This window comes from Hibiscus syriacus, unplaced genomic scaffold (assembly GCF_006381635.1).
Source record: "Hibiscus syriacus cultivar Baekdansim isolate YM2019G1 unplaced genomic scaffold, ASM638163v2 tig00113124_pilon, whole genome shotgun sequence".
NCBI lineage: Eukaryota > Viridiplantae > Streptophyta > Magnoliopsida > Malvales > Malvaceae > Hibiscus > Hibiscus syriacus.
In genome coordinates, this window is record NW_024063444.1 from 764,137 (window position 1) to 836,225 (window position 72,089).

The following is a 72,089-nucleotide window of genomic DNA, read 5'->3' on the forward strand; positions in this document are numbered from 1 at the left end:
AAAATGTAGACACTTATTTGACACAAAAGGTATATGTTGGGCACTTATTTTGGCATTAAGCCTAAATAAATAAATGATTTGTGGTTATTTTTTATATAAAATGTTAGAGTTTGACTCGAATTCAAAGTGACAAAAATTAATTAATATTTAAAATTGAGAAAATAAGAATACTAGTTTGATTAAAAGTAGATAATTTTATTAAAGTAGATTTATACTTTATTTAACTTTCCTTTGTAATCAAGTATATATTCGTATAAATAAATACTAAGGGTAAAATATTAGATATCAAAGTTTTTTTCTTTCTCCAAAATTTCCATGTATTTTATTATATCATATTAGTGAAATTCTCTTCCTCTGCCCATGGTTTTTCCTTTTTGGATTTTCCACGTAAACCTTGGTGTTATTTATTTTTTAATCGTGTTTATTGTTTGTCGATAATCAGTCTGATATTATAAAAAATTGGTATTAGAACTTCGGGTTCAAGATTATGGCAACAATGAAGTATGATATTTCATTGTTGGATTGAAACACCAGGTTCTTATTGTAGCAGGTGAAGATCCGAGATGTTCTTGCACAATTAGATCTAGACGATGCAATAGAAGGCTTTGATGTGAAGCTATCACAATGGACGAATGAGGATAAACATAATGATTGTAAAGCCCTTTCTTAAATTCATTTACACTTATCAAATCAATTTTGCAGGATGTGTTGAAAGAAAAAATAATTGCTTCTTTATGAGCAAAAATGGAGCAACTATGCTTGCAAAAATAATTGACTAGCAAGTTACACTTAAACATCGTATTTAATTGCTCAAGTTGTTGGAAGCTTCGTCTCTTGAAGAACAATTGATCGTATTCAAGGAAGCTATCACTGATCTAGAGACTTTATAAGTGAAGTATGGTCAAGAAGACTTAGGATTGATCTTTCTATTTTCGTTACCTCATTCTTACTCATCTTCTATAGACACAATCATGTACAATCACAAAATACTCACTCTTGAAGAAGTGTACAGTGGCATACACTCGCTTGACAGGATAAAACATCTTGTATCTAATTCTGAGCCTCAGGCAGAGGGTATTATGGTGCAATGATCGACAAGCTAAAGAGAAGCTAAAGAGTAGAGCTCTGAAAAATCTGGTGAGGTCAGTGTAGCTATCGTAAATGTCCTTCAGGTGGGTCCAGAATTGGATTTCGACTTAAATAAATGTGCTAGAGTCGCGCCACCGATCATTTGGTTGACCGGACACCTTAATTTATCATCTTACCTGATCTGCGTTTTGCCAGAAATATATCGGATTCGGAGTCGATTATAACCAAAGAAGGATTAGAACCCTTGTATTGTCCCTTCGATGCCAATTTAATTTAGGGTAATCTATGTCAAATACCACTCACCTTTAGGCTCGGGCTCGTTTATGCCAGCAACATTTCAATTTTGCCAATTTTAACACTAACGTTTAAGTTTAACTGCAATTATGCCACTCTGTCATTAATGGCGTAACGACACGATGACATGGCACCTTCGCACTGTTACGTTGCTGACGTGGCTCCCTCACCAAAACGACGTCGTTTTGGCATGACTGTGTTGGTGCTAAAAAAAGCCTCAAAACGATGTAGTTTTGTTTGAGAAAAATTAGTAAATAATGCATTTAAAGGGATTTGAACCCATAATCTTTTGAAATAAAGGTTAATACTTAACCACTATGCCAAATCAGATTTTTTGACATAATTTTATAAACATAATATAAATAAAATAAGTCAACATTCGAAAAGTTATTTTCATAAAAAACCTATGAAATTATTAAAATTCCAAAAAAAACCTTAAATTCCATAAAATTTCAAAAAACTCCTAAATTCCTAAAAATTCCAAAATACATTAGGGATCAAAGTTGATTCCAGTATTCTCTTGCTCACTAAACGCCTGCTCTGTATCATCATCTTTTCCAAACGGATTAACTTCCTTATCTCTCCCACGACCCCAACCACCACTTCTGCCACCCCATCCACCAGGTCGAACACCACCCACCATACCCAGATCGATTGTTATAATAATTCCTAGGAGCAGTACAATGCGATCCCCCTTGTCCAGGTCGATCGTTACTTGAAGCAGGGCCACTAGAAGTAGGAGCAGGTGGGTCTGCTGACGGCGGGCGATTGCGGAGATGTGGAGGAACATAAGCAGGTCACCCACCACCCGAAGTGGAACCAGGAACTTTGATGCTATCAGAGGAAGAACCAACACCTACATTCTCAACAGCAGAATTTGCAGCCAAATCTGCCCGTGATGTTCATGTAGTCATTACAATTCACAAGCACCCAAGATCCCAATTTTTCAACAAAACCCTTTTTAGTCAAAATCCACCAAGCTAACTTTCCCAATATGAAATTTAATTGAACCTGGACAAATCATTAAAAAAACCATAAACCCATCAAAACAAATGATGCAATCATCTCTTACTTTATTAATCACCCAAGTGCAGCATGTTAATGTAATCCATCAGCTCGAAAAAACATTGAATAGACCCCGAAACTTAATATCCAAAACAGAAACAACGATTCATTCGATCGATTGGGGGAAAAAGCTGCCAGTGCCACAGAATCAACAAACAAAAACCCCCAAGTGCATTATAAAATTATGTTTATTATGTTTATAGAATTATGTCAAAAATTCTAAGTTGGCATAGTGGTTAAATATTAACCTTTATTTCAAAAGGTTATGGGTTCAAATCCCTTCAAATGCATTATTTACTAATTTTTCTCAAACAAAACTACGTCGTTTTGAGGCTTTTTTAGTACCAACATAGTCATGCCAAAACGATGTCGTTTTGGTGAGGGAGCCACGTCAGCAACGTCACGACACGGAGATGCCATGTCATCGTGCCGTTACGCCATTAACGGCGGAGTGGCATAATTGCAGTTAAACTTAAACGTTAGTGTTAAAATTTACAAAATTGAAACGTTGCTGGCATAAACGAGCCCGAGCCTAAAGGTGAGTGGTAATTGACATAGATTACCCTTTAATTTATCAGTTGTCTTGATTGCGAAAATTAAAAGTTAAACTGAAATTTAAAGAGTCGATCCAAATTACTTACCTTTGATCGATTAAAGTTGTTCCTAAGAGAAGATAAAAACAAGTTTACATATATCCAAAAAAATAAAAAAAAAGGGTCTATATATATATATATATATAAAGTTATGTAAAAAAAATAAAGAAAGAAAAAAATAGAAAGAGGAAAAAATGTTAAATAAAAAAAATAGATATATATATATATATATATAATGTTAAAGAAAAAAGGAAAAAAGAATAAATAAAATAAGATAAAATAAAAGCATATGTAAAGGACCGAATCGAAACAAATTGGAATTTATGGATCCAATTAATGCTAGAAATGGGCTGCCAGAAGAAATAAGAAAAGTTAGGGGACCAAATTACAAAATACAAGAAATACGATCAGGGATTGGCGTGAATTAATTGAAAATTTAGAGGCAAAATTGCAATAGGTGACCAAAATAAACTACACATCAAAAGTACAGGGATTGCGGAAATAATTTAAAAATCTCATAATTACAACCTAGTCCCCCTACAAATACCCCTAAAATCATCTAATTCTCTCATTTCTCACTCTTTCTCCTAAACCAAACCCCCAACATTCTCCTAACTCTCTTTCTTCTTCCTAACCCGACCAAATGACCGACCACCGTTCTAGCCTCTCACCGCCGCCCGGCCGTTTACCTTTTCGTTCCCTCTCGAACTCGTAAACTCGAATCCACCCTCCAAAAAAAAGCCTAGATCGGAATAGATCTAGATCCCAAGGCTTCGACTTTTACCTTGGTTTCCGACGAGATCCTTTGTTCCCTGGCGACCCTTGGTTTCCCGACATAGTTTTTACGCTCTCCTGGTAGCTTTAGGCGAAGCTTTGATTTTTAATTTTTTTTGCTATATTCGAATGGTTTTTTTCTGTGTTTTGGTTTGATTGATATTTGTTGCTTGGTTTGCTTGATCTGTTTTTGCTTGTGTTGGTTTCCATTGTATATATATCCCCTCCGACGGGGTTGTTACCAGATATTACGAGATAGTTAGTCCCGATTTGCACGTTTGACGTTTGTTGCTGGAAAATCGGGCCGATTTCGAGTTGGTGCCTATGTCCTCTTAGGGTTTAGAAAACCCTAACCCTCTGATGGGTGATACTTGGACCTTGTTGGGCTTCTACCGAGTTAGCTGGGTCAGGCTACCCAATTAGACTCTAAATTTGGACTATTATAGACCCTAAAAAATAAAAAATAAAATAAAATTAAAAATAATAGAATAAAAGCTAAAAATAATATATATTATATAAGTTCTCAAAAACATTTAAAAAAAACTAAATATGATTGCAAAAATTATTTTCGAAAAAATATATATGTTTTAAAAAGAAAATTATTTTCAAAACCATAATATATGTTTTCAAAAAAAATTTAAAAACCATATATCACACATTTTTTAAAAAATGTTTTAAAAACCATATATTATAAGCTTTTGATTTTTTTTGAAACCATATATTATAAGTTTTTTAAATTATTATTTTAAAAAACTATATACTATATGTTTTCAAGATTATTTTAAACCATATACTACATGTTTTTCAAAATCGTTTTAAAAACTATATATTATATGTTTTCAAAATTACTTTAAAAACTATATATTTTCAAAACCGTTTTAAAAAACTATATATTATATGTTTTCAAAATTACTTTAAAAACTATATACTATATATTTTCAAAAGTTATGTTTGAAATTATTATATACTATGCTATATAAAAAGGACCCCAGACGAAAATAAGTGTCTACAGTAATAGAGAAGTGTGATGATCGAGAACTTCTAGTTGCAGCTGACGACAACACTTTAACAAGTGATGAGTAGATACTTGACTCTGGTAACAATTTTCATATGAGTTCTAATCGTGATTGGTTTGCAACGTATAAATTTGTATCTATATTTTTGGGAAATAATGTTCCTTGCAAATTTGCAGGTTTTGACACAATCAAGATTAAGATGTTCAATGAGATTGTACATACACTTGTTATTGTGAGACATGTTCTAGATTTGAGTAGAAATATAATTTCGTTAGGTATCATGGATTAAAAAGGGTACAATTTCTCTAGTAAAGGTAGAGTTATGAAAATTTGTAAAAGCTCTCTTGTTGTGATGAAAGGGCAGAGAAAGACTACCAAATTTTATGTTTTGTAAAGTTCAATAATTTTAGATAATGGAGTTGATGTTTCCTCCTCCGTGTCAAATAACATTGTTATTGATAAAAATGTCTTAACTAAATTAAGAAAAATAATATTTTTTTTGAACAAGATAATCGTATGCAAAACAGTTATGCAAAGCAGAAAAGAGTTCAATTTCGTGGCATAACAAATTTGAAGATAGAATTATTATTGATGATCGAGATCATATTATGCATGATATTGCTCGTGGCGATACATTTGTGAGCAAAGTTAACACTTATAATAACCATGTCGATGTGAAGACTAAATCCAAGCTTAAAAAAACTTGGATTCAGTCAATGTTCGTTACTGAAGATTACCCCTTGGAGGGTGTTGTGCAAGAGGTGGAGAACTTGTTCGTTAAAGTGAAGAATTGTTTTTGTTGAGTTTGGGTGCCTCTTCGAATTTGAGTGTTTTGTCTTGAAACCTTCTCAATTTTAGAATTCACATGGAGATGGAGGTTTGATAGAGTTTGAATCAAATTCAAAGTGAAATAATTAATTAATATTTAAATTTTGTAAAGTAAGAATTTTAATTTGATTAAAAGTAGATAATTTTATTAAAATAGATTTTTACTATATTTAATTTTCCTTTATAATCAAGTATCTATCCCTATAAATAAATACTAATGGTAAAAGGTTAGATATCAAGTTTTTTCCATTCAAAATCCTCTTGTATTTTCTTCATTCATGTTAGTGAAATTCTTCTTATCTGCCCGTAGTTTTTCCCTTTTGGATTTTCCATGTAAATCTTGGTGTTATTTGTTTTTCGATCGTGTTTATTTATTTGTCGATAATCATTCTAATATTATAACAAATCTTGTTAGAAATTTGAGAGCGAAAAAATAACCATAGTGATTTTAACATAAATTAAGACATGCAAAGTAGACGCTGTTTAACGTTATTTGACCTTGCTTACCTCAACGTGTGAAATGAACAATAATCCACTATAAACGTAGAGAACTCGAAGAGTACAAATATATGATATCGCATGTATTCCAAAATCCGATGTAGATATCAAAACCCAATAAATTCCAAAATACTCTTCCAACATCCCTACAAAACTAACATGTAACATAAATCCCAAAAGTTGTAGATATCTCAAAAAAATTATATATCTCTAAAATAATTCTCACTCACATTATCGTTTCTCTATTTATAGAGTCAAGTACTTGGTCAACAAGAATTCTTATGGAATAAGAATTCTTGTATGAAATAAATATATACTTTATTAAATGAAACTAATTACAAGTAACCTTTGACCACTAGAATTACAATAAAAATTTAACTTAATTATCAATTATAATTTAGGTCAAAATATAACAAATCTCTCCATTGACCTAAATTTCATAAAAAATTAATCTTTAAGTCTTCAACAACTTCAATGTTTATGTAAGTTGCATATCCGTTTAAGCACCGCTGTCAAGTCTTCAACAACTTCAATTCTTGTGCAATATTCATTGAAGTATCACTAAAACAATCGAGAATTATTCCCCTGCAACTGAAAACTCATTGCAACAATTCATCTTGCATGACTACAATTGCTAACAAAATCTACAACTTCTTTCAAAACTCCACAACCTCAAATATAACTATGATACCACTTGTTAGAAATTTGAGAACGAAAAAATAACTAAAGGGATATCAACATAAAATAAGACATGCAAAGGAGACGATATTTAATGTAGTTCAGCATTGCCTATGTCCATAAATGAAATGAACAACATTTCACTATAAACTTAGAGAACACAAAGAGTACGAATACATTATATCACATGTATCCCAAAATCTAATATAGATACCGAAATTCGATATATTCTAAAACATTCTTTTAACATCCCTACAAAACTATCTCTGTAATATAAACCCCAAAAATTACAGAGATACCAAAAAAGATTACACCTCTCTTCTAAAATAAATATTTACTTTATTAAATAAACCTAACTATCAAATAATCTTTAACTACTAGAATTACGATAAAAATTCAACCTAAATATCAATTATAGTTTAGATTAAACTATAACCTAAAAAAACCGTTAATCACTAATCAGCCGAAATCTATGTTAACGAGTATAAAATGTCTCTAGAAAAAGAGAGAGAGAGAGAGAGAGAGAGAAAACAGGATTTTCCATCTTATCTTACGGAGAAATGATACTTATTTTCTCTTAGGTATGAGATGATGCATAACATAACCATGTTAGAGCAAAATGACATTACATTGACATATTTTTCATAGGTTATGATAGCCTAAATGTGGATATAGCTAAATATAACTTCTTCAGTAGAGAGGAAAGGAGACATAACACTTGCCCCCTTAATTTGTGTCATGTTATACTATAGCGTGACTATAATTTGATGGAATTTGGTTGGGCCGTACAAATGGGATGTGCGATTGGTTGTTGATTGTTTAAGGCCAAAACTTGATTTTGTGCTGTATTTTAATACAACTCCTCTTATTCTTCAATTTCTTCACTCAAGCTTCAACGGACTGATGATTTCGATCTCTCTGTAAGGTAAGCATTCGTTATTTATCGTGTTTTGTTACAAGTAAACGAAGAACATTGGAATTTGTTAACTAAGCCAAAAAAAACATTGGAATGTATTAACTAAGCAGAGCCGCTACATCGAGGGTGCTTCGAAAGAAAATGAAGAACAAACACGATTTCACTCATTTCATTAATTTGAACATGCCTTGCTTTCTTCCTGGGTGGATCATCCTGGTTGGTGTCACCTTCTTCACTTCACTTGATCAAGAACGTGGTTTAGTTTTATTTTTTCTCCCTTTTTGTTTATGACTGTTTCTTGCTACCGGCCAGAATTCGTTGAATTTGAAGGCCTCTGCTGAAGGCTTGGTTGAAGAGCAGCCTGGTCTGGAACTCTGAGACGAAGGGGAACCATGCCAATATGGCTATTGGTGCAAACAGTACCACCCCCATCATGTATTCATACCCTCTTGCCAGTGCCTTCACCGATCCCCACATCCCGATGCCCTTGACCAACGTCCGACACGCTTGCGATATCTGCAGCAGCGCCCACCCCGTCGGCACAAAGGCCAGGAAGCTCTGGAAAATGTCTCCCACGGTGAGGTCCAGGAAATAGAACAGCATTGCGATAGTCACTATGCATCCGATGAACATGAGTAGCTTAAGGAGTCTGAACATCAGCTGAAAATCCGCACTGAACTTCATTCGCCCCATCGACACGATCTGCAAGTGCACCGGTGGATTGTTTTTAGATTGCTAATTACCGAGAGAAGACGATTTTGTTGATTGATTATATGGGGTCTCACCTTTAAAATAACCAGCACGGCTGCAATGACCAGCCAGGAGAGACCATAAACCTGAAACCAAGCACAATGCAGTATCATTTGGAAATGGCTTTTGGCCTTAAAAGGACAGGTGAGATTGTTAGAGGGTGATACTCACCATGATGCTCAGCCGGATGGCTTTTCTGCTACTTTTTACCATGTTTAGATGATACACGATTCCGTATTGGTAAATGAAGAAGCGAAGGGAAAGAATGATCTCCATGATACGTCCCATGATCCCGGTGTGGCGCAGGTGTTCTTGTTCTTCCTCCCACCATGATTCCCAGCTCTTAACCGAGGGAACTCCGATACCTCCTCTGCAGCTAATCCACTTTGACCAATCATCCCAATCTTCTACTATTTTCTGCCATTCGAATCCTGATGGATTCAAAAGGAAAGGTGCAAACAGCCAGGATAAGACTAAGAACCACATAGAGAATGATATGAGCCCATAAGAGACTGCATCGGTTGCTGTGGAACCATAGATCCTGTAACATATAAGCAATATCATCAGCTCCAGCCCTTTTACAAAGTGGCTCCTCGAGTACAACCGGTAGTTCTCCGCGAATTTCTCGTGTCGGACCACGAAACCACGGCCCGTTGCTCTGTATTTAGCCCCGCCGTGCAGGATGGTGCGACCAAAATAATGGACTCTCGTTCCGAGGGAGAAAGTGAAGAACACGGATGCCAACTGAAGCTGCATGATTATGATGTCGCCTAATGCAGTTCTAAATCCTCTTTCTAATCCAATCTCCATCACCATTGGTAGTACTGTCAACACACCTAATTGAACTATGGACTGTGAAGCCAATGCTGCTTTTAGAGCGTTGTTTCCCCTAGCTGAAGCAAACTTATATATTGCTTCCTCTAAACCGCTTAATGCCAAATAAAGCCTTCCGTACAAGAAAAGGTAGACTGTGAACACAATCAACTGCACAATAACAACAAGGTTACTCATTAGCTTTGGAAAGAAACAAAATCATTAATCGCTTTCTAATTGATCCGAAGCACATTACCATTGAGCTGAAATAAAATCCAACTGTCGTGAAGTAGCATGACAGCATGCGGAAAAAGTCGAAGCGATGGCCTAATCGGTAGATATCTCGGCTGAGCGTTTGTTCCCCGTTACCACAAGCCACATTGGCCTCAAAGAGTGAGATTTGGTTTAACCCAACATCCCTACCTTTCCCAACTTGAATGTACTCGTGATGAGTGATGTTCCCTCGTCTCAGGGTCGAGTTAAAACCTATTTAAAGTATGATAAGTACAGGAGAGAAAAAGAAGACAAAGTGGTTGCATTGATGTAAGATCATTATTACCAGCAAAGATGTCCTCGCTCAAGTTGATGCCACGAGAACCCTTGCTGATGCCTCCACGGGTTATGTGGAAGATTCTGTCGAACACGTCCGGGTGACCGTAATGGAAACGAACCCTAACACACCGATAAACATTCTCTTGTTAACCAACATGGACATCACTTGCATTATACAATGTGTAAGAAAATCCAGCTGATAAACTTGTAAGAGATCAGAACATACTTCAGTGGTCTTGCAAGAACTCTTTGACCGATGGTGACGAAGCTCGTTTCTTGGTTCGACATGAACCAAGCCAAAGACGAGACACTGCAACATGGAGATTTCAAGGCATAAGATAAAGCCACCAGATGAAATATCAGCAACAACCAAGCAAATAGCAATTATGTTCAGTCGGACCTTCCGGTGAAGATATGCTCCCGAACTCCTAAAATTGTAGGTGGTCTTACTCCATGATCCTCGTTAAATTCTTCCAAAAGATTACGCATTTTGAATGCTTCCTCCAAGTAATTATCCTGGAATAAAATCGCGGCGAGATGTCATCGCATCCACTTGAAAAATCGTTACCACTTTGGTGATCATAAACCTTTTTGGCCTAACCTGATTCATATCAATAGTTTGAAGAGCTTCTCCGCGAGTAAAAACCATAGCATGATTCTGATTTTCAGGTTTTCCTTCTCCTAACTTTGCATTTCCAGGCAACTTTATTCTATAGATTTCCTGGTCAAGATTATCAAGACCTTTAACCAGTACAGAATAGTAAACTTTCTGAGATCTTCCGGTACCATCCCTTTCTTCGACATCGTCGATATACGCCACACGAAGAGACGGATTACTGTATAAGAGAAAAGGAGTTAGGAAGGGAGAGAGTTCAAGATGTCATACAAAAAAGACCCAAGGTACTTACTTAACCATCAAGTTCAGGATGTCAGTCGCCCGACGGTCTCCGCTCCGTTTCTGATTTCCGTAGTTTTGACATGTAGCAACATAAGTGAATTTCAGGTCAGCCACTGCCTCCAACTGAGCATACAGGGATCTCTGACTCTTCTTTTCTTCATCGGACGGCGCTAAGATCGCTTTGTATCCTTCTAATATTTCTGCTCACATAACAAGCACACATTCAATCGTATATTCGTATTATAAACGCTTGCATTGAAGATGGACAAATGCTTTGCAGAGAATGCGTTTTCTGCGTACCGTTTTCGGTAGCCATGTCAAGGAAAGCCTGAACTTTCAAAGCTCTTCTGTAGTACATCATCCCTCTAACTGCAGTTCCAATGATAAATGAATTATGCATACAAATATATACAATTATACATATATATGAATTAAAGGGATAAACTTAAGCATCAAGTAAGTACCTGTCCTGCACAGAGTTTGTCCTCTGAAGGAGACCCAATGGCGAAGCTGCAAGATCTTTTCGTCATTCTCCCAAATCTCATTCTCCTTACAGTTGAGACGCTCGACGAAGTTGTTCCACTCATCTAAACAAAGCCAATGAGTACAGCAACCGAGTTGAAGTTGTCGAAACAAAAAGGAAATCTTAAGAGAATACAGTATGTTAGTTTACAATATCGCAAACCTGGATAGATTTTCTGCAGATAGAAAATGATAGATACACCATCCTCGTTTTCCATCTCGAGTTCGGTTTTGGAGTAGACGGTTTCTTCACTGTAGTATGGAGTCAGGACACTGAGCGTGGCAAGAAGGTGAAATCAGTTCACGTGGCATGCAACCAGAGAACATATATTCAATGTACGACACATGAAATACCTGAAGGAGAGCATGTTACGAACTCGAGGAGCGCGAGGCATATCCATAAACAAAGAATTCGCAAAGAAGGATATTCTTCTACGTGCCTCGAGATTCGATGGTATGTCGGTACCAGATTCTTTGACCGTCAGAAGCATATGAAGACGTCGAATCTGAAACATAGGACCCACGGACCATGTTGCTAGAAAATGTAGAAGATACCAATTAAACATAGGACCATTTTGTTTTATGATGTACCTGTTCTACCCAATGTGCAGTCAGCACCGGAGGAAACGCTATAGCCGGTTTTTCATCGGTTCCTGCGAAAAGTTGCCTTCCCGATTCCTTGTTACTTTGTCCGAGCTCTACTAATTCACTGTACATAAGCTATGTTGGTAAAAGGCCAGCAGATATAAATATTTCCTTGTATATAGAGCAAAAGAGAGTTCACTAACCGTATCTCATTCACCATCATATCACTTGTAACCACTTCTAACATATCTTGCAGCAAGAAAACCACAGAATCCTTCTTGGATGGATCACCATCTTTCTGCAATATGATACAGATAAAAAGAAGTATGAACTACAAGCGTATAAGAGCGAAAGGAGAATATAATTAAATCAGTTGTTTTTCATATCAAACTGACCAAGATTGTGACAAGCTCCACAAATTTCTTGACAAGAACAGATAAAGGAGCCATTCTGAAATTCGCGAGGAGGGTATTCTTCGAAATGTTGCTCTCGATTTCTTTGACGATAATTCTAATGGTCCTGTTAGATTATAAGTAGATACAATCAGAAATACCAGCATTGAAGCAAAATAGTAATACAATGTTATAGGATCAGTAAAGAATAACAACCTTTCCTCATTCTCTCCAACCACCAAGGTGTTTAGGACGATTTTGAATGACTCGTAGCATTCGATCACGGCACATTTCATGTATTCATCGGAGCAGATGCGTTTCCAAAGGTCGGAGTCCTTGGAGCGGAACTGAATTGCCATATCCAATGCAATGGGAATCTGTAGAACAAGGCATAGAGTCAGCAAAAGAAAACTGAGGTAACTAAACCAAATGGTAGTCTGAGGGAGCTTACAGACCTTGCTTGCCAGCAAAAACGGAGGCCACTGAATCAGTTTCAGGCTGGGATCCGACGTATAAGGAACGAGTAAAAGGTCCATCTCACTGTCACTAATCAGGTCCTCTTCACGAAAGCTACAAATCACTTCATTCCATAACTGAGCGAATTTCGCAGCTTCACTTCTTTTGTTTGCAGTTACCTCAGCAAATCTCTTCGACAAAGAGAATCCTCTCTTCCGTGATTTCTCAGTAGGTACCAAGCATGCATTGAATGCACCAGGCAAGGACTGGAACCGTGATCTTAGCATTCCCAAGGTCCTTATCTGAACAATTCAAGAGCTAAGAATTAGTATATACATAAAAAGAGTTGTAAAACAAGACATAGAAGGAATTCCAAAGGATTACCTCTCCGAGGCGATCAAAAGCACCACTAACACCACCGGATATGGTGGAGAAAATCGAATACCAAATTTGAGTGTCCATGAAATATACCTGCAAGAAATTCCAAAGCTAAATGACATGTTCTATGATGTAATAAGTTGATCAAATGAATAGAAAAAGGAAGTAAAGAGTAACACACGAAAACTACTGGTGCCCAAAGTGCTGCAACAGCTCCTATGTGGTTTTGAACTGTAATGACAAGAAGATAGCCATTAACAAAAACATTACAAGTGAAAAAGTGTGATAAAATGTGGAAAAGGAAGGAAACATGTACCATTAGGGAACAGTTTATGCCATTGATATCTAACACGACGAATGCTCATTATGTCTTTCGTCGGCAGCACCAACGGTTTTATCTAGAGGGAAAAAACTTTTACGGGTTAAAACTGAGACCCGATGGCTGAAGTGTCTATTTTGAATGACAAATTAAAATCTGCAACCAAAATCACCTGGACAAAATAGCTGAATGCAAACTTGGAACACAATAGGAAAACCCAGAAAAGAGTATACCTGAAACAGGAACGTATTTAAACATGATGAGATTTCAACCAACTGAAAAATGGATGCACAAGGCATAAGGTGTACATATGTTCATACTTACTTTATAAGCGCAAACTGACTTTCATGCATTCCCCTCCCAACATAAACTCGAGGCTGCATAGAAACTCGGTAAATCGCTATGAGGAAATCCAGTTTCAAATATATGCTTCTCATAAGTATATGGAATTGGAACATATTCAGTACGTACCTGTGCCCACCACATGAGTAACCTAATAATGTGCCAATCTGAGTTTTCAATCCAACGCCGGAGCATTGGAAAGATGAACAGAACAGCGGCCAGCATATTTGGAACCAAGTATAGACCACAAGCCAGTACATATAGAGGATTAATTCCCTGTACTTGTTTGAGAAACGATAGCATTTCTTTGAAATTTTCAGGGACGAAAGAGAATTTTCGGACATAGAACAGAGGAAGAATGATGACCCATGCAATGCTGACAATTATCTTGAGAACGTTTCTCAATACGTCAGTGAATTTCCACCTATGATACCCTGGGAAGTTGAGAGCAAGGTCCAAAATGCCTGCAACAAAGTACACCAAATTTCACATAATATTTAATGGATTCTTCCTATAACACCAAATAACTTCTACAAAGGCAAAAATCATCCTACTTTGGAGTAAACGCAGAATGGCTGCTGTGATGAAAATACTGGATATATCATACAATAATTCCTTTTGAAAGATTTCTTGTACTGAAGCTCCACTAAATGCAATAATGATCAACACCTGCACACAATATATTGGAATATTAACATGTACAAAGCATCAAAACAAAGAGCCAAGTTCGCGTTTAGTACCTGCAAACCGAGAATATAAAATGTCCAGAGTCGATCCCAACTTCGAAAGAGGTGCCAAAATGATCTAATCTCTACAAAGTTCGATTTTCCTGTGCTTCCATTTCTTCCACAACTCTTCTTTCCCTGGCATAGTTGTTGTGATTAAGTACACAATCACTACTAACTAGCTTATTCAAGAAATAGTGCTGACAACACAAAGTAGTACCATGTCGTGGGTTGATTTGAAGAAGTCACCGTCATCACGCATAGGCCATCCGAGAGAGAAGCAATCAGAAGACCTGATAGAGATACAGCAAAATAGTAATACAAATAAAAGAAGAGACCCCAAACCCTTAAAATTTTATATCAAAACCAAACAGACCAGAAATACTCGTTCAGATCATCATAGTTACACCAGTCTGCATGAGAAGCCGTTCCATTTTTGTTCTTTTCGGCTTCCTGCAACATTTGAACTCTATCATTTGGATCTGGAACACAGCTTCTAAACTCCTCGACCAACCGGTAAATCAATCATCTAGCATACCTTTGCAATGACGCAGTAAATTGGTGTTATAACCTTCCTCAAGAATGCCTCATTATCTCCACCATATGAGGGCTTGATGTTTTCCCCAGTCACTATGCTAACATTTCCAGCCAACAGGCCATGGAGCTCATATGCCATCTGCGAATGTCGCGGTTGTAATTCGAAGTTCAAAAAACTATATATATTCAGATATTCAAAGAATACTCACATTATGGAAAATGTAGCATAGACATTCTGGCATGTATCGGACATTCGCTGCTTCACCCCAGATGAGGAGATATAATCCCATATACAGTATCTTCCTCTGTTGTATTTCTTGAGATCCTTGAGGCAGCCTTAAACTATGTTTCCGTCCCAAGAATTTACACCATGTTTTGTAATTCTTGAAAAGCTTGCTCATAACAGCATCGACTGCTCGTTCATCGAGCTACGTAAAAGATGTAAGTTCGATCAATTGAAATCTCAGTAACCACTGGAAAGCAATTGAAAAAGAGATCAAACAAACATTATGCAACCTTATTAAGAGGTTCAGGCTTGGGGTGGAGTCTAATATGATTATTGGCTAGCAGCAAAATCAAGTGCTCCCTCTGGTTCCTAACATTGTCCCTCTGCAGTGACCAATGTAAGCCAAATGCATGATTATTTTAAGGAGAAAAGAACATTAATTTTGTCAGCCACAAGCTTGTGTTCAAAACATGCCTGGAATCCAAACATGGCCCTTAACCAGTCTAGAAGGTCCAAATCTCCAGTTTTTTGCCTTTGTGGCTCAAATCCCGCTGGCCAGTTCAAGCCACGAACATTCCCTAGTGCAGAAACAGAAGCCTTAACCTGTATAATATAAAGTATACAGCATTAATCCTACATAGGAACGATTTATACGTAATCAGATGATAGCACATTACATTAAGTAAAATTCACCTCCTCAAGCTGCATGATGGATTGAGAAGAACCGGCAGCATCCAAAGGAAGAATGTTGTAGGGAGTGTAGATATCCTTCTTCTCTTGGACATCTTTGGCTGCTGCCATAATCTGCTCAACCAAATATCATTAAAATACAATCTCATTTCATCCTCAACTTGAAGGAATCACTGGAACACTGGACTAACCTCGGGAGCAACTTCCTCAACTTTCTCGGTTTTGTTAACTGCACAGAGCACTTCGAAAAGCACTCCAGCTGTTTGGTAAGCTTTCCCAAGCTGAGCTCTGCAAGAAAATTATTTGGCATAAAAGATTAAGTTTTTGGAAACCCTTTTTTGTTCATAGTTCATACATTTACCTGTCTGCCTGGTCACCCTGGTCCAAGGCTCGAACATAGTGTTCATAGTATCGCTTATAATAGCTCCCAATTTCAGCTGCATCAGTCTTCTTAACCCGAGAGGCAAGACTGGATGCATTGTCCTGAGTCCAAAATATTTCCCGTTATTCACCGAATATTTAATCAAATAAACATTTAATAAATTTAATATTTGTTGATGGAACAAATTTGGTCCGTTGGTAGTTCTTTCCTTTTAGTTTGGGCGTAGATTCACAGTTGGCAGAGAAAGGCTGTGACCAATATTTCTCTATAGGAGACGAAGAAGCGTCGGGCATAGAAGAAGGAAAAAGAATTCCCCTCTCTTTTAAGGTGAGAATATTTATAATGACTCAAACTGATTGCGTCACACATAAGATAACAATAACTATTTGTAGCCTGACAAACTAAAACCGATCAAATCTTTGAATTTCATACCGGTACCCTATTCAAGCCTATCAACCTCTTATCTAAAGATCTTGTTAGAATTATTATTAAGTTTTGATATTATTTCTTCTCATGTTTATTGCATGTAAATATACCCTCTCTAGCCTTTGAAGTAGGCCAGTCTTGAACTGCCTAACACCACGTCCGGAGGAGTTGGGATCCAACCTGTGTGCTTTCTCAAAGGCATAGAATCGACCTGTTTATTTGAACGATAATGGAAATTGTTAATTTTAATTTAGAAAACTTAAAAGCATTTCAAAAAATGGGAAAGATTTTGAACGTACATAAATAGGCCACGCGGGGGCGTTCGGGTTCGATCTCTTTGGCAATGCGGAGAATGGGAGCGATCGAGCTAAGCGAGGAAGGTACAACCTCGTTGTCGAACACCTCCGTTGAGAACGTCGTGGTAGCGGCGCTTCTCGAGGGACGCCTCGACAGGCCCTGCGGTTGCGGGCCTGAAGATGAACTTGTATCGGTATTCGTCATCACATAAAACGAAGCTTTCTCAACACTCTATTGCTCAAAACCCTAATCAAACCACCAAACAGAAACATATACACATGAATAACAGGCAAACCGTTATCATTTATATATTGAAAAATGATGTAGTAGAGAACATGATATCGATATTAGATACATTTCCACCAAAACAAAAGAGATAACTTTGAACTCCCCATGTAATTATACGTAAAAAATCTACATTTTGTGAGAAAACAAAAGATATAGCTGGAAACTATGTTTGGAGGATGAGAAAACGAAAGAAAAACTCTTGGATCACGTTCCATTATTTAAAAAAAAGGCAACTAAAAACCAGGAATAACAAGAAGATGAAACCAAAATCTTACTTTGCAGGAAAAAGAGAGATGGGAGTGAGTGAGTGAGTGAGTGAGTTAGTGAGAAGGGAGAGTTGTCCCATAAAATCCCCTTTGGCAGAGTAATGGAGTTTATATAAATCATCACGAGAAGTAAGGTTAGTTAGCGGTAAGAGAGGAGAACAACAGACAGACAAGGAGAAGAGCTGAAGCAGGAGCTGGTGCACCCGAGTTGGGTTCTACAGACGACACGTGGCATGTTACAGAAGGTTAGTACAGCGGTTTCTGTGAGCAAGGGTTTTGGCTTTTATTTATTCTTACAGGAGCGATTCTTCATCAGCTAAATTGACTGATGATTGGATTTGGGTTGGAGCTTCCATCTCCATCTGCGTTTGTTTTCTTCATGGGTGGGTTCCGGCGTGTAAATCAATGTAGAGTTTTTGATAAACTGTTTGTTCGTGACAGTTTATTAAATTAAATGAATGAATAAAATTTCCGTTCAATAATCGAACGAATATAAATAAAATTATATGCAATTAATTTATATTCATAAACAAACTTATTTATATATTCATTTATTGATTTATTTGTTTATGATTATGAATAAGTTCATTCATTTATCTTTAAAAAATAAGTAAATGAATTAGAACATAATATTAAACATTTAAATGAATATAAACAAACATGAATATTTTTTAAAAATAAATTAATAAATATAAATATAATCTTATTTATTTATTTAAACTTAATTCATTTATACTGCAACGTGGTATTGTTATGAGTATCTGCTGGTTAACTTACTAAACTCGAAAACAATCTATTTCCACTAAATTTTGTGAGGTCCTTTGTCTATATTTTAGGGTAAACTCGAAAACCATCTCTTTCCCACTCAAACTTAATAATAAAATTTATTAAAGTAAATAGGCTTAATACCATATAAGACACCCAAGCATCTCCTAAAAATTAATTTGGTTTTTAAATTTATTGTATACTTAATATAATTTTTAAAACAATAAAAATAATGTGACCAGTAAAATTAGACAACGAACTTTACAATATTAATGTGGCAATTCACAATATTAATATAATGGTCTATGTTATCATCCATTATGGATTGTTATATCAATAACATGGATAGTTACGTCCGCATCATGAATCACCACATTATCATAATGGTAAACTCATAGTTGCGTTGATTAAAGGATCATATTAGATTTTTTTTTTAATTTAAGAGTTACGTTAAGTGTAAAATAAATTCAAAGATCACATTGAATTTTTTAGAAAAGTTTGAAGACCTCAAATACCTTTAAACTAAAGATTAATTAATTTATTTAATACTTAATAAATTTACATTTTTATAAATTATTTTGGTTATGAGCTCGAAGTAAAGGGCATGCCTTTTTTCTTTGCTCTGCAGTTTCAAGGCTTCGCCTTGATTAATATATGTGTGTCTACTTCAAATATTTATGTACCTGTCATTGAATTATTAGATTGAAACACATTTTTCCGTTAAACATGCATATGTGCATCAAACGTTCACAAAAATATGTATATGTCGTCTAACAAGATTTGCATGATTGCATTACCACAATCAATTTGCTAGTAAGTTTGCACGTTCATTTGCACAAGAATGTTTCATATAAACGTTTGCAGATGGATCCTACATAGGTTTTTTCATGATTTTTCTAAACCCTTGTGGTGGAACCAAAGTAATGAATGTTAGCATATTATATCCATAAATTCAGGTCCTCGCTTTTATACAATATATTTGTTACTCATGGTGAGTAATTTAGAACCATGTACATCAGGTAAATGTAGAATCAATGGTCATCACTCAGCGTGGAACTCCATTTCTGAAAACAGCTTCACAATCTCTCATAGTTGAGCTTCTCAGACTGCAAACAAGAACAGGAACCAGGCATCAATGCTATATATAATATATATGTAGGGCACGGCAATGGAGCGGAGCGGAGCAGGGAGGAGGAGGGGCGGATATTGCAACATCCACCACCACCCTATCCTCGGCATACTTTGTTCCGACCCGAGTGCAGACAGAGGACGTGAGTGCAGATTTGCCAAACCGATAAGTAATAACCTAATGATATAGGTTCATTTAGTTGAAGGAGCTCAAGATCCGAGCGCAGACAGAGGACGTGAGCCGTGCTAAAACTAGCCAAATGTGTAAGTTTGCTGAATTAACACCAGTATATATCGAGCAGCCAATGAAACAAGTTATTAACAGTACCTTGATAAGCATTTCTGTCGGAAGCCAAGCCGGTGCAGTTGGGATGCCGACCCATGCAACCTGTAAACCGGTCACGTTTAGTTATATTTAGCTTCGATTGCGCCGACATCAGGCAAAATGAGATTGAACAGAATATAATTATCATAGTTTCCAAAAGCGATTGTTCTTTTAACAGGCAAAGGTATAGCAGATTAACATCAAAAGTTCTCAGAATGTTCATATGTACAACTCTAAATAGAACTCCACATCATTATGCCACATTAGCTTAAGCTTAAGAATGAAAACGAAAACTTCGTGGACGAGGAGGAAACTGAATTGGCATGATTTCTAGTAGAGAACAAGTTCTAGTTTTCCCCTAATCATCATAGTCTAACAAATGAATGTGGAGCAGAGGTAATAAGGCAAAAGCAGCAGAGAACATTTCTTACTAGTGCATATTCGCCTGTCTCAAAAATACGCAGATCCAGGACCTAACATCAACGTGCAAATTGCAAAAGATTCAATGGCCATTGAAGATATATCCTAAACAAAACAAAACAAAAAAAAGGGAGAAATTTTTTGTGCTCAATGACTCCAAAGTAGCACCTCACCACGGTCTTCACATATGTAGTCCAAGCCTTTGTAATACGGCGGATGTCCTACAGATAGATACTAAAACAAAAACAAACAAAAAAATGTCAGTATCCCTGTAATTTCTTTTATAGCCATAAGTATTTGATCTATTAATTTGACTAGTCCCAATTGAAAACTATTGAGGTCTAATATGAAGGTGACCCTTCCAACTTAATTTATTTATCAGTAAAAGTCAGGATTCGAATCCGGACCTTACTTAATGATCTAGTATTAGTACTTCGTCCAAGTATACCACCTAGTCTCCGGTAATTTTAGGCTGTAGAAAATTCAATACAAGTTCAAGCAGCAAGTTAAGTCCTTAAATTAATTGAAGAAAGTAGAAACAAACAAATCCAAATTCTGCACTTTCAGCAAACTACGTATTGTACGTAACAAGAAGAAGATAACCCTTATAGCAAAGAATCAATAGATTTTTCACTTACATTGACACTGTTGAGATACTTTTCTTTATCCACCCTCACAATTTGGCCTTTCTTCACTGCCCACCAAAACCAAACCCACTTTCTATCATTTCAAATCCAAGCAACATAGACCAATAATTGAAGTAAGTATTTTTTTCAAAGAAAACTCACTGGAATAAACAAGCTTTTTGGGAGGCGGCTTGGCGGCGGGGGCTTGAGACCGAGGTTGACCTTGGTGGATTCTTCAGCTTTCTTGGTCTGGGTAGCAGTTGGGTTTCCTTTCTCAGGTTCAGTTATAAAAGGGAGAATATGTTTGCTTTTATAGGGATTTAAACTTTGGTCATTCAACTCTCAGAAGATTCAAATTTAAATTTAACTTTATACGAATTTAAATATTTAACATGATTTAAATATTTTATATATTCATATATGATGAATAATAATAATTGAGAAAATAACCTCAGTGACCAAAAATCCCATATAATATACGATTTTAACCAACTTTTTTCAGATTTGCCAAAATGACCAATAAAATCGCAATGCGATCGCTAATTCGCAACGCGATCTCCATTATCGCAAATCAGTTTCCAGATTCGCAACGCGATTATGACTATCGCAATGCGATTTTCCAATTTCACGTTGCGATTTTCCCAATTCGCAATGCGAATAAGTAAATCGCAATGCGAATTTGGAAAATCGCAATGGGATACTGACTATCGCAATGTGATTTTCCTAATTCGCATTGCGATTTACGTATTCGCGTTGCAATTTTCATAATTCGCAATGCAAATACGTAAATCGCAACGCGAATTAGTAAATCGCAATGCGAATTAGGAAAATCGCAATGCGAATACGTAAATCGCAATGCGAATCTTACTATCGCAATGCGATTTACATAGCGCCATTCGTATTAACGCGTATTTTTTTTTCAAATTTCAAACACGAATTTTTTCTTAATAAATCGGAAACTGAACCGTCCACAGTAATCGCAACTCATAACCTCAAACCCAAAATCACAACACTCAGTCCCATCTCCATCTCTCACTCTCTACGGCGGAATCCGTCCCCATCTCCGAAGATTTCCGTCCCCATCGCCGGCGAAATCCCTCACAACCATTCACAGTCAAAAATCCCTCAAAATCATTCAGAAATGGAAAATCAACCTCCGAGGGTTAGTTTTTTTTTTTTTTTTTGAAATTTTTGTATTATTTTAGGTTTTTCATATTGAGATTGATGATAAGTTTACTGGTAATTTCAATAATAGATTAACCATTTCACTTAGATTTCTTATTAAATTCATTCGATTGTTGCCAATACTGCTAAACTGTTTAGCCTGTGAAGTTAGTATTTGTCTTTGTTTTGTCTTTTGGTTGAAGTAATGCAGAAGAAGAATAGTTTCGAGAATGAAAATCGCAACGCGGAAATAACTATCGCAACGAGAGAAGCAACGCGAAATAAAAATCGCAACGCGAAACCAAAATCGCATTGCGATTTTCATTTCGCGTTGCGATTCTCTCGTTGCGATTTTCATTTCGTGTTGCGATTCTCTCGTTGCAATAGTCATTTCCGCGTTGCGATTCTCATTATCTCGTTGCGATTTTCATTTCAACCAAAAGACAAAACAGTGTTGCAAATTTTAGTTTCAAGAATAAACTACTATTTATGTTTATTGTTTTTGGTATATCTTAACAGTGTAGTTTTTGGTATATCTAACTTGGTATGTTTATTGTTTTTGTAGAAATTTTTTTCGGCTTCATTGACATTAAGAAATAAAGTTAGCCTAGCCACTACAATTGATTCGAAGCTTTCACTTGCACAAAGAAAATTGTTTGAGGAAACCTGCTTCAGGCCATGGCTGAGAGTACAACATCCGGGTGGAGATGCTAATTTGACCCATTTGTGGCTTCAGACCATGACTAGCGATCTACCCGACAGTATACAACGTGGTGATGAAGAGATATGGTTTCATTTTCCATCGGCGTATACTTGTTTTGGGCGGAAGGAGTTCTGCTTAATCACTGGTCTACGATTCGGACACGATGATGTAGGCCGGTACACTCGTCATATCACCCGCCCATCATGGTTATCCAGGGCTTTTCCTGATGAGTCAATAGAGAAGCCGAACTTACACGTCGACGACATGAAGAAATTGTTTAATAAGAAAGATGGTTTTACTCGGATGAATGACGTCGATGTTGTTCGAGTATGCCTTCTACTACTTTTGTATGCCAGCTTTTTAGGTAGAGAGGCCAGACAACCTATTCCTCAGGAGCTAATATTATTGGTAGATGACCTAAATGCATGGAATCTGTTTCCGTGGGGTTCGTATATATGGAAAGCTACCTGGACTAAGTTGTCGTCTGCCTTTGATGACCGTAAAAGTTTGCGGGGCGATGGGTCGAAATACACTTTGTCAGGCTTTGTTTGGGCCTTTAAGGTAAGAATTTCTATATAATGTTTTCAAAATTATAATTAATTATTTAACAATTACTAATGTTTGTTATTATATTGTTTGTAGATTTGGATATTCGAGGCCTTTCCCGCCATGAAGACATATGCAATAAAAACTTCAAATGATATTCCCAGGGATATTTCCTGGAAGAGGAAACGTCTGTTGGATTGGGAAGACTTAATACCATATGCGACAATAAATAATGTAAGTTAACACAAATACTATCATATATAAACAAGTTATTAATAGTAGACGTTTAACTTTGTTTGAGTTTTTATATTTTTAGGAGGCCAACATTCCATTAATGAGACTGACACCCACGGAGGCTGAGCTTGCCACTGATTGGTGGCAAGCTAGTCAGCGTTTTCTTGATGGCACGAATGATGAGCAGCCTCCTTCCTCCACTTCGAGAGCCATCACCTCACCCAGAGCCATCACCTGATCGACCCGACTATACACCTCTACAACGAGAGCCATCACCTATCCCGTCACATCATCGAGCCTCTTCTCTACCATCACCTCATGATAGGCGACCGGCAAATATTGCCACGACTTCTATCTCCCTGTTCTCCACCTCCACGGGATGAGTCAAGGGAGTTACGTGATGAGGTCAATGCCTTGCGTGAGGAGATCGGTACTCTACGCGATAACGATGGTGCATGGTGTGTGGAGGTGTCTACTTTACGTGCTGAGGTTGCTGCTCTACGTGAGATGGTAGTATCGTTGCAGAATGAGGTTCATACTCTACGCAACGAGGTAAGTTTAAGATTTTCCATATTTAACTTGATGATAAATTTACTCGTAATTTCACTTAAATTAACCATTTCACTTAGATTGCTTAGTAAATTTATTCGGTTGCTGCCAATACTGCTAAATTGTTTATTAACACTGTGAAGTTAGTATTTGTCTTTTTGTTTTGTCTTTTGGTTGAAGTAAATTTATTCGGTTGCTTCCAATTCTGCTAAACTGTGTATTCTTTAACACTGTGAAGTTAGTATTTGTCTTTGTTTTGTCTTTTGGTTGAAAGTTTGAAATATATTTGTCTTTGTTTTCACTGTTTAAATATCATGTCTGTTTATTTACTGATATTTGTATTTAATTATTTAGCGGACCGATAAGGTGGATGTTTTACGTCGGGTTTTTCTTGCACGACAGAGTTCACGCATCAGACGGCGTGCACGTGCTATTAAGTCTCCGTATACCCCAATAGTGCGAAGACACAGTAAGAAGAAGCCCGACTCGCCTGTCATCCCTCAAGAGTCCACTCCTATCGTTGAAGAGGCCCCTATCATTCCTCGAGAGTCCCCTCCTACTGTTCAAGAGGCCACTGTCATCGTTGAAGAGGTCCCTCCCACCATTCAAGAGCCCAATTCACATGGCGTCATATGTAGGATTCTTGAGAAACCCTCTGACGTGCCAGACATGATGGATTCAAGTTGGCTCTCGTATGAGTTACCGGCCAGTACCATACAAGTATCTAAAGTGGAGAGGAAACAACTACCGGACACAATTTTGGATAACACCCTTTGGGCTAAGACCGCAGTTGATTTTTATCTACATGAGCGGAGCCAAGGGTGTTTCACTGACATATGCAAGCTCAACGATGATATCTATTTGTTGCTTGATCGGTCTTGGTGGGGCGTATTATTAGGGGTCGAAGACAATGGCTATTTCGATGGAGGGGTAAGTCTTATATTTTTCTTATATTTTAATTTGATTATTTTTTTTAAATTTATGTAAGTTACTAATATATGTATTTTTTTGTAAAACATCATATCGATGCGTGGGTGTCACGTCTTCTAATAATTAGGAAACTTAAGGAAAATAAAAGAAATACATGATATACAATTATGCCGACGTCTTTTAACGCCGTTCACTTGAAGAATCAACGAGATGAATCATTTGCGTTGGGCAATGGACAAGCTAAACTTTATCCTACATGGTGGGAGGTCGATAAGGTTAGTGTTTATTTTAGATTGAGTTTAAAGGTATTCATAAATAAGTGCGCAAATGAATGAATTATTACTTATGATTGCAGGTGTTTATCCCTGTTTTGGAACGTAAACATTGGCTTCTCATCGAGCTTCAGATCCCATCCCTTAAGGCAATAGTATATGACAGCATGATAAATTACATATCATTGGTTGATTTAAGAGATATTATTAAGGGATGGAGCTCTTATTTGGCTAAATTCTTGGATGCGATAAATTATTGGACTCGTTCTGGAAACAAGAAGCCAAAGAAGCTCAATATTACAGTTAGCAGAGACGAGACCGCACCACAACAAACGAAAGGACCCAGAGGGGATTGTGGTCCTCTCGTATGCTTGGCGTTGGACCGTTTGATCACAGGAAGTATAAAGTATCTACCTCCCACCGATAGATATGGAGCTGCAGTAGGCTTGTGGTTTCGACATTATATGGCTAGATCGATATATACGAGACGCTGCTTACCTGCATCTGCGTTATAAAAATGTCCATAAACAATTGGTATGTTTATAGGCTTGTGGTTTGAAAATGTTTGGTTAAGTACCTAGAATTCAATAATTTGATGTTTGTAGGTTTTAGATGTGTAGAAAGTGTTGTTTGAGCAAATGTTTGGTTTATGCAGGTTAATCTCATAAGTAAGCTGCGTGAAAATGATGTATGGCTGCAAAAGTTGATTCAATAGTAGATGAGGAAATAAGAATTATTGCTTATTTTTTTATTGTTTAATTGATTTGTAAAAGGTGATTTGTAAAAGTTGATTTGTTTAATTGATGTTAACATAATATTTGTGCTTGTTTAATTGATTGAAATGTAATGGTTGATTTTGTTGATTTCAATCTGCATCATGTTGAAGGCAAAAAGTACTATCGCAATGCGAAATGAAGATCGCAACGAGAGAATCGCAACGCGAAATGAAAATCGCAACGCGAAATTAAATTCGCGTTGCGATTTTCATTTCGCGTTGCGATTCCCTCGTTGCGATTTTCATTTCGCATTGCGAAATTCGCGTTGCGATTTTCATTTCGTATTGCGATTCTCTCGTTGCGATAGTAATTTCCGCGTTGCGATAGACATTAAGATGATTGCCTATTAGGTAATAACAACTGAACAGATCATATCAATTTTCAAACTCAAGTTACTAATACATGCCTAACTGAAAATTTTAAAAGTTCACACATAAAATCTACATAATACAACGTTTGCATTTAAAAATCACCTAAGTTAACAGTCCCAAAAGGTGAAGCCAGTTGTGATTGGGATTTTAAAGATGATTGCGATTTTGATTGCCTTTTTCTTGACACCATATGAGCTTTGGATTTTGATGATGATCCATATTTTGGTAGAGGAAAAGATGATTGTGATGGCACTGGTGATCCACATGTCAACCTTGTATGACCACTTTCCTTGCACCGACTACATGTCGATCTCTTCTTCTCTTCACCCTTAGACGGTATACGATCGTGACTTTTTGGTCGGCCAGGTAGCCTTCTGTCCATGGCTGGTGGCAAAACTGTTTGTAAGTCATCTGGTATGTCACACTCAGATGGATGTGAAATAGGGTAGACAATCTCGGCATAAGTCTGTCGATATACTTCTGTAGTGTAGCAATCCATAGCGTATGTGCTTGAATCATCTTGGTTTAGATGAAGAGCAACTTTTATAACATGGCCACACGGATAACCAGATGTTTGCCATTTCATACAACTACACGTCCTTGCGTTTAGATCGACAAGCCCATTTAAGTTATTATCCAGTACTTCAAACAAAGTGTTTGAACATGGTTCAACTCTCCATGACGTTGACTTCACAACACGTTTCGTTATCTTTTTTTCAGTCCATGGTGTAACACGATGTTCCAATATTCCTGTAAATTTAAATAAATAATACTTAGTAAAATATATGATAAGTTACGAATTCAAAGAAATAATACATGCATGGTTTCTTTTCTTGTATTACCATTGTTGAATAGAGGCTCGAAAAAACTCCATTAACATAGTAATGGGTAATTTCCAGGAATGACGACTTAGAGCGTTGATTGATTCTGCACTATTAGACGTCATGAAACCATATCTTGCTCCAAGTTGATGTACTCTTGACCATCTTTCAAACCCGACATCTTCTAGTGTTTGAGCACACTGAGGCAAAACACGTCTTAAACAGTTTATATGCTTATTGAAATCCACTTCCCGATAAGCTTTTACAGGCTTCCAGTATGTCCATTTGTGCTTTTTTATACCAGCATACCTTGATTTTAGATTTCTATACAAATGAACACCACAAAGTCCATGAAAAGCATATGGGAAACACCTTCTAATAGCGTTGTCAATTGAGTTTGCCCTATCGGATATGATTGTCAGATTGCTAATAGGACCTATGCAATCCCTAAGATGCCCTATAAACCATGTCCATGAATCAGAGGTTTCAGATTTGCCAACCCTGTAAGCTATTGGAAATATCCCATTATTAGCATCCATGGCTACTGTTAATAAGTTTACTCCAAGGTATCGACCTTTCAAATGTGCTCCGTCAACTATAATAACTGGGCGCATGCAAGTAATAAACGAACGAATCTACAAAATAATATACACAAGAAATATAATCATTTAAATGTGAAATGCATGTAACTAACAGAAATGAGTCAACAGAATTATATTGATTTACTAACCGCAACACCAATGGCGATAAACAGCAACTCAAAGCATCCATCTCTATCTGTTTTGATATGAGTTACCGACCCAGGATTTTTCAGCTTTAAATTGTGACAATAAGCCGGCAGTTGGGCAAACGATGCTTCTGGCGACCCCCTCAACAATTCCAAGGCATAACATTTGGCTCTCTAAGCTTGAGAATATGATATAGTAATCTTGAACCGAGCATTCATGTCAGTCATAATTTCATGTCCCCGATATACCCTGCCATTCAAAAACATTAACTCAGCCAGAAAACCACCCAACACCTTTTTGTTTGCCTGTCTATGGTGAGGAAAAACTTGGGTTCTTGAACATGTATGTTTATCAATAAAAGTCCTAACTTGAAACATTTCGCAATCTTTTATCCTCTTTGCAATCATACGCCACGTACAGTTTTTGTCAATCATACACCTTGTTTTGAAACGATCTTTGCTTGATTTGTTAACTTTTAGTTGATAGCCATCTTCCACACATTTCGTATACAAAGCTATCGTCAAGTCTTCCTTTGTATCAAAACAATCATCTTTCTTGATACGAATAACTTTTGTGTAACAATCAACTGCTTTCTTTATCAACTCTTCTTCCGGTATCTGAAGTAATTCTGGCATATTCCAGTTATACTCCCGTGGAATTTTCTTTTCTTCGGGGAATTTTTCTTCTTCTTTTTCTTCTTCAGGATTATATGAATTACATAATGGATGTTCAACATGTTCATTCACAGCCTCCACTTCCTCCTCATTATCATCAACAACATCTTCCTCGGCAACGGTTGTTTCATCATCAAAATTCGGGTATTGGCCATTATCAAAATCATTACACGCAGGGTCTGTTTCTTCTTCTGAAACATCATAAAAATCCGAGTATTGACCAATATCAAAGTCCGGGTATTGACCAAGATCAAATTTCGAATACTGACTAGTACTCACAATTTTTTCTGTTGGCTCATCATCGTCTAATTGGTCAATACGAAAATCGGAATTTGGTGCTGAAAGTTGATTGGGATTTGGATTAGAGAAAGGTTGTGGGTTTTGAGAAAAACTTAGTTGATTACTACCCGCTACTGACCCAACAATACTACTTCTAGGTTCAACAACATACAATGTAACATCATCACTTGAAACACTAATGTAAGCAATGAATCGTTCAACATCTTCATTGTCGGTTAACAAATAAACTTTACCATTCCTCTGATAAGATAGCCTAAATCCACTTAGGGGCTCTAAATTCAATTTCTTTGAAACACGTAACATTAGAGTTTCATAAGTTAACTTTTTTAATGACAGTTTTAGTTGAAGATTCATGGGTAAAGACATATATTGTAAAACACCATGAACATTCTCCCATGACCCTCCAAAACACAAATCTATCCAAATATGATCAACATTAGATGATTTCATGGTTGTAAATTAATTTACTAAACAAACGAGCTGCGAAACTAAGACCTGTTGCCGGATGGGGAAGGATGTAGGAACGGATATAGGAACGGATGTCGCCGGAGAGAGTGATAGATAGAGATGGAATGAGTTACGATTTAGGGATTTAGGTTATGAGTTATTGCTTCTGCGTAGATATATACACAAAAAAAATTGTGTTGCGAAACTAAAACCTATTGCGAACTTTGAAAATCGCATTGCGATTCTGTATTATCTCGTTGCGAAAGTAAGTATCGCGTTGCGATTTTCCTAATTCGCAATGCAAATAAGTAAATCGCAAAGCGAATTTGGAAAATCGCAATGCGATACTGACTATCGCAATGAGATAATACAAAATCGCAACGAGATTCTGACTTTCGCAACGAGATTCTGAAAATCGCAATCATCTTCAAAATCCCAATCACAACCGGCTTCACCTTTTGGGACTGTTAACTTAGGTGATTTTTAAATGCAAACGTTGTATTATGTGTATTTTATGTGTGCACTTTTAACATTTTCAGTTAGACATGTATTAGTAACTTGAGTTTGAACATTGCTATGATCTGTTCAGTTGTTATCACTTATTAGACATTCATTTGACTATCGCAACGGGAAAATCGCAACACGAAAATGGCTATCGCAACGCGAAAATGGCTATCGCAATTCGAAATGAAAAATCGCAACGCGAAAATAGCTATCGCAACTAGAAAATCGCAATGCGAAATGAAAATCGCATTGCGATTTTCTCGTTGCGATTTTCATTTCGCATTGTGATTTTCTTGTTGCGATAGTCAGTTTCGTGTTGCGATAGTCTGTTTTGCCTTCAACATAATGCAGATTGAAAATCAACAAATCAACTATTACATTTCAATCAATTAAACAAGCACAAATAAGAATTATGTACACACCAATTAAACAAATCAACATTTACAAATATTGTAATTTTCTTAAAAAATATTATTATTTTAATTGAATCCTTATTTTACAATGTTATCAAAATCAGATCGGACCGGCCAGTTCGACCGGTTGAACTGGGAACCGGTTGCCTGTTCGGTCCAGTCAGCCTCTAAAACCAGTTTTGCAATGAACCGCTAAAGAACCGATAGAAAAAATCGGTGCCGGCTAGGAACCGGCAAAACCGGTTTGAACCGCCGGTTCTATTTTTTTAACAAAAAATTAAACCAAACGAAGTCGTTTGTTATGATTTTTTTCAACCCCAAATTTATTTTCTGATTTTAGTTATATAATTATATTTATTATTTAATATGTTTTACACTTTTACTTTTAATTGTTAAGTATTGTTTGGGAATTTTTGGGAATTTAAATTTAAATTTGTATTTATTTATCATATTGCTAGGTGATGAAGATCTTGATGTCGTGGACTTTCAAGTTCAAAGTGATGCTATGAAATTTCAAGTTCAAAGCGGTGATAGTTCAACTAATGAAGAAGTTTTTCCCAATATTTTGGAATTTGAGGAATCAATTTCAATGAATATTATGATGATTGATACTTATATCAATTATGTATTTTTTTATTTAGTTGTTGATGAATTTCATTAGGTATTGACTTTAAATATTATGTTGTAGTTGATTTGAATCATTTTGTTTCACTTAATATTATGATATTTAACTTATATATGTTATTACTTGTGATATTTTTATACCTTTTAATATTGTGAACTTAAAAAGAGTGATATATATATATATATATATTAATATTGTTTTGAATTTTATGTATATTTTTTAAAAAAATATTATTTTATATAAACCGGTTCAATCGCGGTTGAACCCGGTAAAACCAGTGAACCAGTACCTTCACCAGTTTAAGGTCCGGTCCGGTTTTAAAAACATTGTTATTTTATATCAGGTCGAATCGGGTCGGGCCAGATTTATACTCTAAATAATCGGGTCAGGTCGAAGTCGGGTGGAGGATATATATTTTTGGGTCGAGCCCGATTAGGTGGAAAATATAAAATTTTTGGGTCATGTTAGATTTGGGTGGAATTTACATATTTTAGGGTCGAGTAGGGTAAAACTCGACTCGTTGCCATCCTTGATTTTGATCACACAGATGTTAAATCATAAATAAAATAGTAACATGGCAATTATGTGCGATGATGTGATTGATTTTTTAGTGAGATAGAATTTATGCGTCATCGAAGTTATTTTTTTTATCTTATCTTCTTCCTTTAAAGATGATTTTTTTTTATTAATGTGTCACGTCAGTGTTATAATTATCATTTCTTATTTTTTCGATTGTTTAAGATATCAACGAACTTTATTATCTTCTATCACTAATATAATTTATATTTTATTTAAATTACTTTAAAATCTCAATCCTAAATCCAGAACTTATAAAACTCTAATCCACTTTAATTTATAACATGAACGATTGTCAATGTCGAATCAAGATATAAAACTTTTTTCCTTTTTTTTATCTCTCCACAGTTGGAATTTGGAAGAAGGTGTTTTATTTTTGAGAAATCAAAAGACATTTAAAACTAAAAACTTTTTTAAAAAATTCTGAAACTATTTATTTTTAAAAAATATTCGGACGTAATTCGTAAAATAAATCCGGTATGATTGAGATTAATAATGAAGATTATATAAAATTTACTTTGGATAAAATTTTTGATCGAGAAGCTTATATAAATTTCTTTGTTTTGATAAGAGAAAGAGGATTTCAAATGTCGCCTTGAATCCAAACTCAACTTAAATGTGACTGCACTAAATTAGCTAAATTTGGCTTAAAGCTGACATTTTCTGTACGGAAACCTATAGAGAGAAAAGGGCAGCGAATCCCACTGTCCTAAAAAAGAACATGTTATTGTTCCTCATCCCACTTGGACCTTAACAGTTTCAGCAATGTCGTCGCCTTTGTTTTTATCCGGCAGCCACTCTGGCTTTGTAGCAGCAACAATAACTGTGTCAAAACCCCGGCAGCTATGGCACTTTCCCTCGCCTGCAACGATTCTCAACTCACCATTGTCAACGAGTTCAAAGCACTTTCACTCCCTCCATGATCCGACACCCTGAATACCATCTTAACCACCGCTTTAACACCTTGGCGGTCCTTTATCAGTGCCTCTTTCGCTTTTTTCATCCCCATAACTTGTTCTATCGTCGTCATGGCCGTCGCTGCCCCCCAGCTTCTTTCCTTCGAGTTTGAAATATATGTTACCAGGCCATTGATTAGGCCTTGTCGGGCCAATTCGTCCCTGTTTGATTCCAAGCCACACAATGCTGAAACTGCCTCGACCGCGGCCTCCAACGTCTCTGAATTCTGATGAATTAGGCCAACTAGCCGATGCAAGAACCGATGATATTTTCCGATCATTGCGCAAATTTCCCTGGTTTCCGAAGATGCTGAGATTTCCGCAACGAGATGACACAAAATTTGCTTGATCATGTCAGTGCCGTTTTCGAACAAAGCCACGAAAGATTCCATCTTGGACTCTTCTTTAAGCATATTCAAACACCCGAATTCGCCGAAAGACATCAACTTTAGAATACAATAAAGCAATTTCTCCGCAAATCCAGGGTCCAATATCCCGAAAAGTAATTGTAAAAGTGAAGGCAAGAGACCGTTTGAAGAAGAAAGGGAGTCTTAGAGGGTGCTTCATCAATTAAAACCCTGATTTCTTGCTGTATTTGGAGTTTCTCCTGTGAGGTAGCTTGAGGAGATTCAAGGACGCGCTTCATGCTGAGTAAAGGGTCGAGTGGTTGAGCCATTTGACGCCGTTGTTGAATGAAATGACGAAGATTGTGATTGGGAACAAAGGGATGGATCGTGGAGTTTTTGTATTGTGACGGGGAAGGTGAGATTGCCGTAAGCAAACCAGTTTTCGATGCTGGATCGATCGTAGGTTTGGCCTGTGGATAGAGTGACGGGATCCAAGAGCAAATCCAGGCTGATTGGGCATCTAAACTATTAGGAAATAAACCGAGTACGAGTAATTTCCCTATAATCAGATTAGTGAGAATGCGAAATAAAAGCAGAAAAATAATACCCGAAATTGATAACGGAGTTCAGCTAATTGTGCTTACGTCTCCGGACTGCTGCAGATCTTTTACTAAGAGATAAAATTTACAGGTGTTTACAAAACACTCACTACTCACAAGAAAACTCTCTAGTATTGGGAGAAAGAAATGATTTTTGGGATGGATTTGAAGCTAAATGAGCTAGGGTATTTATAGTTGAAACTTAAGGACTTAATCATGTAAATACCCTAAAGTCTAGTGACTAATTATGATTATCCCATTACAATATTTCAACAAACATCTACCAAACTTTGAAAAACCATGTTTCAAAGAAACATTTACCAAACTTTTAAAACCATTTTTTCAAAGTTGGTTGCCAAACTTTGAACTTTTAATTTGGTGCATTGCTTGACTTTCAACAATCTCCCACTTGAAGACTGATTTTAATCTGTCTTCACACCTCGATCAATGCAGCAACATTTCTAGTCTTGTTACTCCAGCATGCCAACTGAAGTTGAACACAACTTCAGTTTGTCCGTGGTCACCATCTTTGTCAACATGTCTGCCGGATTTTGAGCTCCACTAATCTTTTCAAGTTTCAAAATCCCATCTTCCAGAAGAGACCGCATAAAATGATACCGTAATTATATGTGCTTCGTCCTGGAATGAAAAGATGGATTATTTGCTAGATGGATAGCACTTTGAATATCGCAATATAAGACATTGTTTTCTTGTTTCTTGCCTAACTTTTCCAAGAAACTTTAGAGCCAAACCATCTCCTTGCTGGTTTCCGTAACAGCGACATATTCTGCTTCAGTTGCGGAGAGAGCAACTATCTTCTGTAGTTGAGAAACCCAACTCACTGCAGTACCTCCTAGAGTATAGACATACCCTGTAGTGCTCCTTCTGATGTCAACATTTCCGGCTAAGTCAGCATCTACATAGCCTGTTAGTATCGTATCTCCACCTTTGAAACAAAGTGCTTTGTTTGTGGTACCCCACAAATATCTGAGGATCCATTTGACTGCTTCCCAATGTACCTTGCCTGGATTATTCATGTACCTGCTAATAACTCTCACTGTATGAGCAATATCTGGTCTGGTACATACCATGGCATATATCGGACTTCTAATTGCTGAGGCATACAACACCTTTACCATGTGTGCACGTTCTTCCTCCGTCTTTGGTGACTGTTCTTTGGAGAGTCTAAAATGAATACCTAAAGGTGTACTTACTGGTTTAGCATCTTGCATGTTGAACCTGGAGAGTACTTTGTTGATGTACTCAGCCTATGATAACATCAAAGTCCTCGACTTTGTGTCTCTCTTGATCCTCATCCCAAGAATCTACTTTGCAGCACCCAGATCCTTCATAGCAAACTGCTTCGACAATTTTTGCTTCAAGCGTATAATCTCTTGCATGTCTGAGCCTGCAATGAGCATGTCATCAACGTACAATAATAAAATAATGAAGTTGTTGTCGAACCTCTTGATCTAGCAACAATGATCTACTTGGCATCTAGTAAAACCACTGCTACTCATAAAACTATCAAACTTCTTGTATCATTGTCTAGGAGCTTGTTTTAAACCATACAAGCTCTTCTTCAACCTGCATACCAGGTTTTTCTTGCCTGCCTCTATGAAGCCTTATGGCTACCTCATATAGATTTCTTCCTCCAAATCACCATGAAGGAAAGCTGTCTTTATATCTAACTGCTCAAGATGTAAATTCTCTACAGCTACAATTTTCAACACCAGTCTGATTGTGGACAGTTTTAAGACTGGATAGAAAATTTCATTGTAGTCAATACCTTGTTTTTGTTGAAAACCTTTGACAACCAATCTTGTTTTGTAGCGTTTTCTCCCATCATGCTCTTCTTTGATCCTGTAAATCCACTTGTTGTGGAGTGCTTTCTTGTCTAGTGTTAATTCAGCTAATTCCCACGTCTGATTTGACATAAGCGAGTCCATCTCATCTTTCATGGAAGACTCCCACTTGATTGAATCCTCCACTTGCATTGCTTCATCATAGCACTCTGGTTCACCATTGTCAGTCAGCAACAAGTAGTGAAAATAAGGAGAATACCGTTGGGTTGGTTTAGGAATTCTGGAGGAGCGTCTTAGTTCCGGTGTGCCTGGTTCTTCTTGAACTGCTTCAGGACTGATCTGAACATCATTTCCAGAAATCTCCTCGAACTCAGCAAATTCCTTTATTTCAGCTTCGATGTTTGAGCTACTTGATTTTATAGTTGATCTGTCTTTGTACATCACATTCTCATTGAAAATGACATCTCTGCTTCTGATGGTCTTCCGATTTTCGTAGTCCCAAAACCGGTAATCGAACTCATCACCACCATAACCAACAAAGACACATTTGTTGGACTTGACATCAAGTTTACTTCTTTCAGTAGAGTTTATGTGTACATAAGAAATACAACCAAACACTCTTAAGTGTGAAAGGTTTATTTCTTTCTTGCTCCAAACCTCCTCTGGTATTCTGGCATCCAAAGGAACCGAGGGCCCACGGTTGATCAAGTAAGCTGCAGTGTTGATAGCTTCAGCCCATAGAAATTTGGGCAATCCGACATGTATCCTCATGCTTCTGGAACGCTCATTCAGAGTTCAGTTCATGCGCTCTGCTACGCCATTCTGCTGCGGTGTCATAGGAACTGTTGTCTCTATCTTGATCCCATTGTTTGCGCAAAAATCTCTGAATCTACGATTTCTGTACTCTCCTCCATTGTCAGACCTCAACCGCTTGACTTTCAGACCAGTCTCATTTTCCACCATGGCCTTCCATTTTCTGAAGGTATCAAAGACTGATGATTTATTCTTCAGAAAATAAACCCACAACTTCCTTGTAGAATCATCGATGAAGGTGACATAATATAATGAGCATGCAAGAGATGGAACTGGAGATGGTCCCCATACATCAATATAAACCAACTCTAACTTTTCAGCCTTGGGTGTCTTACCAATCTTTGCAAAGCTGACTTTCTTTTGTTTGCCAAAGATGCAATCCTCGCATAGTCCGACATATACATTCTTTAGATCCGACAACTTCCCCTTTGACAAAAGTGTCTTAATCCCTTTCTCGCTCATATGGCCAAGCCTTTGGTGCCATATGTTTGATTTTCCATCAGCATCTGCTACTGCAATGATATTCTCTAAATTTGAGGTTATATAGAGAGTACCAGTTTTCTTACCACGATCAATGACGAGTGCTCCTTTGGTAATCTTCCATTCACAGAGCCTGAGACGTTCGAAGAAGCATCACAGAGTTATGAGTGGATGACAGCTATGAAAGAAGAGATCGATGCATTTCAGCAAAATCAAACTTGGGATCTTGTGCCAAAGATAAAAGATGTGAAACCCATATCTTGCAAATGGGTTTACAAGATAAAGCGTCGTCCAGATGGGTCAATCGAGAGGTACAAGGCACGATTGGTAGCTCGTGGTTTCTCTCAGCAGTATGGACTAGACTATGATGAAACATATATCGTGGAGTTTTTGCATTGTGACTGGGCAAGTGAGATTGCCGTAAGCAAACCAGTTTTTGATGCTGGATCGATCGTAGGTTTGGCCTATGGATAGAGTGACGGGATCAGAGAGCAAATACAGGCTGATTGGGCATCTAAACAAGTGAGGAATTGTCATCTGAGCTTCTTTATGGAATGGAACTAGAAAGAATGACCGAAAAAGGGAAATGAGATGAGGCCAAAACAGGGCTTGATACTGTGAGATAAATGTAGTATTTTTGGGGAGGTGGTCCCCCCACTTTGTTCAATCTTCATATTATTCTATACATATAGTCAAACACTCAAACTGGCCTATCTAGAAAAAGAAAACCAATTAATTCGTTTATGTTCAAATATCAAAACGTTGGGTGGAACTATTTCGGATAATAATTCGACATGATCTCACTCTAGGATACTGCATATAAATATGATATAAAAAATAGTTTTTTTATTAGAGGTGTTCAAAAATATCCTATTTGATTGATCCGGCATGTTAATCCGTCAACCCTAACTTAAGAAGGATAATTCCCTAAAAAAATTACTCGACCTATGATTTTTCTCAGGTAGTTGGGTAAGGTATGTGCCGAATTTTTTTATAATCGGAAACTCAACCCGACCCAATAATTTTAATATATATATATATATATATATATATATATATTAGGTTCTTTAATATTTTTATCTTAAAATTAAATTTAAATCATTAAATTTTTCTTAAGTTTGTATTATGTACTTTTAAGTTAAATTTTTCAAAAAAGTTTTTATTAACTTGTCAATACAGAATTCGAAAGAAAAAATCAAGATGGATTTTAATATTTTTAGTGTTTTCTTTTGGATATATATATATCCTTAAAACTAACTTCAAATCATTAATTTTTGTATGGATTGTATATTATTAACTTTTAAACTTTTAAAACTAACTTGGGTTCATCCTCCACCACATTTGCTACAAGCAATGAAGCGATTTATCCCATGAACCATAGTGAAGGCTCAAACCATGGCCGCATATGACGAAGAAGGTCAACTTCTGGCAGGGAAGAAAATATTTCATATACTATTTTGGGCATTCAAGGCATGTATTGAAGGATTTCCATTTTGCAAACGTATGATCCAAGTAGATGGTATGTGGTTGTATGGTCAATATAGGCATGTACTTTTGATGGCAGTTGCTCAAGATGGTGAGCGGAATATCTTCACAATTGCATTCGCCATTGTTGAGGGAGAGACAACAGAGGCTTGAGATTTCTTTCTGACCAATCTACATCAATATATCGTTCGTGAAGATGGAGTTTGCCTGATATCCGATAGAGGAGCAGGTATTTGGCGGCAATTGAACGAACAAGAAGTAGTTGGATACCTCCGTATGCATATCCAACATTTTGTATCCATCATATTGGCAAGAATAGTATCGACCAGTTTCATAACGCACACATTCGTAGCGAGATAGTCAGCATAGGTAAGTTTTATTTTCAATATTTGTGCATTTTTATGTGGTTTTTTTAATTGCGGTTTAACACAATATATTATGAAACATGATACGAACTACGTCGACCAAATTTTGACAAGATATTGGAGAATTTGAAGATATTTTACGATGATCAGCGTGTTTGGAAGTGGGCTTCAAAAATATTGCGGGAAAATGGTCGCAAGCATACGATGAAGGTCGGAGATACATACATATGACCACAAACCTTGCTAAGGCCATTAATTCGATACTAAAAGGTACACGCCATCTCCCAATAGCGAGTGTGGTGAAAGAGACGTACTTTAGATTGGCTAAAGTTTGGTCGGATAAAGGCAATGAAATTGAGAGTCTCATAAATAGAGGTAAAACTTGGGCTCCTACAGTGGTGGAATCAATGGAAGCAAATGAGCGATTGGCAACATCAATGGTTGTTCATAATTTCGACCGAGTCATACTTTTGTCGGGTCGTGCATACTTCGTAACGTCGGAGTAGAAAACCAAACATTTAGAGTTGATTTACGACACAAATGGTGTGATTGTGGTCGTTTTCAGGCATGGAAATATCCATGTGCTCATGCAGTCGCTGCATGTATGTATGCAGGTGTAAGTGCATACACTTATGTTGATGAATGCTTTCACCTATGTATGATATTAAATGTCTACAGCTATGCGTTCAGACAGATCCCGAATGAATCGTATTGGCCCAAAAAGGATCATGATGAATGGATACCAAATCTAATGCTTCGCAGAAGTCCAAAGGGTCGATCTGAGTCCACTCGTATTCATACCAGTATGGATTTTCATGCTAGAGAGAGAGGTCAAGCAAAGAGATGTGGATTATGTAGGGGTGAAGGCCATTCAAAAAATAATTGTCCTAATTTACCAAGATATATGCCTCATCATTAGTAATCATATATGTATTTCTATGTATTTATCTGGATTTAATTTTGTAATGATTTATAATTCGAGGAGTTAAACAGATTTGAATGGATGTGTGGTTCAATTAACACTATTTTCGTTACATAACTAATACTCATCCATGGAACACTTGTTTGATTTGTAATAATGACTTGTCTGATTTAGTAATAATCATTATAATAATGATTTAATAATAATGATTTAATAATAATCATTATAATAATGATTTAATACTAATGATTTAATAATGATTTAGTAATAATTTTATAATAATGATTTAATAGTAATGATTTAATAATTATTACTAATAATTATGAAATAATAACAAATGAGTGTACAAGTGTGGACTACTCGGATTTAAATTTATACATAGTCGAATTTAAATTAAATAATAACATAATGATTTATTATTAATATTTAATTATTTGATACTAATGATTTACTAATGATTACTAGTAATGAAGTTATAATAATGATTTAGTAATAATCATTATAATAATGATTTAATAATGATTTTAATATTTAATGATTTGATGATTTAGTAATGATTTGATAATAATCATTGTAATAATGATTTAGTAATAATCATTATAATAATGATTTAATACTAATGATAATAATGATTTAATAATAATCATTATAATAATGATTTAATACTAATGATTTAGTAATGATTTTATAGTAATGATTTAATAATTATTACTAATAATTATGAAATAATAACAAATGAGTGTACAAGTGTGAACTACTCGAATTTAAATTTATACATAGTAGAATTTAAATTTAATAATAACATAATAATTTGTTATTAATATTTAATTTTTTGATACTAATGATTACTAGTAATGAAGTTATAATAATGATTTAATAATAATGATTATAATAATGATTTAATAATGATTTAATAATAATGATTTATTTAATAATGATTTGATAGTAATGATTTGATAATAATCATTATAATAATGATTTAGTAATAATCATTATAATAATGATTTAATAATAATAATAATAATGATTTAATAATAATCATTATAATCATGATTTACTAATGATTTTATAATAATGATTTAATAGTAATGATTTAATAATTATTACTAATAATTATGAATAATAACAAATGAGTGTACAAGTGTTGACTACTCGAATTTAAATTTATACATAGTAGAATTTATTAATGATTTTTAAATATTTAATGATTTAATACTAATGATTTAGTAATTATTATTAATAATGATTTATTATTAATATTTAATTATTTGATACTAATGATTTACTAATGATTACTAGTAATGAAATTATAATAATGATTTGATACTAAAAATCATTGTTAAGGTTAAAAAACCAAGTCTAATTTCAATATATAATTTGTAACAAATAGCAAACGAGTTTACAATTATTGTCGATGTCGGGGTGTTGTTGAATGATAATGTCGGGGCGGACGTCTGATACGTTGTGGTCGTTGCGGTTCCTCAGGAGTATGGTACCCATCCTCCTCATTCATTGGGGGCATTTGAACTGCCATGTGTTCAAAGTCATACGTCGACGAAAACATAGGAGAATAGATGGGTGCCTCAGGCTGCACAAACTCTGGTATGTATGCCGGGACAGTAGAATCATCAACTGCGTGATGCAACGAGCCCGTATCGCCGAACGGTTGTGGTGCGCTATTATTCATATCGGTCATTTCCACTTCAGGTTATTGAGATGAACTCCCACTCCCACTCGGTAGAAAGTATTCAGCTTTACCAAATCTTTTCTTAAACTTCAAAAATTGTCGCCTCTTTACCATTGTTGTGAGGAAAGACTTTCCATTATCCCAAAAATAAGCAAGGTAAGCTGAAGTCTCAAAATTAAAGTCGTCGTCTTGAATGGCGTCAAGAGTTGGCATGAATGAAGCCCTATTGTTCCAAGCATTAATGTAGGTTGCATGTTTCTCAACTCAATTAATGCCTTCTTTACGACGACCATCAAATCTGTGCAGGTCGTCATACGTCTCAACCCAATTTACCTGATGACGACCATCTAAGTTTTGGAGGAGGTCATAATCCCATGGACTCCGCGAAATAGGTTGGTGGAAGTGAAATTGCCTCAGCACTCTATCCCCAAATTGGATCTTAACAAAAGCAAAATTGATCAATGGTGTAACAGCACACCAATATTGAAACCCATCTAAAATATCGTGCGGTATCAACGTAAAAATTTCTTCATTCATGTATGGTCTCCAATTAAACTGTAAAATTACAAAAATAAAATAAAATTGATTTAAATAAAATAATATAGTTAATTTAAATAATAATTAAAAATAGCAGATTATACATACCTCCTTTTTGGCCTTAATGTCGATCTTCAGCCTGAACTCTTTAATGTTGTTGTGCACCAACCCCGTGCCTTCAATTTTATGCTTCCATCTGTATATCAATCAAAACAAAAATATGCCATTTTATTCAATAATTTTAATCAAAATAAATATTTTCTAATTAATATTTTATATTAAAATAGAGGATTCATATTACCTTCTGGCAAGTGGAAAGTCAACCGTAGTCCGACTAATCGATGTCAAAAACGGAAGTCTATGCCAAGCCCATGGTTGTAGCAGCAACAGACATCCATCGATTTCTGCTGTATTATTATCATTCACGACTAATGACGCCTTGCAAATCTCACGATACAAGAACGCCAATATCGCTGATCCCCAGCTATATTGCCTACAATTCTCAAAATTTGTTAAAAAAAGAAGATACTGAGTGTGAACATAACTACCAGATTTATCAGGCATCAAAATTCCCCCAATCAACTGTAATATATATGCTCGTGTTGCATATATAATTTCGTGCTCCGTACTATTTGGTTGAAGCTGAAATTCATTCTTCAACCATGACAACCTCACACGCCACCCTCTACACTCTGGTGGTACGGGCGCTTTCCCAAGAAACAAGCTGCAAAGTTGTGCCACATTATTAAACTCATGTGACATTACCACCAGCATCCCATTTGTTTGGACCCTGAGTTGCATTTCCACATCCTCAAGAGTTATTGTACATTTGTCATACGACAAATGAAACGTGTGCGTTTCTGGTCTCCAACGTTCAATCAACGCACTGATCAAACCTGGGACCAACTTGTAATCTCGCACAAATGTTATATACCAAAATCCAGCCTCTTGCAAGTTTTCTTCTATCAATGGGTATGGCTTGGGCACTTTATGTAGCCGAAGACGAAGGACTCGCTGCTCGTCCTCATGCAATTAATATTTCAAAATTTTTATCATAATCATAAAATAATATTCAAATATTTTTTAATTATAATTCATTAAACAAATATATTATTCACCATTATTCCCAAATGACTTGAAATATGTTCATTGTCAAGTCTCAGCAGTGGAATTTGGTCAGCCATTGGAATGAATCTGTAAAAAAAATTAAACATCAATATTTAAAACATTATTTAATATAATCTAACTAACTAACTATTTTACAACACAACAACAAAATTTATTATAATAACTTATAATATATTAAAATAATAAACTAACAAACTAAACTTTTTAAAATATAAGTTAAATGCAAATTTTTCCTTAAACAACTATTAAACTATTCTTTAATATAACTTTAACTATTTTTTAATATAACTTTAACTAATAAACTATTCTTTAATATAACTTAAACTAAAAAACTAATTAACTAATTTTTTATATAATATAAATTCAACAAACAAATATAACTTAACTATTTAACTAACACAAATTAATTACATATTTTTTATATATAACTAACGACTAACAAACAAACTAATTATTTTTATTAATATGTAACTATCAAACATACTAATTAAATATTTTTTTATTTCTATATGATATAACTTAAACTAACAATAATATAAATTAAACTAACAAACTAATTAACTATTATTTTACCCTAATTTATAATAATAAACTAATAAACTAATAATTTATAACAATAAACTAATTTAAATAATTATTCTTTTATATAACTTAAACTAATAAACTATTTTTTATTATAATAAAACTTAAACTACTAATAAACTAATTTTTTTATATAATATAAATTCAACAACCAAAATATAACTTAACTATTTAACTAACTACAAACTAATTAAATATTAGACTAACTAACACACTAATTAATTATTTTTTTAATATATAACCATCAAACAAACTAATTAAATAATTAACTAAAATTTTGTTTTAACTTAAACCATAAACTAACAAACTAATAATTTAAAATAATAAACTAATTAAAATAATTAAAAAACTTACCTCGATGTTGTGCTCTCCCTTTCTTCTTCTTCCTCTTTTCTCTGCTATCTTCTCATTTGCTATTTTCTCCCTTTCTTTCTCTCTTAATTGTTTCACTCATTAACCCCATCCATCCAATATATAAATACAACAACCGGGCAGACTCTGCTTCAATTATAGGCCGCCGAGTCATTCACGTTCACGGGCTGCAATAATGCAGCAATAAGTGCTGCAATAATACAGTTGAATTCACGCTGCATGGGAGCATAGGTGCAGCGACAGCAGAGCACGTGAGAGCTTCGGGCCATGCAAAGAAGGCATAGGTCGTTGGGATCCCTTGGCGACCTACAATGTCGCTGGGATGCCCTGGCGACCTACCCAACGTTGCCATGCTGCCACCCAGACCCATGCCATACTGCCACCCAGACCCATGCCACGTTGACATGCTGCCATGCACAGCCATAAAGAGACTCAAAGCTAGCCCGGATGCCATGGCGACCTATGGCAACACTGTGAAAATCACTCTATTTGAGCAATTAATCTGGGGAGATCATTATTTCATGAAATAAACAATTTGAGAGCATTATCTCATTGATTTTGCCATTAAATATGTCTCTTTTATTTCTTAAAATGTTTCTATTTCAAATGTTCTAACAAAAAATCAACAAATAATAATGCCTATATTTTTTATTCTTATATATTCCGATATTTTATATATATTAAAATAAATTTGTTAAATGTATCAATCACTTTTTTAAGATAATTTTATCATTTTTCTTATTCAAATATATCTCCTAAAATTATATGCATAGTCAGGGATAAAGCCATGTAGGCCCGAGGGGCATCAGGGATAGAGCCATGTAGGCCCGGGGGGTATTGCCCATCCTACAAAAAATTTTACCATTAAAAAAATATAGGAATAATTACCTATTTAGGCCTTTAAATTTTGATTTATTTTTATTTTGCCCCCATTTTCTATTGTTAATTATACTTTTCCCCATTGAACTAAAATCTTGGCTCCATCCCTATGCATAGTCATTATAAAGCACAAATTATAGAACATAAGAAATATTTTTTTATTAAGTAACATATTAAACATTTCATCAAAGTACTCCATATTGAATGTTTTAATTTTTTTCATAGTCCATAATGAATACAAGGTAGTATTTGTTAGAAAAACTTTTAATTATTTGATAACAAATGTTCATGTTGTTAGAGTATGCCTAAAGACCAATCATATGATGATTGTATTAAAATATTTTCTTTACCTATTTATTGAAGAAAGGCATTACGTTATTTTCTTTTGTTATATTTCTGTGCATTAAATAAACTAAAAGATAATAATGTTCATATAATAATATGATTATTATTAAAAGATCCTTAGTCAAGTATTATTATGGGCATGTACAATAATGATATGCTTTAGACTAACATGTTATTGATTGATGACAATGAGTCGCCATTGACATAGAGATGTTAGAATTGATGCATGTATATATTGTTAGAGAACAATGTATTGGATTGACCCGCTATGAGTATATGTCTTGGATTATTATGTGAGGGTCAAGATATTGCTCATGGTGACAACTATATGTATGATCCTTAGACTTGAGATCATTACTATCTCAACATATATTGTTGTATGTTTTGATACAGTTAAACGTACTCCGTAACTGGTTGCACTATAGAGAGTGACATTGAACATATCACGATATATGTAGTGGGGTGTGAATGATCAAGATAAGATTTGTCATTTCTACATAATAGTAAATATGTCACAAGCCACTTAAGTAAGACTAAAAATACACGGCTATGCTCGAATAAGTTAATATGATATATGACAAACTATTCATTTATTATAGTCTACTCTAGATATCAAGAAATAATAGATGGGATATACAAGTGTGACTTGTAACACCTTGGATTTCAGGTTAGGAGTTTTGGGCTAATCTGAATTAGGTCTTGGTTTAATTCTCTAGATTGTAGGAAGATTTGACCAAAAGTGAAGTGGATTTGGGCTTGTGTTGATCCCAATATTAGATAAAAAAAGGGTATATTTAGTTTTCAGCCAAAACCAAGAGGACCAAAAGAGTAATTAGATCGTTGTTCAAATAAAAAGATAATATCCATTAAAAATAGATGATCTCACGTCTGAAACCCCTATCCCTCTTTTCTTACAAACTCTTACTTCCTTCTCTTCTCTCATCTTCATCTTCTTCCTTCAACCAAGTTAAAAGCTAAGAACTTTATAGATTTTCAAGTGTTTCAAGGACAAGTAAAGGTAAGAATCAACATCGTTTGACCTCTAGCTTCATCTTAAGCTCCCAAACACAATGTTTGGTGATGTTTAAGAAATCATTGAGTTTCAATCAAATTTTTAGGAAACTCAGACCTTCAAAAGTTTTTTAAAACCTTCCTTAACCCCTAAATTCAGTTAGTAACCCTTGTTTTGCTTCTTGTTAAAGAGAGAAGTTGGTGAGAGATCCAAAGCTAGGGGAAAGAGAAGCTCACATTGGGATGAGCCATCGACTTTTCCAGCAACCTAGATACTCAAGTAACTTATTTCTAACTCATTTATACTATGTATAGGTCATTTAAATGAAAATTGGAAGGTTGTATAAACTTTAAGACCTATTTATGATCCCTAATATCAAATAAAATACTTAAACATCAGTTGAGGACCTTACTAGGGCTTTTGGGGTAGAAAGATATGATCATTCAAGCCAAAATAAGGCTTTTCGTAGTAGGGGTATCAATATCGTTCTTCTGTTCATCAGCCAAGCTTAGAAATAGGCAATTTTCAAAGGGTAATATCATATAGTATCGATACTAGGGTCCTAGTTTCGATATCGATCAGGTTGGTATCGAGACTAATTTTCCATATTACAATTTTAATATTGATACTCACATAGAGTATTGATACCAGGGAATAGGTATCGATACTGAGGGTATTTTTTAGAAACATCGAACCTAAATTTGGTATCGATACTTAATTCAGTATCGATACCCCAGTGCCAGAGTATTGATACTTAGGTAGGAGTATCGATACTATCTTACCTAAATAGCCTATGTTAGTCAGAGGGTATGGATATCAACAATGAGTATTAATACCAAGAGTTTAGTATCAATACTGAGGGGTTAGTATCAGTATTGATGGACATATTTGGATAAATAATCCAAGGATTAAGGGATCAGGCTTGAGGTACCCCACATACTCAATATAACAACAAATAAGACTTTAATCAAAAACAATAATAAGTATCAGAAAAGTAGAAGTAATAATAGCTAGGACTACATAAAATTAACCTTATTTGACGTTCGGGAAATAGTAAGGACACCCGAGTTCCTCTTTAGAAAAAATACAACAGTCAGTGGATATCCAAGTCAGTTCCAAGACACTTCAGCAGTCGACTGGACGCAGATGCCCCAAGACTTGACGGAGTAAGTCTGTGGAGTGTATGTTTCTGATACAACTCCGAATCTCACTCAATTTTATCCAAGGGGCTAGTGTACGTCTCCGATGAAGCTCTGGACCTCACTTAGGCACCCGAGGATTCTCCGACAGGCTAGAGGGGTTTATGAGCTCCGAGAAGCAGAAGCCTCAGTTGCACTATGATGCCAACCACAGTTTAGTAAATTAGTATTTAGCATGGTCATACATGTGCCACTAGCCATTTCATTTAATGAATGCATATAGTGTAATGCAATTATTAGTGAGGCACTGAGCTCATAAGCTCAATGTTCAGAATGCGTTTCCGTACGTAGGTTCTTAGGGGCAGATTGTGGGGAGTTATCATCACCAGACATTCTAGTACAACAGTTCAGACCACTAAAGATTTTCAAAGTATGTCTTGAGTCATTCTTAGTGGGCATATACTATTTATGGACCCTTATGTGTATTCAGTCGTAACTTTGATTTGTACTGGTACTGTATTGTTTTGGATTTATTTTGGGAGCTCCCCATTGTTTTGTAAACCCATATTATTGTCACGTTTTCTTTTATTATTATGGATGATCTATTTTCAGTGTTTTACAAGCAGTATTTAAAGAAAAAAATTTGTTCACCATTTCGGTAGTCCCGTGTAACATTGTAATCCATGGATCTTTGAGTTAAACTGGATTAGGGTGTTACATGACTATTCTAAGACTTGTTCCTATTCTAGATATAAATGACAAACTGATATAATACATTAAAAAAATTAGTCTCGAACATGTTATGTCAAATCATAACTTCCTGTAACTTAGGTAACAATGATATATTGCTAGATGTCACTCATTATTTGTAATATTAGAATGGTTCTAATTATTACTACTAACGTTACAGGAACCTACATGGTCACACCCAATGGTTGAAAAGAGCAATTTATAAATGTGTAACATATGTACAATTTTATTGTACATGATTAAAATGTGTAGTTAATATATATATATATATATATATATATATATATATATAATTTTAATTACACATTAAAATACCAAATTTAATTAAAAGAATATAATTAGGGTAATTATATTCCTTATTAAATTCATATTGAAACCCTAATACCTAGGGCGGTACATATAAAAGAGATATGTTAGTCTAGCAGTCGTTTAGTCTTTCGAAATTCCTCGAAATTGTTTTGAGAAAAAAATTGCTATCAACTGTTTTTCAACTGGGTGAACTAAGCAGAGGATGAGATATTTTTTCGTGGAGGTTAGGATTCAAATCGTTCATGAGATCGTGAATCGTTTTTGTATTGATGCTATTCAAGGAACCTAAGGTGAGAAATCGTATCTTTCCTCCCGATTTTGGTTTTATCATAGATGGATTGCTTGTGAGATCGTCGAGTTTGTTTCCGATGCGCCATGGGGTACACCGACGGTCCCAACATATACATCCCTACAAAAGTAGTACTCAATCCCGTAACCCCAATAACAATAATCCCTTTATCACTAAGGTTGTTCAATTCATATTTAAACCTTTTAAAAGTATATATATTATTATAAATATTTTATGAATAAACAATACTATTATCCTAATATTAATTAATAGCACATAACAATATTTTAACTCGTTATAAAGTGCAAAAACAATTGTATAATTAGTCTATTAAATAAGGATGAGTCTTTCACGTTCGATAAGAACCTTTAAGTCTCATTAACGATAAACACTGCTGAACACTATTAATTTAATTTATAAAAATTTAAAATTCTAAAGACTCAACGTATAATTATAAATTAATTAAAAATTTAAAGGTAAATTATTTAAAATAAAATATTAATTACATTATTTTTATAATATTTTTAACAAATTTTTAAATAAAATAAAATTTATAATTTACCTTTAAAAATTATTTAAAAAATTGTTAAAAAATATTATAAAAAATAATGTAATTAATATTTTATTTTAAATAATTTACCTTAAAATTTTTAATTAATTTTTGAATCATTTTAAAATTTTATATTTTTATAAATTAAATTAATAGTAAATAGGTGCATGAGGATAATAGTAATAAAAGAATAATAATGCATAATTTTTACAGCCTTTTTTTAAATTTTCGAAATCAATTTTGGATCTCGTTCTATATGCAATAGCTTATAGGTATTTAAGTCTAGTTCTGATTTAGTTTTTTCCCTTTTAATTAATTTTCAGTTTCAGGTGTGAAATTTTGAAGATTTGATTAGTAAAAGAAGGAAATAGTGATCATGGCATTAGGAAAATATGGTAGAGTAGATAATAGTATTACCAGTAATAGGAGGTCATCATCTTCGAGTTATGGTTCCACTGTTACCATAGTGGTTTTCGTGGGATTATGTTTAGTTGGACTTTGGATGATGAGTTCGTCCTAAGTTGTCCCCGATCAAAACATGGACAATGTGGCTTGTGAAAAGAAAAACAGTATCGATGACCAGGTTACACTGGTAATTGTTGGGGAAAACGGGTTATTTATCACACGAACGTAATTTTAAAATTGACCTAAAATGTCAAGATTAAACCATCAAAGGTTGCATAGCAGATAAACCTGTCAAACTATTGAATATTGAAACACAATGGAAAAGAACCGAATAAAAACAATAATGGAGAGAACACACCAAATTTACGAGGTTCGACGAGAATATCGTCTACTCCTCGGGCACCACACCGGATGATAACTTCACTATATCGCCAATAATACAACAAATGGAATTCTTTGGAATTCCCAAAGTGGGAGAATGAAGAATACAAGAGGAAGAGAGAACTTGTTTTTGGGATGATTTCTAATGGAAATACTTAGGCCTATTTATAGTTGAGTTTCAAGAACAATATGTTCAAAGTTTGGCCACCTACCAAAGAATTTTCCAATGTGTACAAGTTAGCCACCAAATATGAAATTCACATGTTCAAAGTTTGGCCACCAACCAAGATGAAATTTCCAATAAGTTGGCCACCAACCAAGATGAAATTTCCAACTTGTCAACTTAATTTCTAGACAAATCTAACAAATCTCCACCTTGGCTTGCAATTACCAAGCCTACTCAACTTCTTCAACTCCCCAAATTTATAGTGCCTCTAATTGCGCTCACAAGCGCCACACACCCGAAGGTGTTCATACTTTCAGGATGTTAATCAAGTTCAAACAATGATTGAACTTGATTACTGTTACCACCTTGGTCATCATATCTGCAGGATTTTCTAATGTCGTAATTTTCTGAAGTAGAATCTTTCCTTCTTCAAAGATCTCCCGCACAAAGTGATACCTCACGTCGATATGCTTAGTCCTTGAATGGTAGACTTAATTTTTCGCTAAGTGAATAGCGCTCTGACTGTCACAATAGAGACTAATGTGACTTTGAACAACTCCCAAGTCTTCCATCAACCCGTTAAGCCAAATTGCTTCCTTTACAGCCTCTGAAACTGCCATGTATTCTGCCTCTGTAGTAGACAAGGCCACCGTAGATTGCAATGTAGACTTCCAACTTACTGGGGCTTTAGCAAGAGTAAACAAATACCCAGTAGTTGATCGACGCTTATCCAAATCACCAGCATAATCGGAATCAACATATCCAACCATACACTGACCAAGTGCTTCATCCTGTTCAAAAACTAAACCAACATCCACGGTTTTTTGGAGATACCGTAGAATCCATTTTACAGCTTGCCAATGTCCTTCTCCAGGATCATGCATGTACCTGCTCACAACTCCAACTGCTTGTGAAATGTCAGGACGCGTACACACCATTGCATACATCAAGCTCCCAACTGCATTAGCATATGGAACTTTTGCCATATACACTCGTTCTTCGTTAGTTTTAGGAGATAATTGAGAACTAAGTTTCAAATGAGAAGCCAATGGGATACTTACATGTTTGGTGTTTTCATTCATGCCAAAACATTGTAATACCTTTCTCAGATACTGCTTCTGTGTTAAACAAAGCTTCCCTCTCTGTCTATCTCTGCTTATCTCCATACCAAGAATCTTCTTTGCCTCACCTAGATCTTTCATCTCAAACTCTTGATTCAACTGAGCCTTTAATTTGTCTATCTCCTTTTACTCTTCGAAGCGATCAATATATCGTCAACGTACAAGAGAAGATAAATGAAAGATCCATCTTTGAGCTTTTGCAAATACACACAATGATCATATTTGCTTCTAGTATACTTTTGCCTCCTCATAAAGCTATCAAATCGCTTGTACCACTGCCTCTGAGATTGCTTCAATCCATATAGTGATTTGTTCAGCTTACAAACCCATTTCTCACAACCACCATCTTTGTATCCTTCTGGTTGTGTCATATAGATCTCCTCTTCTAAATCACCGTGCAAGAAAGCCGTCTTTACATCAAGTTGAGCTAGCTCCAAATTCAACTGTGCTACCAAGGCCAACAATATTCTAATGGAGGAATGCTTCACAACAGGGGAAAATACTTCATTGTAGTCGATTCCCTCCTTTTGAGCGTAGCCTTTAGCTACCAACCGTGCCTTGTAGTGAACATCTTTCTTGTTATGAGATCCATCTTTCTTTACAAATACCCACTTGCATCCAATGGCCCTTTTACCTTTCGGTAATTGTGCCAATTTCCTAGTGTCGTTCTTTTGGAGAGATTGCATTTCTTCATCCATGGTACTTTTCCATTTATCACTTTCCAAGCTTTGTATTGCTTCTTGGTAAGTGATAGGGATATCATCATCAACAACTGGAAGAGCATAGGCCACCATATCAACAAATCGAGTAGGTCTACGAATTTCTCTCCTTGGCCTTGTAACTGCAAGTGTTTCTGATGTCTCCAATGGTTCTTGGGTTTGAACCTCTTCATCTTCTGATTCTTCTATTGGAGTTGAAGAATCAGCTACATCAACTTCTGGGATCATCATCTGCTGAAACTCCACCTGTTTTGGAGTATGCTCCACCTGCTGCGGAGTACTACTTGTTTGGATAGCTTCACTTGTTACCTTCTTTACTATGGCAGATTCATCAAAGGTAACATCTCTTGTACAAATTATCTTCTTGGTGTATAAACACCAAAGGCGGAATCCCTTCACTCCATGGGTGATTCCCATAAAGAGAGCCTTCTTTGCTCTCGGATCAAGCTTGGATTCCTTCACATGATAATAAGCAGTGGATCCAAATACATGTAAGGAATCATAATCAGTAGCAGGTTTTCCAGACCATACCTCCAATGGTGTTTTTCCTCCTATCGCTGATGACGGCAGACGATTAATGAGATGGCCAGCATATGTCACAGCCTCAGCCCAAAATGCCTTGCCTAACCCAGCATTAGACAACATACATCGAACTTTCTCCAATAGTGTTCGATTCATACGCTCTGCCACCCCATTCTGTTGTGGTGTATGTCTAATAGTGAAGTGTCGAACAATACCATACTCATGGCAAACGTCAAAGAATGGGTCACTTTTATATTCCCCTCCATTGTCCGTCCTAAGACGTTTGATCTTTCTACCAGTCTGGTTCTCGATCATATTTTTCCATTTCAGGAAAATTTGAAGCACTTCATCTTTAGACTTCATTGGATACACCCAAACTCTTCTGGAAAAGTCATCTACAAAAGTTACAAAATAATGGTTTCCTCCTAAAGACGATGTCTTTGAAGGACCCTATACATCTGAGTGAATATAATCTACAATACCTTTTGTATTATGTATAGTGGTGCCAAACTTCACTCTCTTCTGCTTTCCCAGAACACAATGCTCGCAAAAGTTCAATTTGCAAGCCTTTGCACCTTTCAACAATCCTTTCTTTGCCAGAATTTGCAAGGATTTCTCTCCAGCATGTCCCAACCGCATATGCCACAACTGGGTTGCGTCCAAATCATCACATCCGGAAGCTACTGCAACTGCTCCAATAATTGTACTACCTTGGTAGTAATACAAATTATCTTTCCTGATGCCCTTCATCATCACAAGTGCGCCATAGGTGACTTTTAAAACTCCATCTCTCATAGTGACTACTGAGCCTTTGGATTCTAAGGCTCCCAACGAGATGAGATTTTTCTTCAAACTGGGCACGTATCGGACATCCATCAGAACTCTGGTTGATCCATCTTGATTCTTCAATCAAATTGAACCTATCCCAACAGTTTTACAGGCATTGTCATTGCCCATATAAACAACTCCTGCATTTAGTTCCACTAAATCGGAGAACCACTCCCGATTAGGGGACATATGATAGGTGCAACCCGAATCTAATATCCACTCATCGGAATGGAATGTTGTTGATGAAGCAACCAATGATATGTAGAGTCATGTGCATCATGCTCTGCAACACATGCATCTGGAGCAGCTTTTTCTTTCTTCTTCAGCTTCGAACAATCTTTCTTCCAATGGCCTTTCTCATGACAAAAGGCACATTCATCTTTTCCCAGTCTGGACTTCGACTTTGATCTCCCTCTCCACTTTGGATTTTGACTTTTCGAGCGACCTCTTGCCACCATGGCCTCTGCTGCTTCGTACTTGCTCTCCTTCTTGGTTTTCTTCCTGAGTTCATAACTATACAAAGTAGCAGTTACATCTTTAAGGGTAACATTATCCTTACCATGAAGTAACGTTGTCTCAAGGTGCTCAAATTCATCTGGAAGAGATGACAACAACATCAAAGCCAAATCTTTATCTTTGAAGGTTTCATCCATGCCCAATAAGTCTTCCACTAGCTCATTGAATCAGTGATGTGTTCATTCATACTGGTGCCTGGTTGATAATCAAATATGAACAATCTTTTCTTCATGTGGAGACGATTCTGAGAGCTTTTCTTCAGGAATTTTTCCTCCAAAGCTTTCCACATCTTACTTGCAGAAGTCTTGTTCATGTAGCCATACTTCTGCTCCCTGGAAAGACAAGATCGAATCGTGCTGCACGCCAAATGATTGATTGTTCCCCATTCTTTCTCCTCCATATATTCGAGCTTTTCTTCCTCAATGGCGATGTCTAGACCTTGTTGGAATAAAGCGTCTAACACCTCGCCTTGCCACAAGCCAAAATGACAGGATCCATCGAACAACTCCACCGAGAAATTTGCATTTGACATCACCCTCCTCACCGGTCCAGATGAAGAGCTTGATGTCTCAACTGATCCGTATTTTGGCATTTTAATTCTAACAAACAATATTCGATATCAAGAGAACTTCACTATATCGCCTATATTACAACAAATGGAATTCTTTGAAATTCCCAAAGTGGGAGAATGAAGAATACAAGAGGAAGAGAGAACTTGTTTTTGGGATGATTTCTAATGGAAATACTTAGGCCTATTTATAGTTGAGTTTCAAGAACAATATGTTCAAAGTTTGGCCACCTACCAAAGAATTTTCCAATGTGTACAAGTTAGCCACCAAATATAAAATTCACATGTTCAAAGTTTAGCCACCAACCAAGATGAAATTTCCAATAAGTTGGCCACAAACCAAGATGAAATTTCCAACTTGTCAACTTAATTTCTAGACAAATCTAACAGTAATCGATAACAGCAATGACACAAGCAACGGCCTTCAATTCGAAGATAACCTCGGGGATGTACCTGAGGATGCCAGGAAAGGAGACTTGATTTTGAGTCTGGCTAAAGATGATGACAAGGGCACTGACAACTTAAATACACAAGAAAACAAGAGGAATACTGAAGAGAGTAAGTTGTATGAGTCTGAGAATGATAAGAAGCAATTGGATTCTGAAGTTGGACGGACAAACAACAATAGTGGGGAGAATTTACCCAAGGATGCTAGTGGGGCTAAAGATGGAGGCACTGGCAACTTAAACACACCAGAAACTGAAGATAGTAAGTTGGATGAGTCTAAGAAGGATAAGAAGCAATTGGATTCTGAAGGTGGACAGACAATCAACAACAACAAGAGTGGTGAGAATTTTCCCAATGATGCTAGTGAGGCTAAAGATGGTGGCACTAGCAACTTAAACACACCAGAAACTGAAGAGAGTAAGTCAAATGAGTCTAAGAAGGATAAGAAACAATTGGATTCTGAAGGTGGACAGACAAACAATAACAAGAGTGGTGAGAATTTTCCTAAGGATGCTAGCGGGGCTAAAGATGGTGGTACTGGCAACTTAAACACACCAGAAACTGGAGAAAGCGAGTCGGACGAGTCTAAAAAGGATAAAAAGCAATTGAATTCTGAAGGAGGACAGACAAACGTCAGTGGTGATAATTTATTCAAGGAAACCAGGAAAGGGGACTTGAATGAGAGTCTGGATAAAGGTGATGGTACTGAAAACCTAAATACGAAAGAAAAAAATACCAGTGAAGAGAGTAACTTGGATGAGTCTAAGAAGGATAAGAAGCAGTTAGATACTGAAGGTGGATAGAGAAACAACAATGATGAGAATTTGGGTAGATCATAGGGTTCTAAAGAGAATCCCAATCCCAATGACAAAAGTTCTGATCCGGGGGAAAGCAATGAGAAAGCTGTCTCCAATGAGAATGACAAGAAGTCTGATTCTGGTAGTGGTGAAAAGAAACCAGATAAAAAATCATCTGAAACTAATGTTGATCAAAATGACAAAAATGAGTCTAACAAAAAGGATTCTGAAGGTGGACTATCAAACAACAATAGTGGTAAGAATTTGGGTGGATTAGGGGATTCTGGAGTGAAGCCTGATGACAAATGTCTAATTCAGAAGAGGGCAACAATGAGAAGAATGCCGATAAATCTGATTCTGGTGGCGGTGAAAAGAAACCAGATGAAAATTACTCTGGAATGAATGGAACTAAGGTGGTTGGTCAGATAGAGGGTAAGGTTGATCAAAATTATAAAAAGGAGTTAGATAAAAGCTCTGACGAGGCAAAAAATGATCATGTAGTGGAAAATCAGAGTTTAAATAAAGTTTCCTCCTCTGGTGCTCAGTCTATACTTTTGAGTGAAACCAGTACTCGGAATGGATCATTCTCTACTCAGGCGGCAGTTTCAAAAAATGAAAAGAAGACTCAGTTAGCATCCAAGGAATACATTTGGAAGCTTTGCAATTCTACTGCTGGGCCTGATTATATCCCATGTCTTGACAATTGGGAAGCAATCAAGCATCTTCGTACCAACAAACATTATGAACATCGAGAAAGGCATTGCCCTGAAGAACCACCTACCTGTCTTGGTCCTCTTTCTGAAGGATATAGATGCCCAATTGGGTGGCCAAAAAGCAGAGAGAATGTACTTTTACTTCACATTTGCTGGTTCACTTTTTCGCTTTAATTCCGTGCTTGAAGAGATGAATTAACGAACGAGTTCTTGTTACTGCAGATATGGTATCGTGATGTTCCACATACTCAGTTGGCATAAATTAAGGGTCATCAGAACTGGGTTAAAGTAACTAGAGAGTACCTCACATTTCTCGGTGGTGGAACTCAGTTTAAGCATGGTGCTCTTCTCTATATTGACTTCATTGAAGAGGTGAGTGCTCAAAACGATTCTATTGTCTTCAAACTTCAGTATTTTATCATATCGTTCATTACTGTTTCTCATCCCCTTCTTGTAGTATCTACTTCTTGAACAAGTTTTGAGTTGTTTGCAGACATTTTTATTTTATGTTTATCAACGTGTTTGTTTAAGTTTCATGAATGGTAACGAAAAGTTCCATTTTTGTAGGTTTTGCTCATTTACAGCTCTAGTCGTTTTATTGCACAAATCTATTTACAAATATTTGATATGATTTATAAAGAACCATGGCATTCCATGTTGCATTTGAAAAATGATGGCAGTAAGCAGTATGAGTTTAATGCAGGGGTCAGTCTTTTCCTCTCCTGCAATTTGTTCTTTCAACTTGTGCTTAATGTTTGATTATTATTCTGTAGTCTGCACCCGATATAGCCTGGAGAAAACGCTCTCGTGTGGTACTGGATGTTGGGTGTGGGGTTGCCAGCTTTGGAGGTTTTCTTTTTGACAGAAATGTGCTTGTTATGTCATTTGCACCTAAAGATGAACATGAAGCTCAAGTGCAATTTGCACTTGAAAGGGGAATTCCTGATGTGTCTTCTGTGATGGGAACTAAGAAACTTCCCTACCATTGCAGAGTATTTGATATTGTTCATTGTGCACGATGTAGAGTGCCATGGCACATAGAAGGTATCAAACAACCTTATTTGATAAAATTTTAACTATGATTCGTATTAGACTCAGTAATCAGTTGCTAGAATTGCCTTTTATAAATTGTCCATGCTTGAATATTCATTGGTCTTAACAACATGCAGGCGGTAAACTCCTCTTGGAGCTCAACCGTTTGCTTCGACCTGGTGGTTTCTTTGTGTGGTCCGCAACTCCTGTTTATCAGAAAGGTCATGAAGATGATGAAATCTGGAAAGGTACATGATCCTATCGTGCCATCTATGTGTATTGTGTGAGAAATTTATTGTGTCTAACACCTGCAGCAACTTGTGTGGATTTTCCGCAGCAATGGTTGAACTAACAGAAGCTACGTGCTGGAAGCTTGTGAATAAAACTAGGAAGCATCGAATAAATAGGGTAGCTGTATGTTGGGAAATAAACGAGTAACAAGTAATTTCCCTATAGCCAGATTAGTGAGAATACAAAATAAAAACGAAAAAAATAATACCCGAAAAATTGATAACGGAGTTCAGCCAATTGTGCTTACGTCTTCGGACTGCTGCAGATCTTTTACTAAAGAGAAACAATTACAGGTGTTTACAAAACACACTTGAGAGAGAACTAGAAGATTTTGGGATGATTTAGAAGCTAAATGAGCTAGGGTATTTATAGTTGAAGCTTAAGGGCTAATCTTGTAAATACCCTAAAGTGTGCAGTGGCTAAAATGTAATTAACCCTATTATATTTTAATTAAAAATTTAGGGCACCGAATTCGGTGCCCCTTTTGTTGAATATGTGCTATAATTTTATTAATTTTCAACACCCCCACCGAATTCTGACTTTTCCTCCAACAATCTCCCACTTGAAGAATGATTTTAATCTGTCTTCACACCTCGATCAATGCAACAGTATTTCTGGTCTTGTTATTCTAGCATGCCAACTGAAGTTGAACACAACTTCAGTTTGTCTGTGGTCACCGTCTTTGTTAACATGTCTGCCGGATTTTGAACTCCACTAATCTTTTCAAGTTTCAAAATCACATCTTCTAGAAGAGACCGGATAAAATGATACCGTAATTGTATGTGCTTCATCTTGGAATGAAAAGACGGATTCTTCGCTAGATGGATAGCACTTTGACTATCATAATACAAGACATTGTTTTCTTGTTTCTTGCCTAACTCTTCCAAGAAACTTTGGAGCCAAACCATCTCCTTTCTGGCTTCCGTAACAACGACATATTCTGCTTCAATGGTGGAGAGAGCAACTATCTTCTATAGTTGAGAAACCCAACTCACTGCTGTACCTCCTAGAGCATAGAAATACCCTATAGTGCTCCTTCTGATGTCAACATTTCCGGCTAAGTCAGCATCTACATAGCCTGTCAGTATCGTATCTCCACCTTTGAAACAAAGTGCTTTGTTTGTAGTACCCTGCAGATATTTGAGGATCCATTTGATAGTTTCCCATTGTACTTTGCTCGGATTATTCATGTACCTGCTAACAGCTCTCACTGTATGAGCAATATCTGGTCTGGTACAAACCATGACATACATCAAAATTCCAATTGCTGAGGCATACGGCACCTTCACCATGTGTGCACGTTCTTCCTCCGTCTTTGGTGACTGTTCTTTGGAGAGTCTAAAATAAACACCTAAGGTGTACTTACTGGTTTAGCATCTTGCATGTTGAACCTGGAGAGTACTTTGTTGATGTGCTCAGCCTGTGATAACATCAAAGTCCCCGACTTTGTGTCTATCTTGATCTTCATCCCAAGAATCTGCTTTGCTGCACCCAGATCTTTCATTGCAAACTGCTTCGACAATTTTTGCTTCAAGTTTATAATCTCTTGCATGTCTGAGCCTGCAACAAGCATGTCATCAACGTACAACAATAAAATAATGAAGCTATTGTCGAACCTCTTGATGTAGCAACAATGATCTGCTTGGCATCTGGTAAATCCACTACTACTCATGAAGCTATCGAACTTCTTGTACCATTGTCTAGGAGCTTGTTTTAAACCATACAAGCTCTTCTTCAACCTGCATACCAGGTTTTTCTTGACTGCCTCATATAGATTTCTTCCTCTAAATCACCATGAAGGAAAGCTGTCTTTACATCTAACTGCTCAAGATGTAAATTCTCTGCAGCTACAATTTTCAACACCAGTCTGATAGTAGACAGTTTCACGACTGGAAAGAAAATTTCATTGTAGTCAATACCTTCTTTTTGCTGAAAACCTTTGACAACCAATCTCGCTTTGTAACGTTTGCTCCTATCGTGCTCTTCTTTGATCCTGTAAATCCACTTGTTGTGAAGCGCTTTCTTGCCTGGTGGTAATTCAGCTAATTCCCACGTCTGATTTGACATAAGCAAGTTCATCTCATCTTTCATGGAAGACTCTCACTTGACTGAATCCTCCACTTGCATTGCTTCATCATAGCACTCTGGTTCACCATTGTCAGTCAGCAACAAGTAGTGCAAAGAAGGAGAATACCGTTGGGTTGGTTTAGGAATTCTGGAGGAGCGTCTTAGTTCCGGTGTGCCTGGTTCTTCTTGAACTGCTTCAGGACTGATCTGAACATCATTTCCAAAAATCCCCTCAAACTCAGCAAATTCCTTTGTTTCATCTTTGGTATTGGAGATGCTTGATTCTACAGTTGACATGTCTTTATACATCACATTCTCATTGAAAATGACATCTCTGCTTCTGATGATCTTCTGATTTTCATAGTCCCAAAACCGGTAACCGAACTCATCACCGCCGTAACCAACAAAGGCACATTTGTTGGACTTAGCATCAAGTTTACTTCTTTCAGCAGAGTCTATGTGTACATAAGAAATACAACCAAACACTCTTAAGTGTGAAAAGTTTATTTCTTTCTTGCTCCAAACTTCCTCTGGTATTCTGCCATCCAAAGGAACTGAGGGCCCACGGTTGATCAGGTAAGCTGCAGTGTTGATAGCTTCAGCCCATAGAAATTTGGGCAATCCAGCATGTATCCTTATGCTTCTGGCACGTTCATTCAGAGTTCTGTTCATGCGCTCTGCTACGCCATTCTGCTGCGGTGTCATGGGAATTGTTGTCTCCATCTTGATCCCATTGTTTGCGCAGAAGTCTCTGAATCTCCTATTTCTGTACTCTCCTCCATTGTCAAACTTCAACCGCTTGACTTTCAGACCAGTCTCATTTTCCACCATGGCCTTCCATTTTCTGAAGGCATCAAAGACTTCTGATTTCTTCTTCAGAAAATAAACTCACACCTTCCTTGTAGAATCATCGATGAAGTTGACATAATATAGTGAGCCTGCAAGAGATGGAACTGGAGATGGTCCCCATACATCAGTACGAACCAACTCTAACTTTTCAGCCTTGGGTGTCTTATCAATCTTTGCAAAGCTGAATTTCTTTTGTTTACCAAAGATGCAATCCACGCATAGTCCGACATCTACATTCTTTAGGTTCGGCAACTTTTCTTTTGACAAAAGTGTCTTCATCCCTTTCTCGCTCATATGGCCAAGCATTTGGTGCCATAGGTTTGATTTTCCATCAGCATATGCTACTGCAATGATATTCTCTAAATTTGAGGTTATATAGAGAGTACCAGTTTTCTTACCACGAGCAATGACGAGTGCTCCTTTAGTAATCTTCCATTCACAGCCTGAAAAGGTTGTGCTAAATCATTCACCATCAAGCTGTCCTACAGAAATCAAATTTCTTTTGAGGCTAGGAATATGTCTCACTCATTTCAGCGTCCAGGTGGTCTGGTTTGGCAACTTTAATCGGATGTCTCCTTTTCCGACGATCTTCAAGGTTTCATCATCGGCTAGATGAACCTTTCCAAAATCACCACTGACATAGTTTTCCATGATTTCTCGGCATGGGGTGGAGTGGAAAGATACCCCTGAATCCAAAATCCAGGATTCAATCAGACTGTTGACGCTTAGAATCATGGCATCACCTGTCTCCTCTGTCATGTTTGCAGATTCCTGTGTGCCGGTATCTTTCTTCAGTGCTCGACAATCCCTTTTAAAGTGACCCTTCTTGCCACAATTATAACATGTAAAATCTTTCTTTCCCGTTATTGATTTTCCCCATCTGGATTTCGATCTGCCACAATTTGAATTTCTTTCTGAAGTTCTCCCTCTGGACTCCGTGTGCAAGGCTGAGGAGGTTGATGCTTCACCCGATTCTCTCCGTCGAATTTCTTCGCTCAGTACCAGATCCCGAACATCGTCGAATTTCAATTTACTATTTCTCGACGAGCTGCTAACTGCTGTAACAGTAGCATTCAAACTGTCTGGTAGAGATGATAAGAGAATTAAAGCTCGAACTTCATCATCGAATTCAATTTCCACGGAACTCAACTGGGTTGTGATTGTGTTGAGTTCATTCAGGTGTTGAGCCACTGATGCCCCTTCCGTCATCCGCAAATTGAATAATCGCCTCATCAAATGAACTTTGTTTGAGGCCGATAGCTTCTCATACATACTGGAGAGAGCCGCCATAAGACCCGCCGTGGTCTTTTCCTTTGCTATGTTGAAAGCAACATTTCGGGACAACGTCAGTCGGATAACTCCGAGGGCTTGTCGGTCGAGAAGAGCCCAGTCTTCATTCTTCATGACCTCTGGTTGCTTTCCTAAGAGGGGTTGATATAGATTTTTCTGGTACAGAAAATCTTCGATCTGTATCTTCCAAAAACCAAAGTCCGCACCATCAAACTTTTCAATTTTCACATTCCCTTCGTCTACAGCCATCGCTCCCACTCGAATCTGGCTTATTCGGATCGTTTCTGACAATTTGTGCGAACCACCGTGTATTATAACACATCCGTCGACAAATTCGTATTGCTGACAAAATTTCACTATTCACGAAATTTACTATTCACGTGAATAGTAATGAATAGTAACCTCGCAAAAATTTGACAAAATTCACAACCCAAAAGCTCTGATTACCGGTTGTTGGGAAATAAACGAGTAACAAGTAATTTTCCTATAGCCAGATTAGTGAGAATACAAAATAAAAGCGGAAAAAATAATACCCGAAAAATTGATAACGGAGTTCAGTCAATTGTGCTTACGTCTCCGGACTGCTGCATATCTTTTACTAAAGAGAAAAAATTACAGGTGTTTACAAAACACACTTGAGAGAGAACTGGAAGATTTTGGGATGATTTAGAAGCTAAATGAGCTAGGGTATTTATAGTTGAAGCTTAAGGGCTAATCTTGTAAATACCCTAAAGTGTGTAGTGGCTAAAATATAATTAACCCTATTACATTTTAATTAAAAATTTGGGGCACCGAATTCGGTGCCCCTTTTGTTGAATATGTGCTATAATTTTCTTGATTTTCAACACCCCACCGAATTCTGACTTTTCCTCCAACACTGTAGCAATATTTAAGAAGCCTGATTCTAACGACTGCTATAATGGAAGGTCAAAGCAAGAGCCTCCACTCTGTCCCAACTCTGATGATCCAAATGCAGCCTGGTAATGTTTCTTATTAACTCTGCTATAAAACCAAAACTCTGGTTAAAAACAAATCTAACACTTCTTGTTAAAATGACAAGATCCATCGAGTGGCTTAACAAGATGCTAACTTGCATTCTTTGAGTTAGCTACTGAATTAAATTTTTAAATTTTATAGGAACGTGTCACTGAAAACATGCATGCACAAAGTGCCTGTAGATGCATCAAAACGTGGGTCTAAGTGGCCCGAGCAATGGCCGGCAAGATTGGAAAAATCACCTTATTGGTTGTTGAGTTCCCATGTTGGAGTTTATGGCAAAGCAGCACCTGAGGATTTTGCTTTAGACTATGAACACCGGAAAAGAGTGGTCCAATCATACAGAAAGAATATGGGAATAAACTGGTTATCTATTAGAAATGTCATGGACATGAAAGCTGTTTATGGAGGGTAAGAAAGTAAATATAAAGGTTTACTTTTTATTTTTAGGGTAAATTGTGTATTTAGTCATCCATATATTCTCGCGGTTCTATTTTGGTCACCCAACTATTTTTTTTTCAAATAAAATCTAACGTTACGTTTTAGTTCTGTTTTGGTCACCTGCCCTTAAAAAATTAACGGTGATGCTAATGTGTCATCATAAGGTAATATTACGTCATCATTAAAGAAATAAATAAAATTTATCATGTCAGCAGTTCTGTTTATTTTTTCACGGCTGGTGGTCAAAACGTAACGTTAAGTATGATTTTGAAAAGATAATAATTGGATAAACTAAATACTAGTTTATCCTTTTTTTTTTAATTAACGTTGAATATTCTTTTCCTTGATTCTGACATGCTCATAGATTTGCTGCGGCACTCAAAGATCTGAATTTGTGGGTAATGAATGTAGTCCCAATTCGCTCTCCTGATACCCTTCCTATAATATACGAGAGAGGTCTATTTGGTATGTATCATAATTGGTGTGAATCATTCAGCACCTATCCGAGGTCCTATGATCTTCTCCACTCTGACCACCTATTCTCCAAGCTTAAAAAGAGGTTTGTATGAACGTCTTCCTTTTTCTGATTCGATTAACATGAACGGAGTTAGGATTGAACTATGAGAGAATAAGTTGTTTCGATTTGATTTTGGAACTTGTAGGTGCAATATTGTGTCCGTGGTTGGCGAGGTCGATCGAATACTAAGGCCCGAAGGGATATTTATTGTTCGAGACAACTTTGAGACCATTAATGAGCTCGAGAGTATTTTAAGGTCTATGCAGTGGGAAGTGCTCACAACTTTCTCAAAGGACAAGGAGGGGCTGTTATGTGTCCAGAAATCAATGTGGCGACCCAAAGTGGTGGAGACGATCGCGTATGCCTTTGCTTAGTGGTACTTTCCTTTCAGATGACGATTGCCTCATTTATATGGCCAGGTGTTCTTTTTCTGTTTCAGTTAGTACCGTCTGAAAGTAATGGCGATTAGTTATCTATGTAAGCTCTTTAGCTTGTATGATGTTAGGCCTTTAATTTTGGATAACTTTTCTCTTTAACCTATAAGCATTTTGTCAAAGTTTTCATAAGCATCATTCTATTAGTTCTTAATGGAAAATGAATGCATTTCCATTGATTTTTTTTAGAAATGTTTAGTTAATTTATAGTTTGTAATTTATTTTTTTTTATATTTTTTTATCAATTGTATATAATTTAATATTATTAATAGTATAGTTATGCATCTAGAAATATAGCTATCCAAATGGTCATCTTGGAATCTAACGAAGAGGAGACTGTTATCTGCAGTGTTATTGTTAAGCAGTGGTCATTTGTTTTTTATTAGTCTAGAACGATTATAATTTATAAAGCAGTATCCGTTAAAAATATTCTTAATCAATTGATAATGTACTTACACCCTACAAACGCAACAAATATAGCTACTCGAACTCAAGGACCTAGTCTGATAGAAAATTATTTAAGGGGAGTTGTTCGTAATAGTAGAGGAGTTTGGAGCATTGATCAATTAATGTTGTTGAATTATGGGGTTGTTTCGTGGACTTTATTTGGTATTGCTAAAACTGATTCTTTATTCTCCATTAATTTTGTTAATAGTGTCGGAGGTAACCATCCTTCTTTTGGTTTGGTTAGGGGAATTCAAGAGTTTGTTTCCTCGGAAGTGCAAAAATTAAATGTTCATTTATTTCATTTTATGGGGTTGTTTCAATAAGTAGTTTTTGAAAGGGGTCGGAAATGCAACTTTTTCACTTAGCTAAAGGATATGAAGGCTTAAATTAAATGTTCAATGTTGATAAGGGACAAGAAGTAAACGTTACGTATTGACCAAGGGGACCAAGGGCAATGCCCTTCAACATATGCACGGATGCATGGATTTTTCATTCTAATTACGCACACGCACACAAATAGATTGAGAGGGGCAAGTGATACAGTATCTTGAAAATTTTAAATTATTTTATATTTTAAATTATTTTATATGTATTTTTTATTATAAATCTATTTCAATTTTTTAAAATTTTATAAATTCTTTTTTTATTATCCTTAATTAAGCATTCTTCGTGGTAAAGTGGTTAAAAAACTTAAGCATCAATCAATGCAAATCAAATTCTGATAATTACAAATAATTTTATACGCAATTAATTAATTATGTACGACTTTCTAACTATACACGAGTTTATTTTATCCCTATTTATTTAATTATTGTAGAAAAAAGGAAAATGTGATAGAGACTGAAAGACCATATTATTACCGTATTTTGCGGCAAAGATATGAAACCGTGGGATCAACGGCTTAGATCCAACGATCCACATCGAACGTACTTAAAAACAAATCTATCTAGTCCAACCGAAGATTAAAATATGGAAGTGTTAGCAGCAGAATATTTCCCTCCAAGATGCGGAATCCAATTACCCTACCGCTCAAGATATTGGTAAAATAAAAAGTCCAAAATTTTCTCCCCGTTAAAGCAAGATCCAGACTCTGTACAACTAGGAAACAAATTGAATTCATGAACCAGCGGAAGCTTCTTCTGAATGAAAGAGTCGAGGTAATGCTACTTCCTTTTAATTTTCCAAGTGTATTTTTTTCGGAATTTTCTTTATTTGTTGTTGTTGTTATTGTTTCCCCCTCGCTTTGCACCTCTTATTATTCTGTTTGGTTTCGTACTGAACATAATCGAGAGGAATTTGGTTCAAAGTCGAGATTAGTTTTATCTTATTGTTTTCCAAAATTTTCTGATCCACCTTTGGGTTGGCAATTTCTTTCTATTCATCCTGCATTTCCCCGGAAGCCAAACAGGAAACCTAACTGTTGTTTCTTTTGGAATTTTTTGTTTCTTAGCGAAATAGATTAGATGTTTTTTAACTACAAATTCAGGTTTCGAATTTAAATTGATTTTCCCGCATTTTCTGAATAACCACGCGGGAGCTTATTTTCTCTGGAAAAATTAGTAATTCCAAAATTATTTGTAGTTTTCTTGTTAGATAAGGTTGTATTCGCATTAATTTCCTTCTGGGTATGATACTGGGGCCTAATTGGTAAACATAAATAAGAGTTTCTTTCTCTTTTATAAATAAAAATTATAAAATTCTTTAAATTCTTTTAGTAATGCCGTGGTGAAAGTATTTAATTACTTTGAATAAAGTGAATTCCAAAAACTTAAATTTAAAATCAAACTTCTTTTTAGCTTGGTTCTCCAAGTTCTTCACACTTTTCAAGCTAATTTTTTTTCTTTTGAAACTTTCCTTTGAAAGAGAAGGTTGTATCCAAGGTCCCAATATAAGCAGGACATGGAGAAGGTCCTGATGTAAGAAATCTTCCCCCTATTTTAAACAACAGGCTATCTGTAAAAGTTCACGTATTGAAATAATTGTTGCATTCTTTTTGTCACAATGTTGCATCTATTTGATTTCCTGCTGTATTCATACAAGTTTCATTGTGGACTGTTTTTAGGTTCGCCAGTTTGAGGAAGGGTTACGGGGATCTTGGCACCCTGGGGTGGTGGTTGGTATTTCACATTTATCCAGATCTATTGAATATGATGAACTCTTATATGAATCAGGTGATTCAAAGCTCATTGAGTCCATCCCTGTGATGGAGGCAATTGAAGGTCTCCATACCCGTCGCCATGTTCCATCAACCTATCGAGGGCATATACGACCTCTTCCTCCCTCATCTCAACCTCATTCTGACAAAAACTTGGGTTTTGGGGTTTGTGTTGATGCATTTTTTGAAGATGCATGGTGGGAAGGGGTTATTTTGGATAATGATGATAATGCATCTGAGCGGTCTGTGTATTTTCCCGATGAGAATGATGAGTGCAAGTTTAGTGTGAGTCAATTACGTGTAGCTCATGATTGGGATGAGTTTCTGGGCATTTGGAGAGACCGAGGTACATGGATATTGGTGGAATTAGCTAAGGAGCTTGAAGGTGATGTCCCCTTGGCTTGTTCTTTAAAGAAAGTTTGGTCCTCCTTACGTTTAAATTATGGGTTTGAAAAGATGATATCTGAGTGGACTTGTGGCGTTCGGTCTGTTTGGAGGAAGTACTTCATGGAAGTTGTTCAGGAGATTGCAGTTGGGTCAAGCCGGCGAAATCTTGCTAATCGCAAAATCTTGGCATGGATGGTGCGAAAGAAAAGTAAAAAATCTAAGGATCCTGGGAAGGAGAATTCCCATTTATCTGACACTTTTGCACAAGCAGAAAGCTGCATTGATTTCAAGAATGCTAGATCATGTCAAAAAGGAGAGAGAAAAGGTCCTCTTAGTAAGCACAAAAGAAGGAAACAATCTGTAATGTCGAAATCAAAACATGAGGAGCAATCTAATATGAATACATCTGCCAGTAAAAGTTTTCAGACAGATAAATCATGTGAAGAAAAGCAAATGATGGAATCTGGTAAACTTGATAGTGAAATAGACAAGCAAAAGTCTCCTATACCGGGTGAAAATGAGAGTAATAGACTATCTGTTGACAGCTCAAGAGGAAGTAAAGACATTTCTTTTTCTGTCTCTAATGTTCAAGCCAATCAATCAGTTTACAAGACTTCCACTAAGCATGGGCAGATTGCTGGTAATCATGCTGTCATTTTTACTGACTCTAGCAAAATTCAGGGGAGCTGGCCGGCATTCTTCTCTCTTATTCCTAAGAAGAGAAGATCTTCATTAATGAGAAAAAGGGTTTCAAAAAACCATCAGCGACCAAATTCAAAGGTTAAAAATGTATCGAGGTTGAAGAAGGAGAATAAAAACACATCTTTCCTTGTTTATAAAAATGGTTCAGTGATGAGAAGGTTTTCAAAGAAACCTAAGCAAGATGATTCAAAAGCTGAAGCCAACCCTAGGAAAGAGGAGAAAGGCGTAGATGTCATAAACATAGAGGATGATTTAGTTGATGATCATCATTGTTTGAGTCTTCCAGTTGATAATTGTGGGAAAAAGGTTAGGTTTAAAGACATGGTGTCTCGTTCTCGGAGGCGCAAGAGGAAGCGGAAACGTTGTGGTTCTCGACTGCGTGATACTATATGTAGTGTCTGTCACTATGGAGGAGATCTTATAAATTGTGATCACTGTCCATGCTCATATCATTTAAGCTGCATTGACCTCGAGGTTTGTTCTTATTCATATTTTTATTTTTATCACTTATAAAATTTGTTTACGGTTTATACTGATAAATAGTACATACATTTTTTATTCTTTTGGATGCTTGAATTCGCATGGCAATACAGTTAAATTAATGCTACTGTTTTTTGGTTTTTGATGTAAAATACAATCTTTTAGATCTGAAAAGCGTTATTGCAGTTGTGGACTATTGATTTCTGTTATTCTAGGAAGATTGTTGTAAGGTAGATGATTCAGTTGGTGGAAGAAAAAGAAAGCTTTCAGATAGAAACCTCATTGCGTGCTAGGAAAATAATCTGAAAAAGAACTAACAGACTTGGTAAAATTAATCTAGGGCTTATATAGTGACATTTGTTTATGTGTTTTTTGGTGTGAGGTAATAGGATATTTTACTGACTAATTAACCTTGGTTTTTAAGCATTGTTTAATGCCAACAGAGTCACAAGGGATTACTATACTTAGCAAGATATTGAACTTCATAAGGGCTTACTATACTTAGTAAGATATTGTCTCTTTTTAAATGTATATATATATACACACACACTCAACTGTCTCTTTTTTTGTTGTTACAGAAGATAAGATATTTAAATTGCTATTTTTTTAAAAAAAAATCCAAAACTATTCAAAACAGTAAAAACAATATTATGTATTAAGACTAAGATTGTGAAATGAATAATTTTCAAAATTTGAGATTTTATAGTTTTCAAACAATATCATTATATTCAATGCTTAATCTTGAGTTATATACTAAACAATATTGATAATACATATACAGTGCTTATAAAATTTGTAGTTCATTTTTCAGTATTTAAATTTTCAGTGTATAAATCACATCTAAGTCTACTCATAGGAGTCCAAAATAACGTAAGGAAAATAGCCCCAAAAGACACAAAACTCTTTTAGCAAAAAGATGCTATAGGGTGTAGTGTCATGTTGCATATATTCGATGCTTCCACACTGGTTTTTCCCCCACACTTCTTCAGAAAGACTCTTGGTTCCTGAAAGTTTTCTTCATTGTTGGCTTCTTAATTTGTTCATTTTTTAGTTAAAGACTCTTGGTTCCTGAAGGGATTGGCGGCTGCTACTGTGGATTTCTAAATGCCTTAATATTCGTCCTTACTTTGTGCTTTAAATAGGGCCGGTGGTTTATTTTGATGGACATTTGCTGATCTTTTAATTTCAGGATGTACCTAATGAAAAGTGGTTTTGTCCATCTTGCTGTTGTGGACTGTGTGGCTTGAGAAATTGCAAGGATGGTAGTGAACATTTTACAAAAGTTTGTCTCCAATGTACCCGCCAATGTGAGTTTGGTTCGTGAGAATTTTGTCATTTCTGTCTCCAAGTATTTAATAAATCATCTCTTTTTCATTGTAGATCATGTTGCTTGCCAAAATGAAGCTCAGTGTATGTCTCCCACAGACCATCCAGTTGGGAGTTTTTGTAGTGAGGCTTGTTATAAGGTATAATTCCCTTGTTGTGTCTGACCTCATTTAATAGTTTTGGGAGTTATTTTACCCTCCTGTGTCCTATACCCTTCTCTTTCTCATTTTCATGCTGTAGGTGGTTTATTCAATTGGGTTTGAAAATTTTGGTTCTCTTTATTCCAAAATTGAACGGTTTTAATCTTTGTTGAATTTGTTTGTCTGCTTTTTGAGAACATTGGATTGAGAGTGACATTCTGACATGTTTATGATACATGGCAACATATATATGCTTCAGTTATGTGCTCAACTTCATCAACTTTTGGGAATTTCAAATCCCACTACGGTAGATGGAATAAGCTGGACACTGATGAGATCATTGAAAGATGTTTATAAATTTCCTGACATGTCAAAATCTCACACATGGATTAAGCTGTCTGATGTACTAGGAGTTATCCATGAGTGTTTTGAACCTGCTGAGGATCCTCATACCAAGAGAGATTTGGTCAGAGATGTTGTTTACAATTCAAGGTAAGTTTTTTCTTTAATTATTATTTTTTAGATGGTTAGATAAATTAATACTTGGAAGACCTTATTGTATTTAAAAAAATGTTAAATCATTGGTGAATGACGTGAGAATTTATATCATTCTCTTATCCAGCCAGTTCCCCCTTCATTTTTTGAAATCATTCTCTTATTGTAGGAACGTTGGGGACTTTTGGTTATCATGATACTGATGTCATGATTTGTTTTTTTTATATCACCATAGTTTTCTGCATGTTGCCTTGCTATTTGCTAGATCAGATTTTAGCTTTACCAATATTTTCTACATGCTATTCATGCCAAAGTTTATTGATGGTCACAAAAAATGGGCACTATGCTCAGACGTGGATCTCTGCATCAACCTTTGTCTGTCAATCACCTGAGCCTAGAGTTTAGCTGATATGAGCCATGGGGATTTTCCCCAGACTTGATGTATGGACTTTGGAGGGATAATGAGTAGTTGAAATGCGACTGGTTATTTTTTTTAATTTACGTTGATGTTTCCTGGCTGATCAGTCTGCTGGTTAGAAGACCTTGCCACTTTGGTTGGCTATTCATTGTTGACCTGTTCACAGTGTTTTTCTCTGGGCCTTTTTTCCTTTTCAAATAAAAAGAGTTCTGTATAGTGTTTTCTTCACTTAATATGCTTCTCATTAGGATTGATGCTTCTAGAGTTAGGTTAATACAATTGCTTTAAGAGATTGGATATTCTCCTTTTGAGTTACTTTCTGTTCATTATTAGATGCCTTAAAACTATGTACAAGCAAAATTAAGAAGCGTAATCTTATTACTCAGTCATTTTAAAAAGCTGGATCTAAGATTAACTTCTAGCAACTGATTTTTATCTTCTCTTTCATATTCCCTGGTGAAGGTCCAAACTTAAGCGAGTAGATTTTCGTGGATTTTATGCCATGGTTCTCCATAACGGTCGTGAAATTTTATCAATAGCCACAGTGAGGTAGCTTTCTTATTTCCTTCTTCTGAGGATTGTCGAATTCAGTTACCAGAAATTTCATTTTCTTTTATATTTGATTTTCAGGATAAAAGGACTAAGGGTTGCAAAGAGGCCTTTAGTTTTCCTTTTATTTTTGAGGGTTTTGGAATTTGGTTACCATAAGCGTCTTTTCCTTTTATATTTGATTTTCAGGATATATGGACTAAAGGTTGCCGAGATGCCTCTAGTTGCTACACCTTTCCAATATCGTCGGCAGGGTATGTGTCGACTTCTCTTCCAGGAGTTGGAGAAGGTAATTTCTTTGGTTGTGCTCTTGTTACCATGCAAAAAGTTTCTCTCTTTTTAATTGTGCGCATGTTCATTTGCAGCTGCTCGTTCAAATTGGCGTTGAGAGATTAGTTTTGCCTGCAATACCTCAGCTTAGAGAAACATGGGAAAAGTCCTTTGGTTTCTTGGAAATGCCATTTTCTGAAAGGCTGCAATTCTTGGGCTATCCTTTCTTGGCCTTTCAGGGGACGACAATGTTACAGAAACTCCTTAGTAACTCTATTACTGATATAGGGATGAGAGGTACCAATGGTGCTTTCCTTATTACTGAGAAAAAACTGTATCCTTCAGTATTTATTACTGTCTTGATTTTCTTGTAGATTCTGCTGGAAAATCTTCTGATTTTGGAGGAAATGCGGCAAATAGCTTTAAGGTTACCTTTTATTATCTCTTCTTTGTCATTAGTATTTTGATATTTATTCCTGGTTATTAGATTCACAACCATGCTATGTGAGCACTTTATTCTGGATGTTGCTAAGTTAAGCTGTGTTGCATATGTGTGTATACAGACAAATCATTTGGTTTCAATTGCATGTTATTGATTTGTAAATCAGTTGTATCTATTTGCTTCTATTCTATTCTTTTTAACATTTATCACTTTTTTGTGTGCGGATAAGTAAAAAGATTTGGACCATTCTTGATTTGTGCATTTCCTCCTTACACCGGGACTATGCTAATTGCTTCTTTATCATTTCAAATTTATTGGAATGTCGGTGTCCCTTA

General features: G+C 36.0%; 2 protein-coding genes and 3 pseudogenes across 4 annotated transcripts in view; 2 read left to right on the forward strand and 3 right to left on the reverse strand.

Moving 5' to 3' along the window:
* Positions 1-7,992: 7,992 nt before the first annotated feature.
* Positions 7,993-16,939, reverse strand: LOC120185561 (callose synthase 5-like). Its single transcript, XM_039189741.1, has 36 exons — positions 16,855-16,939; positions 16,298-16,419; positions 16,128-16,224; positions 15,940-16,050; positions 15,721-15,849; positions 15,537-15,629; positions 15,230-15,448; positions 15,022-15,159; positions 14,860-14,936; positions 14,704-14,776; positions 14,499-14,621; positions 14,313-14,427; positions 13,888-14,222; positions 13,741-13,793; positions 13,589-13,649; positions 13,414-13,495; positions 13,279-13,328; positions 13,104-13,190; positions 12,719-13,021; positions 12,480-12,640; positions 12,267-12,390; positions 12,075-12,169; positions 11,878-11,995; positions 11,641-11,792; positions 11,450-11,559; positions 11,229-11,351; positions 11,065-11,133; positions 10,775-10,964; positions 10,468-10,702; positions 10,267-10,382; positions 10,093-10,176; positions 9,874-9,986; positions 9,571-9,800; positions 8,673-9,485; positions 8,537-8,587; positions 7,993-8,453 (listed from the first exon to the last, which is right to left on the reverse strand). Exons 4-36 carry the CDS (start codon positions 16,045-16,047, stop codon positions 8,037-8,039), a joined length of 5,247 nt encoding a protein of 1,748 aa, XP_039045672.1. The 5' UTR covers positions 16,048-16,050; positions 16,128-16,224; positions 16,298-16,419; positions 16,855-16,939; the 3' UTR covers positions 7,993-8,036.
* A 2,416-nt stretch (positions 16,940-19,355) lies between these two features.
* LOC120185703 lies at positions 19,356-24,771 on the reverse strand (annotated as a pseudogene).
* A 7,370-nt stretch (positions 24,772-32,141) lies between these two features.
* LOC120185704 lies at positions 32,142-44,024 on the reverse strand (annotated as a pseudogene).
* Positions 44,025-49,219: 5,195 nt separating this feature from the next.
* Positions 49,220-63,890, forward strand: LOC120185529 (annotated as a pseudogene).
* A 1,563-nt stretch (positions 63,891-65,453) lies between these two features.
* The window catches only part of LOC120185528, a 7,498-nt gene continuing 862 nt past the window's right edge, over positions 65,454-72,089 (forward strand). For 2 of the 3 annotated variants that reach the window (XM_039189717.1, XM_039189716.1), the window contains exons 1-9: positions 65,454-65,547; positions 66,453-68,108; positions 69,304-69,421; positions 69,495-69,580; positions 69,840-70,072; positions 70,956-71,042; positions 71,124-71,331; positions 71,408-71,609; positions 71,687-71,739. In XM_039189717.1, coding sequence (XP_039045648.1) covers positions 65,509-65,547; positions 66,453-68,108; positions 69,304-69,421; positions 69,495-69,580; positions 69,840-70,072; positions 70,956-71,042; positions 71,124-71,331; positions 71,408-71,609; positions 71,687-71,739 — 2,682 coding nt within the window. In that variant the 5' untranslated portion in view covers positions 65,454-65,508. The remainder of the gene's footprint in view (positions 65,548-66,452; positions 68,109-69,303; positions 69,422-69,494; positions 69,581-69,839; positions 70,073-70,955; positions 71,043-71,123; positions 71,332-71,407; positions 71,610-71,686; positions 71,740-72,089) is intronic. The other variant, XM_039189718.1, reaches the window with a different exon arrangement.

Coding starts and splice junctions, on each gene's coding strand:
- LOC120185561 (XM_039189741.1), bottom strand. CDS start 16,047: ATGGCAGCAGCCAAAGATGTCCAAGAGAAGAAGGATATCTACACTCCC. Junction 14,428..14,498: donor TTTATATTCTCGGTTTGCAG/GTACTAAACGCG, acceptor TATTGTGTGCAG/GTGTTGATCATTATTGCATT. Junction 13,794..13,887: donor TACTCATGTGGTGGGCACAG/GTACGTACTGAA, acceptor GTTTCTATGCAG/CCTCGAGTTTATGTTGGGAG.